Below are 72,089 nucleotides of genomic sequence, written 5' to 3' on the forward strand. Positions count from 1 at the left end.
ATGTCATAAGTACACAAAACAACACCTCTGTGACATCAGCACAGTCAAAACACAGTACGAACATTTTACAGGGCCGTACTAGCAAGTGGGTAGGGTAGTAGTGTGGAAATAACCCAGCGTAGGCAGCAGCCATCTGGATCCTGCAGCCACTGGCGCTGGATACAACAGACCTGCCCCCCAGGCTGGAAGTGCAAAGCTGCAAGGGGTTGGGTATGGGGGATGCTGTCTCTACTGTAATCTCTGGGGCGAGAGGTCTCCAGCTGGCCTTGGCTGTGACCATTTCTGGCATCAGGACGTCAATAAGATAACATTGGGTTTGTTTGGGTCCATCCAATCTATGATCAATGATCGCCATCCTTCCTGCAATATTTTCCAAAATGCGATGCAAGGCCGCTGAACATTCAAAAACATGTACTGTCGATCCTTACCCAAGACTCATGACCATCGGTGAGGGTAGGACCAGACATCTAAACAAGGACTGAACCAGGACTAAACCAGGACTATACCAGGACAAAAGGTGAGGGTAGAACGTAGATTGAGCGGAAAATTGAGAGCTTTGCCTTTGTACTCAGCTCCCTTTTCACCACAATGGTCCAATACAGCGATCACTGCTGACGCTGCACCAGTCCAACTGTCCATCTCACGTTCCATCCTTCCCTCACTCGTGAACAACACCCCGAGTTACTTAAACTCTAAGGCAGGGATTCTCCACCACCTGCAGAGGGCACCACCTTTTTCCGATAGAGAGTCGTGGCCTCGAATTCAGAGAAGCTGATTTCCAAGGCCATGGTTCTCCACGTCCTTCTACTTTTATTTATATAGATATATTTTGAACATTCTGCAGCGTTTTGTAATCTACTGAATATAAGCGTACTCCATATTATAATTTTTCCACTGTTAAAACCCTGCGCACCACTTGTGTTACCCGGACCACAGTTTGAGAACCAGTGGCTGCACTTACAACAATCAGCAATCTTTCATTCAGTTCAGCCTGTTTCGTTATTCACATTTATAACAAAGTGACAAGTGAAAATGAGTTCAAAGTGATGGCTGTAACACAGAAGGAGGTTAGTACAGATCACATCACATGTTAAATCCCAGAGGTGTTCTACATTAGTTCATCGATCAGAGACAGGTAAATAGAGTGTGAGTAGAAAATGCCTTGAAAACAGATGAAGCGAGAATTAGAAGAAACAATGCTCACTATTTACACATGTTTTTAAGCCAATGCAAATCTGTATTGCATTAGTAATGGTCAAAATGGGACAATGGTCACATACAGACACCAGCCAGGATATTAGGTACAGTAGTTTTAATGCTTTTGAATGCTATTGAGTAGGGATAACCAAAATATTGTGATATCGCACCGTCAAAAGTCTTACAATGATATCGGAGGCCCTCACAATATATCGAATTACAAGTCGCTTTGCTTAAATTAATAGTTTTGATGATTTTAATGTCTTTCTTTGTGATTTTAATGTCTTTCTTACTGTGTAAAGCACTTTGAATTACTTTGTGTATGAAATCTGCTTTACAAATAAACTTGCTTTGCCTTATCATGGTGCTGGCCAGGCTGGCGCAAACCTAGAGCCTCTGCTCAATTTCATTTCTCTCCAGCAACTAGGTCAGGAATCAGAATACACTAGACCACGGGTGTCAAACATAAGGCCCGGGGGGCAGGTCTGGCCCTACAAGACCTTTGATGTTGCCCTCGGCTGATTTTCTACTAAAATATTTGAATTATATTTTCTATTAAAATATTGGTAATTTTCTGCGGTGCTTAGCATAGCAGCATCTCCAGCGTCTCTGTACGTGGCCCCTCCCACCAGAGCAGCACAAATGAAGACTTGTCTCTCTCCAAACGCTCTTAAAGGACGATCGTTTTGACTGTTGACCGTGACACCCTCATCAGAAAAATTTCAAAAATGAGAAAAGTGGAGCTGAGTGCAGGATTTTACAAGAAAAATTGACTTATTCCTATTTGCATACAAGTTCATGTTAAAACATTGCGTTGAAATTAAATTTTTCTTAAAGTTTCAGGTTGTTCATAATATTATATTTTGTAAAAGAAAGAGTTCATCAATTAAAAAAAAAAGATTTCTGTAATAGAATTGTGTTTCTCTGCACAAATATTTGAACTTATTGTTATTTTTGGGGTTTATATGACATAAGTTTTCTGATCCGGCCCCTTTAGGATTAAAGTAAATTGGATAAGGCCCCCAGACCAAAATGAGTTTGACACCCCTGCACTAGACTGTGCACAAAAACCCTGGAAGTGCGAAATCAGGCATCAGTCAATCAGCGAAGAGCCATATATTCTGTGTTGGCAACGATTCCCTGGATCGAGGATTTAAAGCCGGACTAAAGAGAATGTTTGGTGAATTTCATCAAGGGGAAAGACGTTATTGTCCTTCTTCCTACGGGATTTGGAAAAAGCTTAATATACCAGTTAGCCCTGTCAGCAGTGCATTGCGTACGTCACGACCAAATAGCAGCAATTAGTTACATGAAAAAGAGTACCCGCCTACCGTCGAGCGAACGAATTCTAACAGTTTTTACGAAGTGAAACCGGCTCATGAATCAGGCTACGATATGATAACATGGCAGACCAAATAAACAGAGGGAACAACATTTGCTGTTTCAGTGCAGACTCCTTGAAGAAATAACTGTTATTAACCACTTAAAAATTAAAATTCTTTACATTATAACAGAACCAAAGGGTTTTTCAAGGCTTCCCCAAGGGTTTTAAAAATGAAAAAATAGCATATTCACAGTTTTATAAGCCTGCATAAAATATTGCAAAAAGTATCGAACCGTGAGATGCATATTGTGAAAATGTCATATCGAGGGATTTTGATATCATTACATCCCTACTTATGAGAATTGAAAAGTTTATTTCTGATGAAAATACTGGAATAACTCACCTGTTAGCAGACCCTCCACCCGAAAAGTTTCATATGGTGCACTTTTAAATTTACCTTATATTTAATCATTCCATTTTCTTCTCTTATTTTGGGCCAATATATTGTCTGTATAGTATGTAAAAATAATAATAATAAATAAATATAACAACAACAACAACAATAATAATAATAATAATAATAATAATAATAATAATAATAATAATAATAATAATAATAATAATCTGTATCCAATAAAAATTTACTGAAATGGTGTATTAAAAGTTTGCATTCAGTGGCCACTATAATACTTCTTCCTTACTTAAAAGCATTAAAACATGTCCCAATTCTGGCTGGTGACTGTACATTTCTATGCTGATTTGGCCAACCCTGTAACAGCTGCTACAAATTACAATTTTTCACCTGATAAAGAGTAACCTGGATTCTCAAAGCTCCCAAAATTCCACAAAACCATAGTCGGATTTGCCCGTGTCACTGCGAAATATTTTACACAAGCAAGTCCTTTACAGCGAACGGAAAACTGGACTGAAAAAGGCTACAAAACTGATCTGGGAGGCAGAGAGATGTGGATAGATTAGAAGGACAAATGTGTTTTCTGTTTTGTTTTGTTTTTTTTGTTTCCTGAAAAATGTATACATGGGTTATTTTTTGCTTTTGTTCAAGGGTTTTTATTCCATTTACTTATTGAAAAAAGAAAGAATAAATTATCCTTTCCTGGCATAAGAACATACAGTGCCCTCCACGAATACTGGCCACAAATTTATTTTATGTTTATTGTCCCCGGAGGGAGATTTGTCCTCTACATTTGACCCATACTTCGGTGCTGCTGGAGCGACCGTCAGGAGCAGTGGACCCATCTCCATGTCTTGAGCTAAACTCGGGCTGCATCTCATTTCTTTATTTCTCTTTCCTCGCTTCCTTTTCCTTGTGTGGGTAAAATCCCTCAGTCGTCCAGGCTCCACCTAGTGCCTCCGCTCAATTTCATTTCTCTCCAGTGACTAGATTAGGAATCAGAATACACTAGACGGTTTGCAAGAACCTCGGAAGTTGCAGACCGCGCATCGGCCAATCAGTGAAGCGCTGTGAAACCATGACGTCAAACTCGTTGCGCCTGTCTGGGTTCCTTTTGTGATACAGCACCACAGTAAACAAAGGGGTCGAGATGGATGTAAACGAAGACAGACATTCTGTGTTGGCAACGATTTCCAAGTTTGAGCATTTGTACTGTCTGCTTTGTTTGCTGTTGTGCCGGTAATTAGTTGGACACCACTGAGCGTTCTGGCGCATTACATACGTCACAACCAAACAGCAAAGATTGGTAAAATAAAAAAATTTCCTGCCTACCATCAAGTGAACGAATCCTAATGCTGCGAGGTCAGACGGTTTCCACGAAGTGAAACCGGCTGATGAATCAGGCAAGTAGAATCCACCTCAAAGAGAAATTTAATTTGTCAACTGGACAAACATTTATTTAGGTCAAAAACGTTTCACAGTTTATCCAAGCTGCTTCTTCAGTTCTAGTCAGACGCTGGTGAACACTGCCTTATATCTGTCTGCTAACTCCACTGAAACTACTCTGAAACTAACACACCTAACTGTTTCAGGTTCTGTTTGTGAGCTCGGCTTATTCAACTGTACTGGTGTGAGTGGGGGACATATTAGCCTAATCATTGAGGCCCATAATGAAGGTTTTTACACCTCTGGACCTGACCTGGCTACCCCTATTGGCCTCTATTTCTTGCTGTTCCTTCCTTGAACAGAAATGGAGACAACAGACATCATCTGTCTCCATCTACAACTCCATCCTCAAACCTAAAACCAAAAAAACAACAAGGGTAGCCAGGTCAGGCAGATGTGTTAGTTTCAGAGTAGTTTCAGTGTAGTTAGCTCCTCCCTGCAGGCAGATATAAGGAACTGTCCACCAGCATCTGATCAGAACTGAAGAAGCAGCTGAATGATTTCGACCTAATTATATGTTTGTCCGGTTGACAAATTGAATTTCTCCTTTGCCTTCCTTCTCCTTGATTCCATTCCTCGATCCTGCATTTTTCATATGTCAATCAACTGTGTCACATTAAGTGGTGTTCCAAAAAAAAAAAACACGGAATGAAGGTGGAAACATGAGGAAGGCTTCAGGAGCAGACATCAGAGAAAAGAATCAAACTTTATTGATCTCAGTGAGGAGTTTAGATCCTCTCTCCTCGCTGGGTCTCCTCTGTGGGCGGGGCTTCCTCACCCATTTCGAATCGAGGAGAAGGAAGCGAGGAAAAAGAAAGAGAGATGTGGCCCTGGTCAGGAAACTAAAGTGCACGCAGACACAGAGAGAGCACAGAAAGGCCTGGGAATCGAACCCGGAACCTTTTTGCTCAGTGCTTGCTTCTCACTTTCCCATTTGTAAGCCTAAAGTCTCTTGCATTATTCATTCATTCCACTGCACCATTGGCCCCTCTGACCCCCACGAATCACTCCCACACCTCTGCAATACACTACTGGGGTGGGGTGGGTGAAGTGTCTTGCCCCAGGACACAATGTCTGAGCTACTGTCGTCTTGTAAGTTTACACATAAACGCAGAATAATTGAAAGATATATGCACAGAAGCCACTGGAAGAAATGGAAATGTTTGCTTCCTCTGTCTAAATTCTAATCACATGAAGTATAATTTGACCTGTAAAAGAATGTTTTTCTTATTCTGCTCGTTCCAGCAGCTCAAAATCTCCATAAATCATTAACAGGGACCTACAAAATGACACAATATCAGGGAGGCCGATATTAGTGGAGGGCAGTGTAGGTATAGGCAGTGTCATTGACCAAGAAATATACAGAAAATTTTGAATATTTTTGGTGGTTTTCATTGACAGATAAAGTAAGGTAGTCATTAAGATGAAATTTGTCTTCTGCATTTGACCCAACCTTAAATGCAGTAAGCAGGAACCCATCTCCAGATCTAGGCAAACATAGATTTCAATTTCTTATTTATAAACGCCATTTTGAGGACTTGTCACCATTCAAAAAATTTGGTATATTTAGTTTTTTCTTGATAAATTGCTATGGTGACAGTGCTGATTTTTCATTACTTTAAAACCCATGGACAGGTCTATATTTGGATAATTTAGTATGCTTTTAGGTTGGTTAACATTAGTTCTGGCCTACATTTAAGATCAAGTTACGTAAACCACAATGTACTGCCAGCTCAAAAAACCAGAATAAATGAAAAAGGGTTTTCAAATAACTTTCAAATCAAATAAAAAGGTAACACTTTATAATAACTTCACATATTCATTCCTTAATAAAACATGAACAAAGACTTAATTAATGAACACAGCTTATTAAGAATCATTCAGGGCTAGTAACTGTAATGAATACCCGCATCCTGACTCCTAACCCGTTAATGATATAGTACTAAGCCCCTGACGCATTGTAATTAAAGTACTTATATATTATTAAGTAAAGGGCAAATATTATGCATTCTTGTGGCTTTAATTCCATATAAGGAGTTCACATTTTCTAACTTAAAATGTCGACATTTGGGAAAAAACCCCCAAAACAAAACAAAAAAACCCTGCACATCAACAGGAATGAAGAATGGGAAAATAAACAGAAAAACAAATCAAGAACTAAACAGTAAATACTGATGTGAGTGCTATGCATCTGAACACAAGAGATGGTTTACATTAAAAAGTGTTTGGAGTTTGGAGTTTTATCTATGATGCAACAATGTGGGCAATATGCGAACAGAGCATGTATGTGCTCAGACATGACTTTAGGCGAGTGAGTTAATGAAACAAGCATGAATGAACAACACCAGGTATTTTTTGATGAGGGGACAATAATGTAACAAATGTAAGTCAGTTTTGCACATAATATGTGCCCTTTAAGTCTTTGTCCATGCTTTATACAGCTCCACAGCCCCGCCCACTTTCTAAACACCTTTAGATCTGGAAGTAAATTATGTTTAATTTTCCCATAGACTTTTTTAAAAATTCAAATATTGAGAGTACAAAGACATCACGGAGGCTCACCAGCTACCTCAAAAAGCACATTTTAAAAGCAAGATTTAAAAATGAGACCATTTAGACAGTAAAAGGTCTCATTTTTATACAGTTCTTTTCCACATTCAAGGCTCAGAGCGCTTTACATTAAAGAACCACTCACCCCTTCACACACACACTCATACACCAGTATACGCAGACACAAGGTGGGTTAAGTGTCTTGCTCAAGGACGAAACAACAGCATACATCTGTGGAAGCTGGAATGGAGTTGTGTTTTCTCTTGCTCTTTTTACTATTTATTTAGAATGTGCAACCAACCTCCGGATCAATGGACACTTTACACTGTACCATTGGTGATGAGCCCTGAGCAAGCTTTTTTTGGTGAAAAGTCTATGGGAAAAATGAATAAGAAAAGTACCTAGGAAACTACAGGTGGGCGGTCACTTGTGAGCTCCATAAAGGCTAATAAAGATGTAGTTGATAAAGTGTTATACCAATAATTTATAATCACATTTATCTCAAACCACACCAGGTCACATGTGTCTAGATCCGACGCAGTGGGTGCCACATGGACACAGGTTTTCTCAGCGTGGCTAACATCTGGTTCCAGTGGGTGATGCCGATGCCTCCCGCCTCGGGACCGATGATCACGTGACCCAGGTTCTCACCCCGCCCATCATCCGTCGCCTCGGCAACAGTCACCCGTAGCGACAGCTCCTGAAACAGGTGATAGAGAATTATGTAGAGTTCTATGACAGCAGAAATAAGCACTTTAGCTCAACCTCCTGCTGAATTATACACAATACAAGTTAAGAGGCAAATTCTCTTTTATCAAATTTATGGTGTTTTGGGTGTCATAAAATATCCCATTAAATTGCTATTGAAACTATTAAATTTAAGTCAAATTATTGAGTGTGACCATTTTAATCAATTAAAGGTCCTATATTATGTAAAACTGACTCTTTAACTTTAACTTTAAGCCATGTTTGAATGTTGCGACCTCACCAAAAACCTGGAGTTGTGTTTATTTTCATTCACACATGTTTGAGTAACTCTTTATAATTAGTCTGTCTGCATCTCCAAAGCTCAAATCATCTGATCCACCTTGTGATATCATGAAGCGACAGTTTTCAAGTCAGTATTTTACCTTTAGTTCAATAGAGATCAACAGTTCCAGAGTTGAAATGATCCAAATGATTCTGGTGAAAGTTTATGGAGTTTAAAAACACAGTGGAATATGCCTCTTTAAGCATTCAAACTTCAACAGTTCTTTACAGTCCCTGACAAAAGTCATGTCGCTTATCCATTTTGTAGAAACAAAAGCTTATAACCTGACTTTAAATTAATCGATTGGTTTTAGAAATGTCTCATATGAAGCTAAAACCCTCCCAAATTATACTAAAATAAATTTGCTTCACTGAAGAAAGATTGATCATTTAATGAACACAGAAAGGTCAGATTTTGGCAAGACAAAAGTCTTGTGGCCTTGTCATATGATGCACCCAATCCTAGATTACAGCCTCACCTGTGATCAGTTACTGATCAATCAATTAGTGGGTGTGTATAAAAAGAACCCCAGCACACCAGACCTTCACATCAACTGCAACTTGACCTCTGACAACATGCCTAAGATCCACCCTGAGACCAAAGCGTTAATTATCAAGAGGCTGAAGACCAGATCCACTGCTGAGGTGGTGACACCTTCAATGTGTCTCAGCGTCAAGTACAAAGAATAAGAAAAAGATCTGAAATGACTGGAGATGTTTTTGACAAGCCCAGGTCCGGCAGACCCCGCAAGACAACTGCTCAGGAGGACCATTTGTTGATTTGAAAATCCAAGGCCCCTTTTCCACTGCAGCAGACTCCACCAGGCCTGGTCACCTCAAGTCCCTGTGTCAACCACAACAGTTTGTAGAATTCTGTCTCGAAATGGCCTCCATGGTCGAATCAGTGCACAGAAACCAGCACTAAACAAAAGGCAATTAAAAAAACGTGTGGCATTTGCCAAGGCCCACAGCCTGTTAAAAGGATGGACACTGGAAAAGTGGCAGAAGGTGGATTTCTCAGATGAATCCTCGGTTGAATTACATCACAGCTGCCACAAATATTGCAGGAGACCTACTGGAGCCACATGGATCCAAGATTCACCCAGAAAACAGTTAAGTTTGGTGGAGGAAAAATCATGGTCTGGGGTTCCATCCAGTATGGGGCTGTGCGAGACATTTGCAGGGTGGAAGGCAATATCAATAACCTAAAATATCAAGAAGTATTAGCTCCTCTTACATTCCCAACTATAAAAGGGGTCAAATTTTGCAGCAGGATGGTGCTCCATCGCATACTTCTATCTCTACATCAAAGTTTCTCAAGGTGAAGAAGATCAGACATGAACATCATTGAGCATGTCTGGGGTAGAATGAAAGAGGAAGCATGGAAGGCAAAACCAAAGAATCTTGATGAACTCTGGGAGGAATGTAAGATGCTTTCTTTGCTATTCCTGATGACTTCATCAACAAATTGTATGAATCATTGTTGAACCGCATGGATGTGTCCTTCAAGCTCATGGAGTCATACAAGATATTAAATATGGATCTCACAGCACCAGTACTTAATTCACTGACGTTATGCAACATATTTTTGTATTTGAAGTAAATTATTTGTTCAATTTTCTGTAGGTGACAAAACTTTTGTCTTGCCAAAATCTGACCTTTCTGTGTTCATTAAATGATCAATCTTTCTTCAGTGAAGCAAATTAATTTTAGTATATTGAGCATAATTTGGGAGGGTTTTAGCTTTCATATGAGACATTTCTAAAACCAATCGATTAATTTAAAGTCAGGTTATAAGCTTTTGTTTCTACAAAATGGATAAGCGACAAGACTTTTGTCAGGGACTGTATTTAGTCACTGTACAAAACTACTTTTAATTAAACACCCAATACTATACTATATTATTCTCTACTATACTATATTATACTCTACTATATTATACTCTACTATATTATACTATACGATACTATACTATACTATATTATACTACACTATGCTATACAATACAATAAAATACTTTACTATACTATACATACAACACAGGATTACTCAAACATGCATGAAGCAACAGAAATAGGCTGGATCTTTGAATAAGTTAATGTTAAGGAAACATTTTTATAATAGGCCCTCTTTAACCCACTCAGACACAGAGAGAACATTAGGGTGGTCCAAAACATTCTTTTTTAGCTTCTCTAGATTAGAGCCCTGCATTTGGTTTCATATCTGGACAAAATCATTGGGTCTAAATTTTATGCAAATTAATGAATATTTAGAGGCTGCTGATGACACTTGAAAATTGCCTATACTTTTCCTATACTATAACATAGTAAACCAAATAAATGTGTATTTGAATAATTTGTCATTTTCCTCTGGAAACATAAACTGAAACTTGCATAAAAATTACTAAAAGTTGCTCAGAAAGTCCTTAAAGTTCATAAAAAGTGACACTGTGTCTCTGTTGGCGTCTTTGGCACTTAAAGTAGATCCTCTTTCTGTTCTTCATTCTTTGTTCGCCTACAGTTAAAATCTTGAATAAGCTTCACCTCCTTTCAGCAACATCATTGACAACTTTCCTGGAGTGCACAGTGTTTTAGCAGCTTTTTAAAGTCTGCGTCATCAGCCCAGTCTGCTGCAGGGGAAGTGTTCAAAATGTTTTTGGCAGATCAAGAGCTTCGAAGAAACGCATCTGATCTTTTTCCCTTCATAATCTGCTTGATTAAGGGCGTCAGGTCGCTTTGAGAGAACCTCTCAATCTTCCTTTTCCAGCTTCTTCTATTCTTCTGTCACACTGGAGTGGAAAAATGCTTCACTAAAGTACCAAAGATGTCGGCCCAAAGCTGTTAAGGTTCAGATTTCTTCACAACAAAATGTTCATATTGTGACAGCTTCTTAAGGAAAACCAAATCATCAGCTTCAGAACTTCATGCAGAAACTTCATGCAGCTTGAGCAACCTGTAAAACATCTCCTTTTTCTTCCTAAATCATATTTTGAATGCTAAAACCTAATGCATTCTAATCGAGGTTATTTGAAACTTTTTTTTTTTTTACCATGCTTTGATGGTGATGATGATACCCTACTGTGCAGTGCTACAAAAATATAAAATTGAACATGATTAAATATATGAATGCTTCATGTTTAAAGTTGTCCATAGCCTGTCCTCCCCTCAGGCAGTTTGTAAATCTGAAATCTGCTGCTGTTCCAAACACCAGAGCAGCACAGGAGTGGAAATGTAATGAGAGAAATGTAACACCACGTTTGCCTTGTTATGTGTTTTCAAAAATATTTCATTGTATATCTGTATATATCTATGTCCTCTTATATTGCGTCTAGTTTTAGGGTGACATAGTAGATGAAAAATGGTTGTTTAGGCTAATCCTGGTGTGACCCAACATGTGTATGTGTGTGTTTGGCAGTAGTGCGCCACCTGCAGGACAAGGGAGGGCACAGAGAAGATCATGGCTTCGTTAAAAATGGGGTTAGTGTCGTCTCTCTTCGTTGACGTTTTCTTTTTGCTGATTTTCCTGCCGTCCTGAAGCAGATACACTTTGACAAACGGATCTGAAAAGGACAAATACAAATGAATTCAATCTAACCTTAGAATTTGAACAAAAGACTAAATCAGGCCAACAACCAACCTTGGACAGATTTTTTTTCTTTTCATAGTTTTGATTTTCTTTTTATAGTCTGTCTGGTCTCTCAAAGTTGTAAAAAGCACTTATAAAGTCATCAAGGAATAGGTTGCAAACATTTAATGTAACTTCTCTGGTGGTGAGTCTGCAACTGTTTGTCTCCAAAGAGAATTCATCTAATTTACAAAAGTTTGAATTACATTAAAAACATCACAAACATATATCCTGTCAGAGAATAGGCCCAACTCTCTCAGTCTGACCTGTAACCTGAGATTGTTTAATGCCATACTGTGGAACATTCCAGGCAATGCAGTAACATCCTTATGGAGACAAGCCTTTGGCAGATCCTCAACCAGAAAAGCGACATAATGCAGCTTTAAATCTAACGTTAACATGAGAGTTCGTAGCCAGAGCTGAAGCACATACCTGCTGTGTTTTTGCTGTTGGTCCAGACGAGGTTTTTGCACTTGGCGACGACCACAGTGAGGCGCTCTGCTGTCGGGAGGTAACTCAGAGAGAGCAGAATCTCCCCCACTGCATCTACAGCCTGAGGAGAGGGAGAAGAGGAGAGAGGAGGCAAAAGAGAGATGGGGAGAGGGAGGAGAGGGAGGAGAGAGGGGGTGCAGGGAGGAGAGGGGAGAGGGGAGAGAGGGGGGGCAGGGAGGAGAGGGAAGAGAGGTAGGAGAAGGGGAGAAGGGAAAGAGGGAGGAGAGAAGGGGGACAGGGAGGAGAGGGGGGACAGAGAGGGGGGAGAGGGAGAAGAGGGAGAGAGGTGGAGGACATGATTAAAGGCCTGGCCATACTGTACGTGTATTTCGCCCTATGCAAGCATGTAACTTTTAAACGTGTACTTTTTGAATGCTTAAAAAGTGAATGAGGAAGGTCAAAGTGCACGTGCTGGACGCACGCATGGAGCAGCACGTCCTGTATTTGTACATTTCAGAAACTAGGATCCAACCTGTTGCAGATTTTACTCTCACGTAGGATGAAATACACATGCAGTGTGGACAGGCCCTAAACCAGACCAGGGCCACATACAGCCCTTTGTATGACTCTGACCAGCCTGTTTAAGATCATTTGTAAATACAAAATAAGCGTATTTTTTTTATTTTACCTCAAGCATGGACTAAAGCTGCATTGGTTTTATTTCAGAGGTGTTTTTTTAATTCATTGCTTAGTCATGACCAGCTCATCAAAACAAATATATTTACTGTTTTACTTATTTTAATTTTTATTTAATAAAGAAATACAATTAATATTATGCAAAACTGAGTTAAGCATTTTGGCCTCCACAATATTTTCTGTTTCTCATGTGGCCCCATGATAGAAAAATAATTATCCACCCTTGCCCTAAACATTGATGCTTGTAGTGTGGCCAGGTCCAAAGAGATGGTTACCTAGAGTACAATTTTTTTGTGTTCTAGAATTGTTATGGTTTACTTTGCAAGACTGACTTGTACTTACCCAAATCCACCACCAGATGGCCACAAAAACCACAATAAAGGGACCGTGCAGAACAAAATTGTGAACCAAGACTAAGCCAGGACAAAAACAAGGACTAGACCAGATCTAAACCAGGACTAAACCCAGATGATAACCAGGTTATGATAAACCAGTTCTAAACTAGAACCAAACCAGTTCTAGAGTACGACTAAGCTGGGTCTTATTTTGATTATGTCCTGTCCCAAATCTAAACTTGGTCTTAACTAGGAATTATACCAAAAACAGGACTAAACCAGGACTAAACCAGGTCTAAACTGGTTCTAAACCAGGATTAAACAAAGTCTAAACCAGGACTAAACTAGTACTAGGCCAGGACTAAACCAGGTCTAAACTGGTACTAAACCAGGATTCAACAAGGCCTAAATCAGGACTAAACTAGTACTAGGCCAGGACTAAACCAGGTCTAACCTAGAACTAAACCAGGACTAAACCAGGACTAAACCAGGACTAAACCAGGACTAAACCAGGTCTAAAGCAGGTCTAAAGTAGGATTACACCAGGTCTAAACCAGATCCAAACCAGGTGTAAAGCAGGACGCACCTTGTTGACATCCTGCAGGTAGAGCCATGCGTTGAATGGGCGTATGGTAAGGTCCAGGTCGGACAGTTTGAGCTCGGCCACTCCAGCACTGATGTTCCTCTCATCTGCATCGATCCCAAACGCTGCAAACCGCAGACTGAACTCCTCCAGCGTGGACAGCTCCAGAGGCACCGAGAAACGCTCATCGAAAATCACTGTGAACGCATTCGTCTGAACCTACAACACAAGAACAAGACCCTGGGAATTACGGGAGCGCTCAGACCACTTCACTGGGACTAAAGTGGGACTACGGAAATAATCTTGGACGACAACAGAACTAAACCAGGACTAGACAAAGACTGAACCAAGTCTACTTCAGGCTATTTTCTTTACTGCTCGAACATCACTTGAAAAACATTCCTTATTGTGAACTGATACTAAACTAGATCTAAACTAAGACTAAACCAGGTCTAAAATAGGTCTATACTAGGTCTAAAATTCTGCGTTCTGGGATGTTGCAGATTTGCAGCATTGGTCCGGTGTGGTAAATTAACGCTGAGGACTGAAAATGATATGAACGCTAACTTTATGTGTATACCACTTTTCATAACAATGAAAACATAAAGCACAGTGTAACAGCTTTACAGTGGCAGAACAACATCACTTTTTCGTGTGGTGCTCCAAGAAACAATATTTATCATTTGTAAACAACAAAAGTACTTCGCACTTCTGGCAGGCCGTTTGTGTGTAGCCATTCTTGCACAGTCTGCATCGTCCACGTTGATCAGCATGGATGGGAAAAAAGGCTCCTGAGTAAAAAAAGCTCATAAAAGGTGGATTTGGAGTAAGTAGGTAATTGGAATTTAGCTGTTGCAAATCTGCAACGCCTGCCTGGAGAGGGTCTAAACAAGGTCTAAACCAGGTCTCTTCCACATCTATACCAGGTCTAAAACTAGGTCTAAACCAAGTCTAAACCAGGTCTAAACTAAGTCTAAACTAGGTCTAAACCAGGTCTAACCCACATGCACTAGGTCTAAACCAGGCCTGGTCTTGTCTAGGTCTCTACTCGGTCTATACTAGGTCTGTACTAGGTCTAAACCAGGATTTTACTACATCTATACAAGATCTAAAACTAGGTCTAAACTAGGCCTAAACTAGGTGTACAAGGTCTAAATCAGGTCTAAACCAGGTCTCTTCTACATCTATACCAGGTCTAAACCAGATGTACTAGGTCTAAACCAGACCTGGTCTTGTCTAGGTCTCTACTCGGTCTATACTCGGTCTGTACTAGGTCTAAACCAGGATCTTACTATGTCTATACCAGGTCTAAAACTAGGTTTAAACTAGGTCTAAACCAGGCCTAAATTAGCTCTAAACTAGGTGTCTACTCAGTCTAAACCAGGATAAAGCATTTCTACACTCCTGTGAGCTATTGTGAACTGATACTGAACTAGATCTAAACTAGGACTAAACCAGGTCTAAACTAGATCTATTCCAGATTTATACTAGGTCTAAGCCAGGTTTCAATTAGGTCTTAACTAGGTCTAAACCAGGTCTAAACCAGGTGTAGTAGGTCTAAAACCAGGCCTGGTCTAAACTAGGTCTCTACTCGGTCTATACTAGGTCTAAAACTAGCTCTAAACCAGGTCTAAACTAGCTCTAAACCAGGTCTAAACCAGGTCTAAACCAGGTCTAAACTCCAGTGAGCTATTCCAAAAATAAATCTTGTTGACATTGTTTTTGTTACACAGTTTTCACACATTTTTTCCTCCAACTATGAGTCAGAGTTTGGTTGAAAATCTGTGAGAGCTGCAGAGTTACTCACAGTGTAAAAATAAGCAGAGTGACGTTGGTAGAACATATAGAAGGTTTAAAGTACATATAAAGGATTGGAAAGATAGACAAATATCTGAATAACACACAATACACTGAAAAATCTTATAAGTAGACCTTACTTGAAAAAATCTAGGAAACTGATTGCCTTGAAATATCTGACTAAAGTGGAGTGGGAATCTAAAGCTGAGCTTGAGTGTAGTGTTCAGTAAATTCCTCTTTCATCTAACTAGGCACAGCAAGTAAAGTGAACTTTAGTTTTCATTCATAGAATCATGTTGTGAAGCTGTGTCAACGAATCAATCAGTTCCTCAAATCTGAAATATGTAATAACCTTTACTTTAAGAGGAATTTGGTAAAAGCATGGAAACTGACTGACTTGAATTAAGCAAGTAAATGTTAATTCTATACACCTGTTAGAGTCAAAACAGGTTCTATTCTTCAGTAATGACATTTAGAACTGCATCAGGTACAAGGATTTAAATATTTATTAGTCTTTGAAAAAACATAGCAAAACTTTTGTTCAGCTTCAATTCAAACACATCGTAACATGTGTAACAATAAAATAACAAGCCCAATCAGAGAGATCAACCTGGTCTCCATGAGGCATCAGTGGGTCAGTTCATCACCACAGAAACAGTTTATGAGGAGTCCAGCCCATATGACATAATCATTATATCCACAATGCAATGTGTGTATGTGTACAGGCCCATGAACATTTGTGTGATGTTGGTCACACATGAGAATATCTGTGTTTACTAGTGTGTAACCAAAATGTCATTTTTCATGAGTTGTGTGTATGTTAGTTGTGTGACTGTAGATCAGTGTGTTGTGTTTCACCAGAAAAACATGAAATGCAAATTATTTTTGTTCCAATTAGAATTTTAACGGCTAAACTGAAAGAGAAAGGAACTGTTATAATTAATTATTATCTGGAAAAACTATTCATATTTGACTATACAATTGCATAGAATTATAAATAGATAATCATTTTCCTGAGATTTTGAGACACTCCTGTTGCTCTAGCTCCATCCTTCACAGAGTTATGACCAAAAACACATATTTGACCTTGGTTACCTTGACCTTCAAGTGACCTTGACCGGTTTCAACCTGTAACATCCAGTGTACCCTGGTTATGTGTGTGCCAACTTGTATGATGATTGGGTGAATATTTTAGTATTTAGCAGATGGTTCAGAAATGGCAGAAACTGCCTATCCTTTATAATGCAGTGACCTTTCAATTGACCCGTGTGACCTCAAATGACCTCGGATCGTCACCAAACTCTTTTTGCGGCATCGGGTAAGGGGGCTTAACCACATACCAAATTTGGTGACAATCAGTCCATAAATGGTGGAATTATCGCTGGTGGACAGACACACACACACACAGACACAGGGTGGATACAAAACCTGGTCAATAAAAAACAGGTAATAAAGCTCGGCCATTCCATGTCAACTCAACCAAAGCCCCCACACTTAGGGCTCAAAAAATGCTGGAAGAAACAAAACAAATGTACAGGTGTAATCTAGAAAAGAGTAAATGAACAGAGTAAGGATATAGAGATGATATAGAGGTAAGAGGTAGAGGATATAGAGATGATACAGACAGGAGACATGTTCAGTAGAGCCAAGTGACAGTGGTACAGGAGGAACAGGAGCAGCAGATACAAGACTAGAACATTTTAATATATAAGTGTTACCGTATAGTATAAGTTGCAGGAAACACCCAAACCATGAAAAAAACGTGTAGTCCAAAAAATACGGTAATTTCTTTGCCCTTCATTTCATTAACAAATACAAATGGAGTGATTCGTGCGTGTTTGAGTCATCTTTAATCACTTATTTTCAAGACTCCATATTGCGGATCAACCCGTTTTCATCACCACCGGTAGACGCCCACTGCTCTGCGCTTACTTCGCTCTTCAGTTTTATTTTTGGTACAAATGACAAAAGGATCCACTGCTGCAGCTATCCACAGGAGAGACCGACTCTTTGTTGTGAACACGGTTATGGAGACGTCTCCTCCCACTGGGTCCTGCCGTTTTCTAACAAGCACAATAGGTCTTCTCTAAACGTGCAGTAAAAGTACTACTTAGGATGATTTGGGTCCATTAACAAGGAGTTCAGAGGGCCAAGAAACAAGTGGTCCAAGAGCAGGATTTGATCGCCTGGACACCCCTGGACTGTAGGTGGTGACTCTGGCTGTGCTCATAGATAGTAAGTGGACATATCCGTGGGCAGTTTGGCCTTCTGAGGTCTTTAGCTCCAGCAGAGACAGAGAGAGAGAAAGAGAGTGGCCGGAGTGGACACCGAGCCGAGTAAAAATGCCTTTACACTGAGGTTTCCAGGCAACAAGCATGAGCGGGGGCTAATAATAGAGTTCAATCTACTCTTAATACATTATAGAACAGCTAATACACCAAGAGTACTATCAATACCTGTTAGTACATGCTTTAAAGGGCCCATCTCATGCAAAATAACTCTTTTCACTTTGTATCTTCTGCACATAAACAAGCACAATTTGGCTTTTGGAACATCCATTTCAAATAGTTATGAAATCTTACTGACCAGGACCTATGAAAGGCCGACTATTGCTCATAGCACACGCTCCACCCTCCAAACGTGACGTAGGGTCTGAGTGAGCCGCCCTTCCTCCGCGCGCTCCTCCGCTTCGGAGGGCGGGGGACAGGGGCGACGGGGGCGGGTGTGAAGTGCTTCGGGTGTGAAGCACTTTCTGCTACATCAAACACGTTATAGGTAGGGGTGTGCAAAAAAATCGGAATATCGATATATCGTATCGTTTAATGTAATGATACAGTATTGATATCATGGGCTGCTGTATCGATATATCACCAAGAGTATTTTTAGGTGTGTTTTACTAAATTATTTTGTTACAGTGCTACAGTTTTGTTGTTTGTTCAGAGGAAGGAAACTCATTTATACAACACATTTGACATTTTTACTGTTTTGAGGATTAAAATGTTTGTGTTTCATATGAAATTTGGACAAGAAGTGGTTTAACAAAGACTTTTAGTATCACAGCCATGATTTAGCCTTTATTTTTTATTGAGTCGTATCAAATCGATCTGAAATATGTCATATCGAATCGAAAGTGCACTTTATCGAGGTATGTATCGTATCGGCAACTTCTCAATGATACCCAGCCCTAGTCATAGGTGTAGCTGCCGCGTCATCGTTGTAGCAGCTTTAGTTTGTTGTCACGTAGGAGGGTGGCAGATGAAATTGAGCGGAGGCACTAGGTGGTGCCAGCCTGGATACAGGTGATGTGCCCCCTCCAGAAAGTTACACAGTGTACCATTAAAGCAGACATATTGTGCTTGTGTCAGCGCTATACTTCTAATGACACCCATGGATCATTACATTATAATGTGCACATTTTAAATCACAATATGAATCTAAAACAGCTTAATAAAAGAAACAAGTCCACTGAAAACTGTGGTGCCCAATGGGAGCTGGCGTCATCACAACAAAGAGTAGATGTCTCCTGTGGATAACTGCAGATCACACAAGTTTTTTTTTTTTTCTTTGTTACATTTGTACCAAAATGACTATGCAACGCTGCTGAATCCTACTTGTATCACTTATTAAGAAAATAAAACTAGAAAACAAAGTGCGTATGTCACAGTGGGCGTGTACTGGTGGAGAAAACAAAGATTGATTAAAATGATGGACTTTTGTAAATAAGTAATTCAAAATGACTCGAACATGCACGAATCACTTCAGATACAACTCTGAGCAGGTAAATGAGAAGGAGTAACAACTATAACATGGTTACAATCTCTGAAAAGTTGTTTTTGCAGAATGATGAAATGTGGTCCAAGGAGTGCATTATGTGACATGCACAAATCTAAAGTGTTCACTCAAGGTCACTCACTCTGTTTACAAAAGAAGAGCTCACTCACACACAGTGTAGTTTTTACCACACACATACATACACACACTAGTAGATGTCTCATGTATTATGTTTTTGATTAACAGACACTGTCCTGACCAGAAATAAACACAGGAATAATGAGTGAAATGCTTAAACGGCCGAGGAGAGAAGAGCAGCATTAAGAGACACAGCTCAGTCCAAAGCAGAGCTCACTAATGAGACACGACGCAGGAACCAGGGAACACTCACAGATGCATTGTGGGTAAAACCAAAAAGCAATAAACCGGGAAAGACCGCACCACACACGGAGAGGAGGAGAGGGGAGAGAGAGAGAGAGAGAGAGAGGGGGATGGTGAAAGAGAGTAAGAGCAGAGCTGGGGAAAGAGAAACAGACAAACATGTAAAAGGGGAGACAGAGAATGAAAGAAACAGATATGGAGAGAGGGAGAGAAAGAAAGAGATGGAGAGAGAGAGAGAGAGAAAGAGATGGGGAGAGGGAAAGAAAGAAAGAGATGGAGAGAGAGAGAGAAAGAGATGGAGAGAGGGAGGAGAGAGAGAAAAAGATGGAGGGGGGAGAGACAGAGAGAGAGAGAGAGACGGTGAGTGATATAGACAGAGAAAGGGAGAAAGGAGGTGAGAGAAGGAGAAAGAGAGGGAGAGGAGGGGCATAGAAGAGGGAGAGAGAAGGAGAGAGCAAGAAAGAAAGGGAGGGAGAGCGAGAGAGTGGGAGAGCAGGAGAAAGGAGAGAAAGAGAGACTCCGGTGAAGCAAAAGCTGATGTCAGCATTTCCTCAGGTCCACTGCTCAAACAGTTAAGAGCCACTGAAGACTGGAGGATTATTACAAAACAACACATACGCACACACACACACACACACACACACACACACACACACACACACACACACACACACACACACACACACACACACTTTGGAAGAGCTTCTTTAATGAATGCCTTTATTTTATATGTTGTTATTTTTTACGATTACCACTAAAGCACATTCATGGTTTGTGGACATAAATTGTGATTAAAATACAACAGGACAAATTCAGACTAAAACAAGGACAAGGCTTTATATAAGAACGAGATAAGAATCTGTGTGGGCTAAATAAAACCAAACCAGGACTAACCCAAGCCTAAACCAGGACTAAGGATTAACTAATTCAGATCTTCGTGGTCAAAGCCTGATCTCATCACATCTCAGAAGCTCTCAGTGTCGGGCCTGGTCAGTACTCGGATGGGACACTACTGGGAAAACAAGTGCAATCAGAGAGATCAACCTGGTCTCCATGAGGCATCAGTGGGGTCAGTTCTTCACCACAGAAGCAGTTAATGAGGAGTTCAGTCCATATTACATGATCATTATATCCACAATGTAATGTGTGTATGTGTACAGGCCCATGAACATTTGTGTGATGTTGGTCACACATGAGAATGTCTGTGTTTACTAGTGTGGAACCAAAATGTCATTTTTCATGAGTTGTGTGTGTGTTAGTTGTGTGACTGTAGATCAGTGTGTTGTGTGTCACCAGAAAAACAAGAAATCCAAATTATTTTTGTTCCAATTAGAATTTTAACGGCTACACTGAAAGAGAAAGGAACTGTTATAATTAGTGATTATCTCGAAAACTATTAATATTTGACTATATAAATGCATAGAATTATAAATAGATAATAATTTTTCGGAGATTTTGAGGCACTCCCGTTGCTCTAGCTCCTTTCAATTGACCCGTGTGACCGTTGTTGAGCCCGTCTCCATGAACAGACAATTGTTTGCTGTAGAGAAGCAAAGACTAGGATATCTTAACATGTTTTGTCCTGGTTTTAGTTCCTAGTTTAGTCCTGGACTGGTTTAGTCCTGGTTTTAGTTCTGGTTTAGAGGCACACAGGAGGAAGTGCGGTCCACACACGGCGCACAGAAGGATGTCGGTGTCTGTGCAGTACTGAAGGAGACATGGTCTGTGCGTTCTCAGGTTGATGACGATGATGAAGGTGTGTGTTTGTGTGTTTGTGTGTGTTTGTGTGCGCATCCCCTCGTGTGGCAGGTCTCTATAGGACAGTACTGCAGATATCATGAACCTATCCAGGTTGTTTTAACTGTTGCCATTAGGTCCGTTTTGACATTTAACTTGTAGGTGATTTTATATTTGTTATTTTTTAAATATCACACATCGGGAGAAGTGGGTGGACGGTGTACCCCCGCGTACCACGCCCACTACACGCCCACCCCTCTCTTCTTTAAATACAAAGTGACGTCTGAATTTCTAAGACACAAATATGTTTTTACTCGTGCACTGCTGGCTCTGTTCTACTGGCTCCTCGAACTCGTCCATTGTGTGACTGACACCACCAACGTTAACAAGACGTTTACACAGCTCTTATTGTGTGTGTTCTGTTTGGGTTCCCGGCAATGAGTGGAATTATAAAAAAAAAAAAATGGGAGCCCAAAATAGCCCAAAATGTAAAACAGGAAAATACTGCCATGTAATCCATTTATTTTAACTAAGTAACTGTAATCCAATTACCACTCACTGAGACAGTAACTGTAACTGAATACAGTTACTCATAATTAGTACTCTGATTACGTAATGCCAGTACATGTAATCTGTTACTCCCCAACACTGTCTACAACCAACCTTGAACTGCACAAACCCTTCACATTCCTTCCAATACTCACATAGTCCTTAAAGAGCCCATTACTCTCTTTTCTGATCTAGATAAATTCAATATAGAATCATTTTCAAGTAATACAGGATCGTTCACTGTCAGAAGTCGCTCTTGTTTCCACACGAGACATAGGAAGCACTGGTGAAGCTGATCTTATTGAATTTCTTGGCAGCGTTCAGAGGGAGCAGAAGGCTGGTGGCAGGTGCAAAAGACCGGAGCGAGCCTGTCCGTCCCTGTGAGAGCCACCATAATGAGCCGGCGTGGAGGTCTAAACTCACTCATCAAAGATCTTTAGGAGGCACTTACACGTTCAGCGAGGGTTTGTTAGCACGACATCCATACTAATACCACAGCCTTGATTTGAATTGTAATTACTGTCCAGGGCGACAGCGGGTGAGTCCACAGGCAAGACACTTCACCCGTGTGTGTTTTAGAATCTGTACATTGCAGAAAAACATTACAACGATCAAATACAACTGATTAATTTTTATAGTCGACTAGTCAGGATTAGCCAATTTTCAGCCCTACAGAAAATGTATAATGTTTATGTTACAAGAGTTATTCGACAAAATTCACACTTATTTTGTGAAATTAATGTTAAAATGCTTTCCTTGTGCGTAAATTTTCCGAGTATTTTTTGGAATTCTGTATATACATAAGCAGTGTTGGGAGTAACGTGTTATAAAAGTAACAAATTACTGTAATGCATTGCTTTTTGCTATAACGCAGTAATGTGACATTACAGAGAAAAAAATAGGTATATTTTATTTGGTACAAATGTCAGTAATGCACGTTACAACTCTTTTTTAACCTGGATTGAAGTGGTGGGTTTTTCTTCATACAAATTTGCTAAAATCACTGCGATATCAGCAGGAGTGAAATGCCGGAGACGTGCCCGTGTAAACCATCGGGTGACCACGAGTGAAAGGACCTGGGCAAGAACTCTGCGCTCCACAGGGCCCTGATTTAGTCCTGGTTTAGACCTGGTTTAGACCTGGGTCAGTTCTGGTTTAGTACTGGTTTAGTCCTTCCTGATTCAGTCCTGGTTCAGTTCTGTTTTAGTCCTGGTTTAGTCCTGGTTCAGTCCTGGTTCAGTCCATATATGGCCAAAAGTTCAGCATCTTCACAGTTATTTTGGTGAGAGTAACTTAAAAGTAATGCAATAGTAATGTAATACCTTATATTTTAAATACAGTAATATTGTAAAGTAACAAATTGCTTTGAAATGACAGTAACAAGTCATAAATAACACATTACAGTTTAACAGTAACTTGCCCAACAGTGTACATGATGTATTAACAGGTGGAGGGGTTCAGTTTCAGAACTCGCCACTACTTCCTGCACTTTTGTCATTTTCTTTTAAACTTTTTTCCACAAGCCATCACTTAATGATAGCTGCTGCGTTCCAAATAGGAAAAAAAAAAAGCAAATCTGAGATTTTATATTTTATTATTTATTTATTTTTCTATTTTATTTTTACTCTTACATTTACATTTATATCATTGTGCTTTATTTGACACGTGTCTCTTGCTCTTTTTTGCTACTTATTTAGAATTTATTATTACCATTTATATGTTTTCTCTGTCTTGATGTGTGATGTGTGCTATTTTGTCCAAATAATTTCCCTTGTGGATCAATAAAGTTTGTCTAAGTCTAAATCCAAGAATCAGCTAAGAAGCTCCTCACAGGGTGGTACAATCAGGGACGTTGTTACTAAGAAAACACTATATAAAGAAGTGGACTAAGTGAGAGAGATGTCACCCACAGCGTTGTCTCCCTGTCTTGGTGAATGTGTATTATGAATGTGAATGTGGGTGGATCTTTTTTTTTTATTTCCTACAAGGACGACTCAAATATACATTGAGTAATAATGTGTTTAATACAGCTTTGCGCACATTTGTTTACATTTTACAGAAACGAAACTTAAAACCACATGGTTCATTTGCATAAACTATAAAGCACTGAAAAAGAAATAAAACTGCTCTCTCCTTGTGCTCTGATGCAGTTCAGCTTCTGTCGGACTCTGTCAGACTCCACGAGGCTCCTGACTACAGTAGCCATAATGCTCTGACAATTTATCAAGAGGTGCAGCTTCGTAGCTTATAAGTCTTCTAAAATATTTTGACATATTTTTGAGCGCTGTGTACCACATCAAATTGTTTCGAGGTCAGTAAACACAATCAGAATTAATACATAAGTAACCCTGATAATAGAGGGGGCATATCAATCCTATATAATAAACTATCTCAATTTAATGGTCATAATACTTTGCAATACTTAAGGCAAGCCTGGGAGGAAGAACTTGGTACTGCTATCTCGGAGGAGCAATGGGAACAGGCCCTGGCCTGCACACACACGGCCTCAGTTTGTGCGAGACAGGGTCTAATACAATTTAAGATTATACACAGACTTCATTGGTCTAAACTCAAATTAAACAAGGTGTACCCTGATGTAGACTCTTTGTGTATACGCTGTAAACAGGCCCCAGCCTCTTTGTCACACATGTTTTGGGGATACTCTGAACTGTTAAATTTCTGGTCAAATATTATTCTAATATTGTCAAAAGCTCTACACAAATCTATTGATTTAAATCCTCTTACAGCAGTACTTGGGATAATAGACTCAAACATTGTTAAAAAAACCTGAGCATCAGATGTTACAGTTTACCTGTCTGCTTGCACGAAGATTAATTTTACTGAAGTGGAAACAGGCAGAGCCTCCCTCACATGTGAACTGGTTCAGAGATGTTATGATGCGTTTGGATCTGGAGAAAATTAGATACTCTTTGCAGGGTCAGGAAGATAAATTAAACAGGATATGGTCACCTTTTATTAGCTTATTTAAAGAAGGTATTTAAACTACTATTTAAGTCCGAGCTATATGATGGGATTTGTACTATCCCCCTTTTCAACTTATACATTTTGGTGAAATATTATTACTTTCTGTCTGTGTGAATGTTCAGTTGCTTTTATTTCATTTGTATCATCCAACATACAATATTAATCATCTATAAGGGTCCTAAGATGTTATTGACAAATATAATGCCATGTATATTTTTGGTATACCTTGTTTGAAAGGCTGCTTAAATGTTTTAACATGTCTGATGTCTTATTTTATGGACTGACACTGTGTATGGGATGTCAAAAACACAATAAACAGAGTGTAAAAAAAAAAAAAAAAAAAAAGAATTAATACATAAGGCGCACCAGATTAGAAGACACACTGTTGATTTTTGTAAAAAATTAAAGGATTTTAAGTGCACCATATAGTCGGAAAAATACAGTAATAATAAAAGGTTACTCAAAAGTGTGAATGAAACAAAACACAACTCCAGTATGATTTTGAGGAGGTAAAAGCATTCTAACATGACTTAAAGCTCACAAGAGTCAATTTTGTGTAATATAGGATATTTAAATAAAATGATGTTAAGTATGTTTTAGTGAAATGAGCCATTCTAGTTCAACATTCTAGTGTGTGCATTAAAAGCCCGCTCCGTCTCATCCCAGCTGTAGTACAGGGGCATACGCTGCTCCCAGGGGACGGTCGGGGAAATGAGAGTGCACAGCTGTGGTACACACTCAGGGCAGTCTGTCAGCTCCGTGACCCCTGCACCCATCACTGTCCGGGGCCAAACTCCAGACTTAAACACACACGAGGCCAGATCAGAATGACCCCTGAGTGACGGGCCTTCACTGCTCTGCTCCAGTCTGTGCCAGAGCTCTCCGTCAACATGATCTAGCTGGTAATTCATTGTAGCCTGAGAGCTTTACGTGTTTCTATACGTCTATGTGTAGGTCATTATTAGTCCAGCATTTTGTTTAAAGGGCCTGTACCTGATTTGAACAGATAATACTCCCTACAACTGTACAACAACTCACCCTTATGGAAGAGATAATACTCCCTACAACTGTACAACTCACTCTTATGTAACAGATAATACTCCCTACAACTGTACAACTCACTCTTATGTAACAGATAATACTCCCTACAACTGTACAACTCACTCTTATGTAACAGATAATACTCCCTAAACTGTACAAAACTCACCTTATGGAAGAGATAATACTCCCTACAACTGTACAACAACTCACCCTTATGTAACAGATAATACTCCCTACAACTGTACAACAACTCACCCTTATGGAAGAGATAATACTCCCTACAACTGTACAACTCACTCTTATGTAACAGATAATACTCCCTACAACTGTACAAAAACTCACCCTTATGTAACAGATAATACTCCCTACAACTGTACAACTCACTCTTATGTAACAGATAATACTCCCTACAACTGTACAAAAACTCACCTTTATGTAACAGATAATACTCCCTACAACTGTACAAAAACTCACCCTTATGTAACAGATAATACTCCCTACAACTGTACAACAACTCACCCTTATGTAACAGATAATACTCCCTACAACTGTACAACAACTCACCCTTATGGAAAAGATAATACTCCCTACAACTGTACAACTCACCCTTATGTAACAGATAATACTCCCTACAACTGTACAACAACTCACCCTTATGTAACAGATAATACTCCCTACAACTGTACAACAACTCACCCTTATGTAACAGATAATACTCCCTACAACTGTACAACAACTCACCCTTATGTAACAGATAATACTCCCTACAACTGTACAACAACTCACCTTTATACAAGCTGAGATTTCATATTTTATTTATTTTTCTATTTTATTTTGAGTTGTACATCTGCATTTATATAATTATGCTTTATTTGACACACGTCTCTTGCTCTTTTTTGCTACTTATTTAGAATTTATAATTACCATTTATGTTTTCTCTCTCTTGTGATGTGTGAGTTACTTTGTCCAAATAATTTTCCAATAAAGTTTGTCTAAGTCTAAATCCAAGAATCAGCTAAGAAGCTCCTCACAGGGTCGTCCAATCAGGCACGCTGTTACTAAAAAAAGACTGTATTGAAGTGGTCTAAGTGAGTGTGACGTCACCCACAGCGTTCAGCTCCAGTCAAATGAGGCTGGTGGTTATAAGGGCAAATTTAGCCACATCCTGTTTATGGCAGTTTTGGGGAGCTGCTGTTTACATGCACGCTGAGAAACAGGGATACTCATGTCCCTGTTACATGAGCAAATGTACTATCCTGGTTTTATATCCCAGTTTTTATTTAGTAAACCAGGAAAAATACAAAAAGCCATGAATTCCTTTAGCATAGGAAGTTTGGGAGCTTCCGAACCAGTGGTAAGAAGCTACACCACAATCCACTGCACAGATCAAACCCAACGTTTCCAAACACTACAAAACTACACACACAAAGTTCAACACTGCGTCAGAGTCTTAATTAAAATCTTCTGCATAAATAAACTCAACTTTACAACATATAAAGCATAACCACGATAGAGCCGCATCAGCCCGTTTGATAATATAATGTGTTTAATACAGAAACTAAATTTAAAACCACATGGCTCAGCAGTGTTGGGGAGTAACAGATTACATGTACCAGAGTTACGTAATCAGAGTACAAATTATGAGTAACTGTATTCAGTTACAGTTACTGTTTCAGTGAGTGGTAATTGGATTACAGTTACTTTGTTGAAATAAATAGATTATTATTATATTATATAATATATAAACGGTATATTCCTGTTTTCACATTTTGGTCTATATCCCTTTTTTTGTTTTGTTTTTGTTTGTTTGGTAATTCCACTCATTGCCGGACACTAAACCAGGTTTAAACCAGGTCTAAACCCAGGTCTAAACCTGGCCCAAACCAGTTCTAAACCCAGGTCTAAACCAGGTCTAAAACCAGGTCTAAACTAGGTCTAAGCCAGGACTAAACCAGGTCTAAGCAAGGACTAAACTAGGACTAAACCAGGTCTAAACTAGGACTAAACCAGGACTAAACCAGGTCTAAACTAGGACTAAATCAGGACTAAACCAGGTCTAAACTAGGACTAAACTAGGACTAAACCAGGATGAAACCAGGACTAAACTAGGTCTAAGCCAGGACTAAACCAGGACTAAATCAGGTCTAAACTAACACTAATCCAGGATTTAACAGGTCTAAACCCAGGTCTAAACCCAGGTCCAAACCAGTTCTAAACCAGGTCTAAACCAGGACTAAACCAGGTCTAAACCAGGACTAAGCCAGGTCTAAACCAGGATTTAACAGGACTAAATCATGCTGCGTTGACCATGTCTCCTCCTCTTCTATCAATAATATTTTTAATTTAGTTAAATAAAGTCTGGGCTTTTCATTTTCCTTTAGCAAACAAAACATCTTATGTTACGATATCCTCGTCCTTGCTTCTCTACAGCAAATCAAGTAATCCAAAGTATTCAGATTACGTTACTCACTTTAAGTAATTTAATGGATTACGTTACAAACTACATTTTGGGGTATGTAATCTGTAATCTGTAATCTGTAGGGGAATACATTTTAAAAGACACCTTCTCAATACTGTGGCTCAGTTGCATAACCTATAAACTATAACTCGCTCTTTGTACCGCTGATGTGGTCAGCTTCTGTCAGACTAAAGAGGGATGTGCTGCTGATGGTGAGTCTGTTCTGTGCGTATATTTCTTTGACAAGTCTGACAGCAGCAGATACAGAGAAAGGGGTGATGATTTTTCAATGGAAAGTGAACTGGATCCAGAGTGGATGGACTTTCTATTTGGAACGGGGCGTATATATATATATATATGTATATATATATATATATATATATATATATATATATATATATATATATATATATATAGTTTATGAAAAAAAAAAAAGAAAAAACTGCCTCCCTCTATCCCAGACACTTGATTTTCTGTCATGTTACATTTTCAACAGTAACAAAAATACTTAAAAGTAGTTCTATAAGTATATCAATGGTATAAAACATGTTCCTGATTAGGGCTGAGTATCATTAAGAAGTTGCTGATACAACACATACCTCGATACATTGACCATGATACGATACATGTCTTGATACAGTGAGCTTTCGATTTGATATATTTCAAATCGATTCAATATAAAAGAGTTAACTTCCTCTAAACAAGCAACAAAACTGTAGTGCTGCAATAAAATAATTGAGTAAAATCTACCAAAAAATACTCTTGGTGATATATATCGATACAGCAGCTCACAATATCGATAAAATATCATCACATTTAACGATACTATATATTGATATTTCGATATTTTTGCACACCACTATTCCTGATGGTTTGAAATTAGCTGCAGGCCTTTTAATAATCAGATGCTGTTGACTTGCTGTTCAGATTAAAATATAAAACAAATACAACTTTCTCAGTCTTGGTGCAAACACATTCCTTTTCTCTCTGGTTTAATCTGTTGTTCAGTGGATGGAGTGAAGAGAGGAGGAATGCTGCTTCATTTGTTATGAGATTATGGTTGTTGTTTTATTGTATTATAAATCTCCTGTTTGCTCTGGTGCTGTGTGTGCGTATCAAGCTCCTAATGAATAAATAAAGTGATTCTGATATTACGAAAAACAGATTTAGAACATTATGCCCAGGGCTGTAATTTGTTTCATTTTCACATGAGTAATCTTGCTTATTTAGTCTGTCTAAATAATAAATGGTTCAAAAATAATGCAAAGTGTAGATGAAAGAGAAAATACCTACAAATCCTGCCAACAATACTGTCCATGGCATTCAGAAAGATGAAAAGGAAAATCAGTTGCCATAGAAATTGACAATTTAAATTAAAATATTATATTTGCGGCATGGGAAAAAGTCCTAGTTCGAGTACTAGTCACCTGAAAAAGCACTGATTTTGTGAATGCTAGTGATTTGTTTTTTCTATAGGTTTACCGGGTATACTATGCAAAACATAAACAAACACACACAGATTAAATTACAATGCACACATAAGCAAACACTAGGGTTTGGTCAAGTGGTAACGGAGGGAAACGGGCAGATTTTTTACATTACAATAGCTCTTATTCAGAAACTAGAGGGACTATTGAAATAAGTAAAGTATCAGAATGTAGGAAAGAGTTACACTCCAACAGGGTCAAGTTAAACCTGTGATATTCTTTCAAGTTGCTGACAAAAAATTAAAAAACTCATGTCGGTAACGGAGGGAATGAAATATGCAGCACTTTTTGGGCAATAAATACAAACAGTGATAACTAGTGGTTCTCACTTACATATCCTTTTATTGATAAAGGTCATGGTAACGGAGGGAAAAGTAACGGAGGGAAACTTGTGCAAGCAAGTAAAAGGTGCATGATTTTGCATAATTTGTTGCTTTTTTCTTCTGAATACTTTAATATTACTTCAAAATGAAAGGTAACTATTTCTATAAAATATGTCAGTCCTTCCAAGCTAATTTTTATCATTTTAAATACATAAAAAAAAAAAAAAAATCATGTACCTTCATCAACAGTTCAAAGATGGAATAACACAAGATATGATGAAATACATCCATTTATTTACATGATTTGCAGGTCTTTGAAATTTGGGAAATAATTTTTGTTCCATGTTTCATACATGGTCTGTTTAAAACGTATGTAACTTTAGAACCAAAAATGGTACAGAAAAAAGATAAACAGTTTCATAAACTAGAGTACATATGTATCTGTTCAATACATTTTTATATCAGATGCATTAACTTGAATTTTTGGCCTTGTTGTTTACTTCTGCTTGACCGGGCCCAATATCAAAAAAGTCAAAAAATATATATATAAAATGGAAAAAGTGTTCAAGGTCCCATTTACATGTTTGATTTTCAACATTTATGGTGAGACAGAACACAAAGTTCTGACTAAATCAGTTATTTCTGGTCAGATTTGGTTGAAATAATCAGATAATCCGTTAAGATTAAAGTCTAACAAAGCCTCAAACAGAGCAGTGCCTACAGTTAGCGTCACGCCCCAGAGAATGTGGACAGCATCAGTAGGGTGACCAGACGTCTCTATTTACTGTCCCCGTTTTGAGTCCCGTGTCCTCTGTGCCAGCGGATTTATCCAAAACCATTAATTTGTCCCAAGAAATGTCCTAGGGGTCCCTGTTATTGACCAATCTGATCCCTGCCAACGGTAAAGAGATTTGTTTAGGTAAAGTACAGAAAAGCTGCATAAAATGGACAAAAACACAAAGAAAATATACTATACTGACTATGGCTGGGTATCATTAAGAAGTTGCTGATACGATACATATCTCAATACAGTGAGCTTTCGATTTGATACGATATATTTCAAACCGATTCGATACAGTTCAATAAAAATAAAGCCTAACACGTCTGTCTTTGTTAAACAACTTCTTGTGCAAAGTGAATATGAAACACACCCATTTTAATCATCCAAACTGTGAAAATGTCAAATGTGTTTCATAAAAACTGCAAACAAGCAACGATACTGTAACAAAATAATTGAGTAAAATATACCAAAAAATACTAGCGATATGTCGATACAGCAGCTCACGATATCAATACCAAATCATCATATTAAATGATACAATATACTGTATTTTTCAGACTATAAGTCACACTTTTTTCATGGTTTGGGTGTTTCCTGTGACTTATACTCCAGTGCGACTTACATATTAACATTTTCACACTGACAGATGCAAGAGGTTCTAGTCTTGTGTGTCAGTATCTGCTGCTCCTGTTCCTCCTGTACCACTGTCACTTCACTCTACTGCACATGTCTCCTGCAGAAAGAGCCTCTGTTCTGTCTGTATCATGCCAGTCGCCAGTCGATCGCACCATTACTTTTGCAACACTGAAAATTTAACATTTAAACAAAATTATAAAGACGACTGAGAAAACTGAAACAAATGCCCACAAAAAGAAAATCATATTTTGCAGATTACAAGCTGCAAAAAGCGAAATCTGCAGACAAAAATCGAGCAGCAGAAAGGAAGTTTGGAGTGAGCGACAAAAACTTGTGACACCAGGAGGATGCACCATACAACTTTCCTGAAGTCACTGGATGGATGGACAAAGCCTGGACTTCAGTGACACCAAAACCATCCTGTTGGGATTCAGTAAGGCCAGAATAATTCTAACTGGAACTGATGCTGAGTCTGACGACAGCTACACTGAAGAGGAAGCGGCGCTCTGTTTACCTCTGGAGGTCGTGGAGTTGCTAAGAAGTGACACAGAGGATGAAGAATTGAATGGATTTAGTGATTTGGAGTGAGATGGAGAGTTATCTGGGGGAAAAAAAACAAAAAACTGTTGTGTGATTGGTGCAGTGCCTGTGTGCACTCACCCGTGTCACCCCCACGTTGAGCTCATCTGGCCCCAGAGACACTCGGATGAAACAGCCGGGGAAGTCCCCCTCCTCCCGCTCCAGCAGGTCTTTGCCCTGGTGCAGCTGGATGTGCAGGAAGCCCACACTCTGCCCCACCTGCCTGCTCGCCTCGTACTCCAGCGTCACCTGAGGATTTACAGAAACATACAATGACACATACTGATTTAAATGTTAAAGGTTCTTATGACACTAAATATTCTTGTGAGCTTTAAGCCATGTTATGTTTGTTTCATTCACACATTTGAGTGACCCCCTTTATTATTAGTCTGTCTACATGTCCAAAGCTCCAAATGCTTTTTTTTTTTACCTTTAATTGAGTAGACATGGTTTATTCCAGGGTTAAAATTAGCCACATGTTTCTACTGAAGCTGTATGAAATCTGAAAACACAGTGGACAGTGTTGGGGAGTAACGGATTACATGTACTGGAGTTACGTAATCAGAGTACAAATTATGAGTAACTGTATTCAGTTACAGTTACTGTTTCAATGAGTGGTAATTGGATTACAGTTACTTTGTTGAAATAAATGGATTACATGGTGGTATTTTCCTGTTTCACATTATTTTTTATGTTTTTTTATTATTATTATTATTTTATTTTTTTTTTGGTAATTCCACTCATTGCTGGAAACTAAACCAGGTCTAAACCACAACCAAACCAGGACTCAACCCAGGTCTAAACTAGATCTAAACCAGGACTAAAACAGGATTTAACAGAATTTAACAGGACTAAACCATGCTGCGTGGACGTGTCTCCTCCTCTTCTATCAATAATATTTTTAATACAGTTAAGTATCCTCGTCTTTGCTTCTCTACAGCAAATCAAGTAATCCAAAGTATTCAGATTACGTTACTCACTTTAAGTAATTTAATGGATTATGTTACAAACTACATTTTGGGGTATGTAATCTGTAATCTGTAGGGGAATACATTTCAAAAGTCACCTTCCCAACACTGACAGTGGAGCACATTACCACATATTACCACATGACATCACAAGTGTTAGAGCTTAAATATGCTGGATGTATGTGTAAACATGTATGAATGAAACCAAACACAGCTCCAGGTCTGTTTTTGATGAGGAAACATTAAAATATAGATCATAAGAAGCGTGTAAAATACGGACGCTGGATGACAGGTCAGAATTCTGTGCTGGTTTATGGTTATGGTCTGTAATTACTGGGCCTATCCACGTGAAACAACACAGGTCTTCTCCGTCAGAACAAATGAACAAAAAGGAAATATAGTTTTCACGATAGCTTCAGAAAGCGGTGACATTATTTAATCTCATAGTAGTGACTTTAATCAGAGGTAAGACTCCACTAGAAAAAGTTAGGCCTACACAGAGAACCTTTAAAGGAACAGTATGTAAACTTTTGATTTTAAATGTCATAAACCTGGCTTATCTTTATCTACATTTGTGAGTTAAAAGTGTTCAATAAAATTTTACTGATAACAATTCTAATGCTGACTTATTCTTAAGCCCTATTCGCACGGGATTAGTATAACCTGTGGACCTTTGGTGAATTGTAATAATCGCGGAGGATTCCTGAGATTTTAATCCTGTGCAAATGCGCCATGTCTGTAATTTGTAAAGTAAAAATTACACCGCAAATGACCTACTATATTTCACCAAACACAGACGTCTGGTTATAATTGGGTCTGGTCAAGTGGTAACGGAGGGAAACAGGGGCAGATTTTTTACATTCAAATGTCTCTTATTCAGAAACTAGAGGGACTATTGAAATAAGTAAAGTATCAGAATGTAGGAAAGAGTTACACTCCAACAGGGTCAAGTTAAACCTGTGAAATTCTTTCAAGTTGTTGACAAAAAATTTAAAAACTCATGTTGGTAACGGAGGGAATGAAATATGCAGCACTTTTTGGGCAATAAATACAAACAGTGATAACTCTTGGTTCTCACTTACATATCCTTAACAAACTGGTTTGAATATTTGCTTCATATAGTTTTCTACCATATGGTACAAGATTAGGTTGAAAAACCTCTTACTTTTTGACTCATGAGATTTTTTATTGATAAAGGTCATGGTAACGGAGGGAAAAGTAACAGAGGGAAAATTGTGCAAACAAGTAGAAGGTGCAGGATTTTGTATAATTTGTCAGCTTTTTCTTCCAAATACTTTAATATTACTTCAAAATGAAAGGAAACTATTTCTATAAAATATGTCAGTCCTTCCAAGCAAATTTTTATCATTTTAAATACATAAAAAAAAAAAAATCATGTACCTTCATCAACAGTTCAAAGATGGAATAACACAAGATATGATGAAATACATCCATTTATTTACATGATTTGCAGGTCTTTAAAATCTGGGAAATAATTTTTGTTCCATGTTTCATACATGGTCTGTTTAAAACGTATGGAACTTTAGAACCAAAAATGGTACAGAAAAAAGGTCAACAGTTTCATAAACTAGAGTACATATGTATCTGTTCAATACATTTTTATATCAGATGCATTAACTTGAATTTTTGGCCTTGTTGTTTACTTCTGCTTGACCGGGCCCAATACTAGTCCCGTGTGAATCTACATCTCAGTATTTGTTGTGGTAATTGTGCTTTTTCTATCTCTTTCCGGCTTGAATATGGAGGCTGCAGTAGAAATTTTGATTAGCAGTTTTGAGTTTTTTAGGGGCAAATTCTAATACGGCCCCGTACCACACTATATGTAAACTGCTCTGCAGAAACGGGAAGAGGTCCAAGAAGAGAGCCAATTCTTGCAGGATGATGGCCTGGGTGACATGTGGAGCAGCAAGCGGTAAGGAACATTTGAAATAATATAACTAGCGAATAATGCCTGCTAGATTGCTACTGAGAACCGGGGGAGGGGAGCGATCTGTGCAACTCAGCCTGCTAGATCGATACTGATTTAGTCCTGGTTAAGTCCTGGTTTAGTCTCGATTCAGTTCTATTTCAGTCCTGAATTAGTCCTGATCCAGTCCTATTCCATTTGCCTTTATACTAACTGCCCTTCCTATTTTTATAGTTGATGTTACGTCATATCCGGTCGTAATATCAGTAAAGCAGAGTAATTTACAGACTTCGCTTATCCCGTGCGAATGCACTGCAAGTAACACAGACGTGGGGCAGTAATTTACAAATTACCACACGTCCCCAGGTTGTACATATCCCGTGCAAATAGGGATTTAGTTACAAAATTGATGTCCCATGTATTTAGAATAATTTGGTGTTTTGTTTCTCAAGAGGATAATCCAGTCAGAAAGCAGAATGAGCCTCACGTGAATCTCATTTGTGTTTCCAGTTTCATTACGGAAATTCAATTGGTTTAAGCTTAAAAGGACTCTCTCTGGATATCAGTGCTGATATGAAAAATATGCTGCATCGGCTATCAGCTTACAAGTATCAATCCAACCAATATCGTGGTTGGACAGATAAATTAATGGAATATAAGTCTATTTCCTGGTTGTAGCTCAGAAAGTCTCAGGATGTTTGTAGCTGTAGTTACTTGAGAGATAAATAACAGCAGCATAACACATTTGAGTCAGTTTTATCTTATTTTAGTTTAGTTTAAAAGGAAATAAATGCTGTTTTCAGTCTCTGCACTGGTATCGGATGATATCAGGTATCGCCAAATACTTAAACAGGGTATCCCTAGTTTTGACTACACCTAATTTAAGACTTTTTAAAGGCCTTTTTAAGACCACTTACATGAAAATTAAGACCAATATCGAACTCATTATGCGGGTGAAAAACACCAGATCCAAAGCCACTCTGGATTAAACCTACACTTCCCCATGATCCATCCAACGTCGTCCTCCACTCTACTGACTGACTGATTGAAACTTGAAACAAATTAGACGTTTATTCCCGTTATTTGATTTCACGTTGTTTTTTTTCCTTCCCTCCATTTAACATCGCATTGCATCCCGGGTGAGTAGACAAAGAAACAGACTAATGAAATTTAAGACATTTGTGAAAAAAATAAGACTTGGACAACATAATTTAAGACTTTTTTAGGACTTAATTTAAGAACATGAAATTTAAGACCTTTTTAAGACTTTTAAAACCCCGCAGTTACCCTGTTAAAGCTATAGAATTGAAATCAGTATTGGAATTGAAAAAGCTGGATCAGCGCATCCCTAGTGACTACCTAAACCCCAACCTGAGTCAGTGCTAGTGCAGACTCTGCAGCTCAGGGAATGAATTCTGGAGGTTCTGAGCTTCACATGAGGCCTGGTCTGTCCTGAGTACTGAGAACGAGAAAGGCTAATCCAGTTTGAATTCCCTTAACAGCTAGAACTGGAGCGTACAAGAAAAAAGGAACACCTCCCCCACTATTGCAAATGAAAGGTGCATAAATACTGAGCCTAGACAATACTGATCATCATTAAGTCAATACAGTAATTCTAGTGATAAGTCCCACGTACCTCGAGCTGGCCCACAGTGAAGTCGTGTCCGAAGTTGTTGGCGATGGAGGAGATGGAGCTGAGAGAGTCTGTGGATATGGAGCGGTTGAGCGGGTTGAGTCCGGAGGGGTCCATCAGCTCCAGGTGCCCCAGGTCCCTGAGGCCGTCCGGGGTGTCCCCCAGAGCCAGGCTGGGCTTCCGGCTGGACGTGGTGGAGGTGCGGCGGTGGTTGTTAGCTGCCACTCTCTGACACAAACGTACAGTACACATGACTGACTGTTGTAATGTGAACGGACTCAAGTGCAGTAGTGATGGGCACATGGAAGAGTATTGATCCTTAGGCAAAAATATCTATCAATCTAATTTCTGGGCTGTCAAGAAAAAGCAGTCATTCTAATTAGGGGTTGGTCATATGGGGAAATATTTGTACTCCCAGGTAAATTAGTTCTTCATGGTCAGATTGTGCTGTGGTGTTCATGTTCTGAGACACTCAAATCATGTTCTGATGCATCCAAACCATGTCCTGATGTACTCTAACATTTTTTAAATGGACACAAACCATGTTCTGGTGCACCCAAACCATGTTCTGATGCACTCAAACATGTTCTGATGTGCCCAGACATGCTCTGATGTGCCCAAATCATGTTCTGGTGCACCCAAACCATGTTGTGGTGCACCCAAACCACGTTCTGATGCACCCAAAGCACGTTCTGATGCACCCAAAGCACGTTCTGATGCACCCAAAGCACGTTCTGATGCACCCAAACCACGTTCTGGTGCACCCAAACCACGTTCTGGTGCACCCAAACCACGTTCTGGTGCACCCAAACCACGTTCTGGTGCACCCAAACCACGTTCTGGTGCACCCAAACATGTTCTGGGCCCCAAAACCATGTTCTAATGCACCCAAACCACGTTCTGATGCACCCAAACCATGTCCTAGTGCACCCAAACCATGTTCTGATGCAACAAACCACATTCTGGTGCACCCAAACATATTCTGGGCCCCAAAACCATGTTCTGATGCACCAAAACCATGTTCTGGTGCAACCAAACCATGTTCTGGTGCCCCCAAACCATGTTCTGATGCACTCAAACCATGTTCTCTGCTATGTTCTATGTTACAGACAGAGACATATATGACTGTGTGTGTGTGGGGTCAGTACCTTCTGTCGGACTTCAGAGAAAGAGGTTCCATACTTCTCCTGCAGATAGCGATAGTCAAAGTTTGGAAAAGGAGACGGAGCGGGAAAGGTCCCAGACTTCCAGAGCTTCCAGATGTTGAGTCCTGCCGCTCCCAACAGCACCAGGAACCCGACCAGATACAGAGCCACCTCCCAGCCCGCAGGGTCCCGCACCACTGCACACACACAACACACACAATCACAAATACAGTAGACTATCAGCGGTTTTCAGGTTCTAGAATGTGATAATGTCATACTCCCTGATGCGGGTAAGAGCAGGGAACAAGCTCCTAAAATTTTGCCCAGTGTGACTAAATGTTTCGCACCTTCGCACCTGACAGATTCACACAGATGAAATAATATAACGTATTTAAATTATAATTTTAGTTGACAACTAAGTAGAAAAAAGTGAATTCACTTACTCTGCCCTCATCTCAACACAGATCGCTAAAGACAGTCTGAGCTGAGGCCGATGGCTTAGATAAGCAATGAGTTCTAGGTGCAGCCAAACCATGTTCTGATGCACCCAAACTATCTTCTTGTGCAACCGACAGAAAATGTTAGGCGCACCAATGCTCCCAACTCAATCATTAATCTGGAGCCCTGGGCAAGAGACAGATTTCCCAAGGCATTTTGTCATGAAATATCTAAAAGGTAAACTCACAAATGTCAAACCTGATCATTTCTATCCCAGAACTCAGTGTATAACAACAGTAACACCCCCTTCCCCATCTGTATTAAATATTACTGGCAGACAGTGGCAGAGCGTGCGTTTCACACCTAGGTCTTCAATAGTGCGCCGTCTGAAACAGTCCACTCCTCAGTAACCATTTTATGGTTAAAAAAGCATCTTATTACACAGAAACACAGTATAAAAAGCCGTGAAGATTCCGTGCACAGAGAAGTGAGGAGAGGGGGGGCGCGCGGTGCACAGAGAAGAAGTGAGGAGCGCTGGGGTGCTAAACCAGGACTAAACTAGAACTAAACCAGGACTATTTGTCGGGACAGGTCTGAAAGTGCACACGCATAGACTGTCAGGTGACTGCAGATGAAAGGACTGTCACGCATGGGGCCGCACAGGGCCGCACAGGGCCGCACTGGGCTCCACGCTGCACGGGGCTCATTACAGCTGTCGTCCGATCTCGCTTTGGGGACACCCTGCTTCACGGGCTCGGGGTTCTCTCTCTCTCTCTCTCTCTCGATCGCTCCAAGATTAGTCCTGGTTTAGTCCTGATTTAGTCCTGATTTAGTCCTGGTTTAGACCTGGTTTAGTCCTGGTTTAGACCTGGTTTAGTCCTGGTGTAGTCCTGGTTTAGTTCTGATTTAGTCCTGGTTTAGACCTGGTTTAGTCCTGGTTTAGACCTGGTTTAGTCCTGGTGTAGTCCTGGTTTAGTCCTGGTTTAGTCCTGGTGTAGTCCTAGCTTAGACCCGGTTTAGTCCTGGTGTAGTCCTGGTTTAGACCTGGTTTAGTCCTGGTTTAGACCTGGTTTAGTCCTGGTGTAGTCCTGGTTTAGTCCTGGTTTAGTCCTGGTTTAGTCCTGGTTTAGTCCCGGTTTAGTCCTGGTGTAGTCCTAGTTTAGACCCGGTTTAGTCCTGGTGTAGTCCTGGTGTAGTCCTAGTTTAGACCCGGTTTAGTCCTGGTGTAGTCCTGTAGTCCTGTTTAGTCCGGTTTAGTCCGGTGTTAGTCCTGGTGTAGTCCTAGTTAGACCCGGTTTAGTCCTGGTGTTAGTCCTGGTTTAGACCTGGTTTAGTCCTGGTTTAGTCCTGGTGTAGTCCTGGTGTAGTCCTGGTTTAGCCCGGTTTAGTCCTGGTGTAGTCCTGGTTTAGACCTGGTTTAGTCCTGGTTTAGTCCTGGTGTAGTCCTGGTGTAGTCCTAGTTTAGTCCCGGTTTAGTCCTGGTGTAGTCCTGGTTTAGACCTGGTTTAGTCCCGGTTTAGTCCTGGTGTAGTCCTGGTGTAGTCCTGGTGTAGTCCTAGTTTAGACCCGGTTTAGTCCTGGTGTAGTCCTGGTTTAGACCCGGTTTAGTCCTGGTTTAGTCCTGTTTAGTTTAGTCCTGGTGTAGTCCTGGTTTAGACCTGGTTTAGTCCTGGTTCCACTACAGATGCAGTTTGCTGCTTTGGCTGGTTCACTCTGTGACTGTCCAATCAACGACCATTTGGAATTACTTAATAATAATATAATTAACATCAGTCTGTGATTCAGATATTTTTTAGGCCAGCAGAGAAGGACTTGCAGGCCCTGATAGACCACCACTGCCGGCACATGATACTTAGGTAATATGAAATGTCTTGATTGAGGATTAAGTATTAGATCATTGTGACATTAATGTGAAATTAACCAATCCATTTTACTTTTAAAGAGTTCTTTTTGCAGCATTTTATTAATATAAACCATCCACTTGATATGGTTGGTATATCTTCAAAACAACCTCCACAATATCATCAAGATTTCAATAATCAGATCATTAAAAAGTACAGTTTGGTATTTGGTTTACTATTTGATTTGCTATTTAGTAGTGTTGTATAAAAATATTTGATCTCATGAATGTCATAGTTAACTCATCATTTGAATACTCTTATCAACATAGAAAAGTGGATAGGCTTGCTTTGTGTAAATGTTTTGGGGTTTTTTTGTTTGCGATTGTGTTTGTCTGCCTCAACACTGCTGTACTCAGAACGATGACGTCATCACACGGCGCTGTTGCATGTCGTGCAGCAGACTTAACATTTTTAGAGGAGAAAATAAGTCCAGCAACAAAAGTATCTATTAAACCATTGTTTCCCAAAGACCAGATAGTGGCCCTCAGGTGGGTTGCAATAGATTTTTTTGGGGTCGCCTTGTCATGATCTTCATGTAGCTCTGCAATATACACATACAGTACACATACATCCTCACTTTTTCGGCAGCACAGCCTTGCCTATCCAGTTTTCTGTGGGAAACACTGAGTACTGTATTTCATTGTTTAAAACTAGTTCTAATTGTTCAGAGACACAATCACTCAGTCAACAATAAAATATCCTCATTAATGTTCAATAATGGTTACAAATGTATTTTGTGATTTACGAATGATGTCCATTGACTTGGGTCGTGAAGATTTGTGACTTTTAAAATATGTGTCTCCAGAAAAAAAGGTTGGGAAACAGTGTATTAAACATTGAGACAGACATGAGTCCTGCTGCGATACGGACGCCATGAGTTTATGAGATAAAAACAGCTCGGAGCAGTGAGAACAGTCGGTAGAGAGCCTGCAAAACTTCTCTCTCTGTCACAGGCCTTGATGAAGGTCAGTGCGGATTAGAAATATGTTTTGGAGCGGGGTCTATTTCGTGTTTTCCTCGTGTGAGTAACATCAGCGAACCTGACAGGGCTTCTCAGTTTTGTACAAATTGTTTTGCTTCCTGTTTACAGCTGGAGTTTTTCTAAACAGTGGCCAGAGCTTATGAAAATAGTTCGCGATAAAAAAAAAAAAAAAAAAGAACTCAAAATTATTTTGCGTTAAATTGTTAATAATGCAATATTTTTGACAGAACTACTATTTAGGATTCATTTCACAGTGAGCATTAACATATTGGTGTTTTTCAGATTCTAGGATGTGATGAGGTCAAAAGGTCCAGACGGGGGCAGGAGACAGAGTTTCATATTGATGACATTGTACTTTACCATGAAATATCCACAAGGTAAATTCAGAAATGTTGAAACTGATCATTTCTATTACCGACTGAACTCAAGAACTAACCATATTGCCACAGAAATCTGAATTTTAACACTATCAATTTTAGTTTTATTCTCTGTATTAAATATTATTCACCTATAGAAGGTTGTGATGTCATCTGAAAACCAGCTGTCCAATAAATTAACACAAAATTACAATAGACTGGTTTCTATTCAGTACAGTTGCAGAAAAATTCCTTTTTATGGTGTACGTCACATGGTCGTTTCTGCACAATGAGGAGGCGACGTCGTGCAGATAAATCTCGTGTATGGAGCGCGCTGACGGTTTTATGTCACTTTTATCATGTAAACGAGGAAGCAATCATAGAGCTGCTCCAGAGGGACTCCACTGTGCTCTGCAGCCCACAACACTCACACTACTCAAACATTTTAGAATATTATACAAAATTGTGATTGTGATTAAATTTGAGGTTTTAAAATTAAGATTCTGATAAGAGTTTACTGTCCTTCTCCATGGAAATTGCTATTGTTATTGCTTTGTCTTGAATGTTCCACAATATAGATTAAACCTACGTGTCACAAACCAGTTTGTTTTTTTTTTTGTTAATAATCATACACACACTACACTACTTTAAATCTGTATGACCAATATAAAATTTTAACTGAGCTTTAACTGTTGCATTTACATTGACGGGTTGCTAGCTTAGCTAAAATAACACATTTGGAGCAGTAAATTATTGTAACTTAACTTTGTGAAAGAATTATTCATTTATGCATTTTTCCGGCTTCATTGTTTATAGAATTAAAATGACCAATTAAAGAAAGTAAAGTTTTTGTTTGTCTGATGTGACGGGCATCTTGAGGCGACATCCGTTGCTGTTGCTCAGCTAATTATGAATTATTCATTATTACTTAATCATTGCATTTATATAGTGGTGGTGGTAACCTACAACTGTAGCCACAGCTGCCCTGGGACAGACTGACGGAAGCGAGGCTGCTCATCTGTGCCAATGGTCCCTCCAACCACCACCATCACTCACACACACACCACTTTCATACTAGGCAATGTGGATGAAGTGCCTTGCCTAAAAACACAAAGACAGTTTTTGCCACTGGCGCCCCCCTGTGGCACCTGATTTTCCCAGCAGTCACCCATCCGAGTTCTGACCAGGTCTGGCTCTGCTGAGCTTCTGAGATCTGACGGGATCAGGCTTTGACAAGCCTATGTGACTCCAGTTCACATGTGACCGGGCTTTAAGTGGCGTCTGTGTTTCCCGGTCCATATACAGCTCCATTAAACTAGTGGTGGTGACCCAGTGCTGATGTTCTAGTGTCATGTGACCCAGTGTTCTAGAACCACGGGGTCACATGACACTAGAACATCAGCACCATCACCGTGGTGACACAGAACACAGGGCTCTGTGACAACACAGGTCAGGTACTATAAGCCTGATCTGACTAGTTCAGTCATTTCCTCAAACTCTGTGTTAACTCCGTCTCTCTCCTCACGAGCGAACACAGCGATCTCTCTAAACCCACATCAACCATCTCCAGTCTACTTCAACAGTACACGAGACACTACTCTTGTCATGGCTCGAGGACACCCTGTCCCCCACATGTTGGGAGAGTACCTGGTCCTGGATAAACTGGGATCTGGGGCTTTTGGCTCAGTCGTCAGATGCAGTAAGGCTCCAAACTTACATATTGTGGCTGTTAAATATCTAAGGAACTCGAGAGACAGCTTAGAGAAAGAAGCCAGGATCTTGAAGGACTTGAGCCTGAGAAATCCTGATCAGATAAACATAGTGAAGATGATTGAATTCTTCACAGATCGGACGTACCAGTGTTTGGTGTTTGAAACACTAGACGGGAGTCTGTGGGACTTGATGAGGCGGCGTAGAGGCCTCTCTCTCTCTGAATGAGCTCCGGCTGGTCACCCAGCAGCTCCTGGTGGCTCTGGAGGCCCTGGGCAGAGCTGGGATCGTACACTGTGACCTAAAGCCAGACAATGTGATGCTGGTCAACCAAAAGGACCGGCCTTTTAAAGTCAAGCACATTGATTTTGGTTGTGCTTGTTACACCTCCGATCTGGACTTCACAGAGGTCTTCCAACTGTTAGAGTACAGAGCTCCAGAGGCCAGTCTGGGCTGCCCACTGTCTGAGGCCTTGGACATGTGGTCTCTGGTCTGTACTCTGGGGGAGTGTATCCTTGGTCAAGTTCTTTTCCAAGGTGGCTCATACTACAACAACCTGAGATCCATCTTCAACCTGCTGGGACATCCCAGCCCACAACTGCTGAGGAGAGGAATGTCACCCCCCATTACTTCATCCCAACAAACAGCTGTAACCAGTGGAGGTTTAAGACCATAGACGAGTACCTGTGCACAGGAGGGGCGGAGCCGGAGCACTCTCCTGATCCACCAGGACATGTTCAGAATTTAGAGAGCGCTTTTATGAGGGGGCCTTCTCCCAGGCAGTATCCAGAACACAGAGATAGAAAGGCCTTTGTGGACCTCCTCAAGAGACTCCTGCAGCCAGACCCTGACTTTAGGATCAGCCCCATAGAGGCGCTCACACACGACTTCTGTAACAATGGAGCATCTGGAGGTGGAGGACAGCCAGTCCAGTGAGATGGCACACGTCACCATGACTATTGCTCTGCAGGAGCTCACTGTGCCTCAGGTGAGCTCTCTGAACTGCCCTGACCTGCAGCTCAACCCTGGCTCCTCTCTGATCTGTGGAAGAGACACAGACCTCAGACATAACCACAGGGAAGTAACTTCACCACTGCCTGCCGCTCCAGCCCCCCGTGGGGACGTCATCATTGATATAGATCCAGTCTGCAATGGGCCCATTCAAATAAGTGACGCCCAAAGACCAGAGAGCTCAGACAGAACCCCCCAGAGCCTCTGATAAACCACGAGAATATCCAGCCTGCTCCACCTGTCCTCAGCATTAACATGGACTTTATGAACCCAGAGCCAACACATGAAGAAGCCCATGCAGATACACATGTGTCCATCAACATTCCTGAGGACACCACACCTGAGGACGCCCCCTCACATACCCCCCCGATCACTCTGCAGGTCCAGGAGAGAGATCAGACCCTGCGCCCTCTGGTGGCTCTGGTTGGAGCCCGGTTAGCAGGACAGGGCCTACTCTGCTACAGCCTGACCGGGTCTCCATTGGCCACAGCAGCTGCAGTCGCACCCATGTTCCTTTGGGGCTGTGCTGGTATGTTTTTCTCAAAGAAAAAGTCACCAATGTAAGGTCGACAATAGGTATGGAGTACGAAAGCACAGCAACATTAGCAGCAATTTAAAATAAATAAATAAAGTTTAAAAAACAACCTTTAATGTCTTAAGACTTATTAATTGTTCTTTTATTAACATTTGTATCATTACGTCTGTGTGTCTGTACTCAACTCCCCCATGTTGAGTAAAACTTGTTTCACCGCAGTACAGATATACTCAGGAATAACTTTGGAACATTAAAAATGAACTGGTTCTGTTTTTCATGTTCTTAAGACGTAAGAATCAGGTACAGTGCCTTTAATAGACAGATTACACAGTTGCACGATAAAAGTATATTACAGAGTGAGACCGTGCATGAATATTAGACAAAAATACTACTTAAAGTTAAATGTGGCTAAAAACAATACGTACTAAAACAGACGTTGTGAGACGAGCTGAGAAGTGAATGATAAGAAAGACAGCAGGGGAGGTTTTAGATAAAGTGACAGAATAATGTTTCATAATCAAAATGTAGGATCTGATCTGGATTTTGGTGAGTCTGTGCTCATGTGAGGTTGACAGACGTCTCCACAGGTAAGGCGCTTTCACACTTGTGTTTACGTTTAGTGTGAGTTTTAGGATTTCCCTGTTTGGAGTCCTGTGTAATGTGAACTTCAAACGTCTGACTTCTCCTGGACTTTGGACCAAATCCAGGAAGTGACACATGTTCACATGTTCTTCCCGTGCCTGTGGAGGGTTCCCCCACCTCTGGAGGGCCAGGACTCTCCTTAAAAAGACCTTCTTAATCTGATCGGGACTGTTCTGGTTAGATACATGTGAATATAGTTTGGAACAGGAACAATATCAGAGGCTATATGTCATTTCATAAGAAATGTGCTTAAAGTCTCTTTAAAACTATTGGCAGTGGAGGTTTAAGTCTCAGACTATGGAGTTTAAAGCTTTCAGAAATATTTGTGTGCATAGGATAGAAATCTGTGCTTATTTGTCTGTAGTTGAACATAAAATAAATATATGTAAACTCTCGAATGAGTCCAGTCAAACATAAAATGTATTGTGAACTGTTCAACATACAGTTTTCCCATGATCATTTTTAATCAGCTCTTTTTGCAACATTTTTTTAAATTTAGCACAGAGGTTTCAAACTCAAATTCACAGAGGGCTGAGTTAATTGCTATAGAATTCAGGATCATGACTGGACAGGATTGATTTCCAATCTACTGATGATAACACTTCTGCCACATTTTGTCGCTGGTTCCTCGGGTATGAATTCATTTATTGACCTGCTATTACCTGGATTAGTAACATCATTAGTGATCCTTGACCTGATGAGTTTTCTAGAAAATAATATAAAATTGTGGTCTGAAATACCAGTGAGAAAGTTATATGATCTTATTATCTGTTCAGGCTTGTTGCCTGTCTCTGTAGCAGGGCTGGTGCCACCTAGTGCCTCCACTCAGTTGCATTTCTCTCCAGCAACTAGGTCAGGATTCGGAATACACCAAACAGTTTGCAAGAACCCCGGAAGTGCGAGTTTGGGCACCAACCAATCAGCGAAAAGACAGACATTCTGTGTTGGCAACAATTCCCAAGATCGAGGTTTTAAAGCCGGAACAAAGAGAATGTTTGGTGAATTTCATCAAGGGGAAAGACGTTATTGTCCTTCTTCCTACGGGATTTGAGAAAAGCTTAATATAACAGTTAGCCCCATTAACGGGCTACATATGTCACGACCAAATAGTGATTGGTTAAATAAAAAAAGTACCCGCCTGCCGTTGAGTGAACAAATCCTAACGCTGCAAGGTCGGACGGTTTCTACAAAGTGAAACTGACTGATGAATCAGGCTCATGTCTCTGGGCTGGCCTGGGAACTCCTTGGGTCCCCCCAGAGAAGCTGGAGGAAGTGTCCGTGGGGAGAAGGAAGTCTGGGATTCCCTGCTCAGACTGCTGCCCCCACGACCCGGCCCCGGATAAGAGCAAGAAAGTGGGTGGATACTACTTTGCATTATGTTGTATGTAGTAATTGCTGCTTTTGTAATTTGTGAACTGGGAGCGCTCAAGTTGGTGCTCAAGTTTTTTTTATTTTTCTCATTTTCTGTAGGACACTCATGAAGACAATAGCATAGAAGCAGAAGGTGTGTTCACAGTTGCCCAATCACCCCAACATTACAAGAACTAAACTGGGACTAAACCAGGACTAATCCAGGACCAACCCAAGTCTACATGTTCCTAAACTAGGCTCAGACCAGGACTGAATCAGGACAAACATGAGCACACCCAGAATCTCCTCCGCACTAGTCTGAAGGACGTTTTAACTCCATCCAACGGTGATTTTAAACAGAGCTGTCAATCGTTTAGATCTGAAGGAAAACGACTCGATGAAGTGAAAATGGAGTTACCGCTCAGATGGTAGCCGGGGAGATCCTCAGCGCTGGGAGAGGACATGGTGCAGCGGCCAGCCTGGAAGACCACACGGAAAAAACATTTATTAATATATTTTTAAGTTAGAATTTGAATTACAATTACAATTTCATTATTACAGAGTGAATTTTGAAAAGAATCACCCATGAATCATTGAGTGTACGCAGATACTTGGAGGTAGGGAAGGTGGGGCTAAGTGTCTTGCCCAGGGACACAACAACAGCATTGATATTTATACTGAGTCCCTTGAGAGCGGGATTTGAACCACCAACCTTCAGATCAGAGGATTCCAAAGTTTCTGCAGAGCGACAAATAAAAAAACGAAAACAAAACTGCAAAGTGGAGGATTATGAAAGAGCCGGGGTGACTCATACCTGCTCTAGACCCCTCCCCCTCTTCCTCCTCCTCTTCCTCCTCCTTCCCCTTCATCTCCTTGTCTTCCTCCTCCTCTCCTCTCCTCTCTACCCCTCCTCCTCCTCCTCCTTTTCTGCATGAGCCGGAATCTCCCGTTTCTCAGCGGCTCAGAGGAAACCAGAACATTACACTAATGATACAGAGAAAAGAGGAGAGGGATGGAGGGATGGAGGGACGGAGGGAAGGAGGGTTCGATTGTGCTGAGTGAGTAGAAGGAGGAAGAGAGAGAGAGTGACGGAAACACAGAAAGGAGAGAAAGAAGGAGACGGAGAAAAACGGATGAGAGAGGGAGGGAAACAGAGAGAAGAGGGGGAGAGAGAGATGGAGAGACAGGGGAGGGAGAGAGCGAAAGAGAGAATGAGAAAAGGAAACAGAAAGAAAATGAGGAGAAAGAGAGAAACAAGGGGAGGGACAAAAAAAAAAGACACAGAGAGGGAGAGAGGGAGTGAAACAGACCTGGGAGGAGAGGGAGAGAGAGAGAGAGAGATGGGGAGGGAGAAAGAGAGGGAGAGAAACGCAGAAAGGAGAGAAGGGAGCGAGACGAGAGAGAGAAAAGGGAAAGGAGGAGGGGGAGGGACAGAGAGAGAGAGAGAGTGAAGGAAACAGAAAATAGAAAAGAAGAGAAGGGGGAGAGTGAGACAGAGAGACAGAAATGGAGAGAGTAAGAGGAGAGAGAGAGAGAAAGAGACGGAGGAGGTGGAGGAGGAAATGAAGGTGGAGGAGACAGAGGAGGTAGAGGAGGTGAATGAGGTGAAGGAGGAGGTAGAGGAGATAGAGGAGGTAGAGGAGGTGAAGGAGGAGGTAGAGGAGGCGTAGGAGGAGGAAGAGGAGGTGTAGGATGAGGTAGAGGAGGCGTAGGAGGAGGAAAAGGAGGTGTAGGAGGAGGTAGAGGAGATGGAGGAGGTGAAGGAGGAGGTAAAGGAGATGGAGGAGGTGGAAGAGGGGTCAGAGGAGGCGTAGGAGATGGAGGAGGTGTAGGATGAGGTAGAGGAGGCGTAGGAGGAGGAAAAGGAGGTGTAGGAGGAGGTAGAGGAGATGGAGGAGGTGAAGGAGGAGGTAGAGGAGATAGAGGAGGTAGAGGAGGTGAAGGAGGAGGTAGAGGAGATGGAGGAGGTGAAGGAGGAGGTAGAGGTAGGGAGAGGGAGGCGTAGGAGGAGGAAGAGGAGGTGTAGGATGAGGTAGAGGAGGCGTAGGAGGAGGAAAAGGAGGTGTAGGGGGAGGTAGAGGAGATGGAGGAGGTGAAGGAGGAGGTAGAGGAGGCGTAGGAGATGGAGGAGGATGTAGGATTAGGTAGAGGAGGCGTAGGAGGAGGAAGAGGAATTGGAGGAGGAGGTAGAGGAGATGGAGGACATGGAAGAGGAGGTAGAGGAGGTGTAGGAGTAGGTAGAGGAGATGGAGGAGGTGAAGGAGGAGGTAGAGAAGGCATAGGAAGAGGTAGAGGAGGTGAAGGAGGAGGTAGAAGAGGCGTAGGAGGAGAAAGAGGAGGTGTAGGAGGAGGTAGAGAAGACGGAGGTGGTGAAGGAGGAGGTAGAGGAGAACGAGGAGGTGTAGGAGGAGGAAGAGGAGGTAGAGGAGACGGAGGAGGCGTAGGAGAAGGTAGAGAAGGCAGAGGAGGAGGCAGAGGAGATGGAGGACATGGAAGAGGAGGAGGTGGTGTTGGGGTAATAGACTCCAATAGTGCTGAGTATCAGAACAGAGTCGGGCCAATTAAAGCTCTTGACGCAGTGCAGCCTCCACTGACAGCTGCTCATGGACTCAGAGTGAAAACATGACGGATCTCCCACAAGGAATCACACACACACACACGCACACACACACACACACACACACACACACACACGCACAAGAGCACACGGGAATAGAAAAGACAGAAGATGATTTTCATGTTGGAAATCACATGACAGTTTGTGTGTGTGTGTGTGTGTGTGTGTGTAAGGTCTAGGTACACAGCAACAACTGGAGGGTTAATATTTCAGGGTAAAATATTTTAAAATAAAAAGTGTTATTTTAAGTGTTATCCCATCTGATCTCAGAAGTTGAGCAGGGTCGGGTCTGGTCAGTTCTTGGATGGGAGACACTGGGAAAATCAGGTGCCACAGGGGGGCACCAGACGCAAAAAGACTGTTGTTGTGTCCTTAGGCAAGACACTTCACCCACATTACCTAATATGAAAGTGGTGTGTGCGTGAGTGATAACTAACTAACTTTGGTTCAGTGTTACTTAATTAATATTTCCAAAAATGTTTAATTAACTCTAGAGCAGATTGGACTCATGTCAACCAGGAGAAAATGTAAAAATTGATTATGTGAGAGTCAATTCTAACACTCCACTTTTTGCTGTGTAGGTTCCATAGTGATATATATATATATATATATATATATATATATATATATATATATATATATATATATATATATATATATATTTATATATAGTGGTATACTAGTCTATGTGCTCTTATACTTAGTATACTTAGGCTACGTTCAGACTGCAGCCTGAAGTGACCCAAATCCGATTTTTTGGCCTCTATGTGACCTGTGTCTGATCTTTTAATGAACGACACAGATCTGATTTTTTCAAATGTGACCCAGGCCACTTCAACATGTGGTCCTGAAACCGATACATTTCTGATCTTTTGACATGCGACTTCAGTGTGAACGGTCAAAGCGCATTCATCCACCTACATGTTATCAACAAGCCACAAACGTCACTATTCTGCGCTCAAGTAGATGAAAATTGTTAATGAACTCCGTGTCACTGAAGCAAAGCACATCACCACTCACCACTCTTGGCTCCGTCTCCACATCCACATGTTCCTTTCAACGGACTGTCCCACAAAACACATGGTCAAAAACCTCGTCCTTCTCCTTCTCAATCTCCTCTTTAAAACAAGTAAGTTGTTCATGTTCTGGCTCCGGTACGAGAGGAACTTTAAAATCTCCAGGTGCTCAAAGCTCGCGTCCGTGTTTGAACAACTTCCGTAAACACAGAGCACGCTCACTGCGGTTGACGTCATCGTGTCTCCAGTGTGCATGTGGGACACTTTCGGGCCGTTTAACGTTCACACAGGGGATCACATACAAGTCACATTTAATTGGAAATGTGAAGGACCTCACAAAAACATCAGATTTCACAAAAAAATCTGAATTGAGCGTTAAGCCCTGCAGTCTGAACGTAGCTTTAGCTCTGATACAGCTCAGGATCATTCTAAAGACATTCAGGAAACTTCATTTCTGTCCCGTCAATGTGACCTTTTTAGTATCAACACCTGCAGACTGTTGTGTAAAGCAGCAAGTGAACAGAGGCTGAACCAAGGACAAATCCAGCCTGATGTGTGTGTGGACATAAAGTGTGTGGCGCTGACACAGAGGAATGATTTATCATGTCAAAATCACACCGGGTCACAGTCACAGTCAATAATGAATCTGAATTCATTCAAACTATCATTTACTTCCTTAACAGCTGTGTGTGTAATCCCTCAGTGGTCGTGGGTGTGTACTAGTCTATGTGCTCTTATACTTGTTCAGATACAGCTCAAGATCATTCTAAAGACATTCAGGAAAGGTTCATAATAATAAATCGGTTTTATACAGCGTTTTTAACACTAACGACAACACTAAAACAAGGACAGGACAGACAAAAACAGCGATGAGGAGCAGTCGTGTGTGGGGGCTGTAGGCTCTGAGGAAAAGTTGAGTTTGCAGCAGTTTTTTGAAGGTGTTTAGAGAGTTTCTGATGTGAAAAGGGAGAGAGTTGCAGAGGGCGGGGGCGGCAGTCGCGAAGCCTCGGTCCCCCAAGGTCTGCTTTGATTGGACTGTGGGAGTGAGGAGGTTCAAGTCGGCCAGTGGGAGGCGGTGGGAGGGATGGTGGGGCTGGGTGAGGTCTGTGAGGTATGGAGGGGCCTGGTTATGAAGGATTCTGTAGATGATCAGGAGGATCTTGAAGTTGATGAGCTGTTGGATGGGGGTGATGGAGTGGAGTTGTTGCAGAATGTGTGTGTGAGGAGGCAGGTGCCAGAGTTTTGAACATACTGAAGTTTTTGAAGGTCAGTGGAGGGAATAGAGGAGATTAATTTCTGTCCTGTCAGTGGGACTTTATTTAGTATCGATACCTGTGAAAAATGTGTATCTTGTTTCAATAGGCGAGTTTCAGCTGACGTCATTGTTATTAAAAGCCCGCGTTGCATGCTGGGAAATATTTTGGTCGGAGGCAAGAAACACGATAGCGGTCAAACACAGTGCGTAACCTCACGTATTTATCCCTGATAATGGTAAATTCCTGCTGCATTATCGGATGCACAAATAGAAGCACGGAAGAAGGAAAATGTCTTTTTCATATTCTGAGTGAAAAGAACCACTAACGGTGCATTAAACGGCTTTCAAACATTCGCAGATTAAACGTAGAAGATCCGAGCAAACTGAGAGACTGTGAGACTTGCACAAAGCTGCATTAAACACATTATAATCTCATACGGACTGATGTGGCTCTAGAGTCGTTACGGTTTATATGTCGTAAATCTGAATTTATTTATGCAGATTAGTAGTGCAGATAGTAATAATAATGATGATAATTTTAATATAAAAACATTAATGATTAATCGATAATCGATTGTTAATTCTTCCGACGATCGATTAAGAAAATTTCATCGAATGCCCATCCCTAATTCAGACATCGTAATTGTGTGGGTGTCGGATGTCCTAACAGCGGAAAACGGCCCGAGAAATGGGCTGCAAAAGGGAATCAGATCTGTGTGACTGCAAATGTTTCAGTTTTGGTTCACAGGTAAAGTATTCCTCAAAGCTTTGATCAGCAACAGCAGAACAAGTGACAAATAGAGAAAGAGACAGAGAGAGAGAGAGAGAGAGAGAGGGAGAGAGAGAGAGGGAGAGAGTGGGGGGAGTGGAAGTGATGGAGAGGAAGAGGAAGGAGAGAAAGAGACAGAGAGAGAGAGAGAGAGAGAGAAAGAGAGAGGAGAGGCAGGGAAGAAAAAACATAGAGGAAGGGTGAGAGAGCGAGAGAGGCGGGAGAGGTAAGAAGAGAAAGAAAAAGAAAGAGGAAGAAAAGAGGGAGTGAGAGAGAGAACAAGATGAATGGAGAGACAGAGAAAAGGGGGACGGAGAAAGAAAGAGGGAGCAATGGGAGAAGACAGAGAGAGAGGATGAGGGAGAGGGATAATTAGAAAAGACAGAAAGAAAGAGGAAGAGAGAGAGAGGGAGGAGTGAAGAAGAGGATGGAACAGGAAAGAGCGTCGCAAAGGCCGTGTCATGTTTAATTTTAGCTGTGAGCAGTGAGGCTGAGCTCTGATAATTACACTGTTTACAACAGCAAAAATACACAGAAAATGATCCCTGCATTTTGGAGAGAATTTTGCTTGTGGATGAACCAGACTTTATTTAAGAAAAGTACAAAAAATGAAAACCTGACATATTAGTCACAATATAATGTAATGTAGTAAAATAATACACACTTTAGAAACAAAATGAATGAACTGGGGTTTCAAAATTGACTCTTGCCATGTTCTAATGTAGTCAGGCTGGTGCCATTTAGTGTCTCCGCGCCATTTCATTTCTCTCCAGCGACTAGGTCAGAATTTGGAATACACTAGATCAGGGGTGCTCACACTTTTTCAGCATGCGAGCTACTTACAAAATGACCAAGTCATAATGATCTACCTAATACAAAGCCAAGCAAACTGCACTGAAACACTCTGTGCCCCTTTTTTGGACCCTCACCCACAGTTTGAGAACCTCTTCTTTAAGAGAACTTCCTCTGGCACTTTACACAAAACTGTGAAAAAAGTGAAGGAAGATTTTTAAACCTGTTTTTTAAAGTTCCAAACTGGAGTTACATTCTTTTCTGGTTTTGCAGTGATATTTACCAGCCTCTGCACGTTTACCAAACCAAACGCACATCGTGACAAACACAGATGCATTTGTGCACTTTTGTTAGACAAACTTCAGCCAAATGTGGCAGTAGGTCTGTTCTGTAGATCTGCTCTATGCTGTAGACCTGCTTTGTGCCAACACTGGAACACAAATTTAGACTCGTTTTTGCTTCACGTTTCGTCTTGTTCTTCTAATCAGCCGCACTGTGGGAGGGGCTTGTTTTCGCTGTACGCAGGAAGGAGCGAGAGCGTGAAAAGGCGAGGGGCGGCGTGCTGACGTGAGGCAGATGGACAGGTAGGATGTTTAGGAAGTTGAACCTGCCCTGTGATGCACGCTGGTACATGAGGGCACACGCTGTCGCAGATGAGCCGTGCATAGGGAGCGTGTGTGTTTGTGATGCGCCGTAGAGTCTCCGCGGGTTTCAAATAAGCGCACAGGCTGCACTGAGACGCTCCACACGCTCCTGCACCCGCTACAAGTTTATTACCAACAGCAGCGGCCGTGATGAAATATGATCACACTTGTTGAGTGTCAGACCTTGAGTGAGAGACAAGACCGAGTCCAAACGCGAGTCCGAGACAAGACACGGTGATCTACCCACATGACCTTGGCAATCGACTGGTAGATCGCGATCGACATATTGAGCACTCCTGCACTAGATGGCTCACAAAAAACCCAGAAGTGTGAGTTCGGGCACCAGCCAATCAGCAAAGAGCCATATATTCAGTGTTGTCAATGATTCCCGAGATCGAGAATAAAGATCCAGAATAAAGACTAGGCCTGTAATGATAATCAATAAATCAATTAATTGTACGATAACTTTTAATGAGCTTGACAACATTTCTGGCCGCAATAAATTCTATTTGCATTCTTGTTTGTTTTCCTTGCTCTCTCTCTCTCAAAGGTTACGTTCAGACTGCAGGGCTTAACGCTCAATTCCAATTTTTTTGTGAAATTCAATGTTTTTGCGAGGTCGTTCACATTTCCAGTTAAATGCAACTTGTATGTGAACTCCAGTGTGAACATTAAATGGCCCAAAAGTGTCCCACATGTGCACTGGAGACACGATGACGTCAACCGCAGCGAGTGGTTTACGGATGTTGTCCAAACATGGACGCGAGCATTGAGCACCTGGAGATTTTAAAGTTCCTCTCTTACCAGAGCCAGAACATGAACAACTTACTTGTTTTAAGGAAGAAGACTGAGAAGGAGAAGGACGAGGTTTTTGGTCGTGGTGTTTTGTGGGGCAACGTCCGTTGAAAGGAACGTGTGGATGTGGAGACGTAGCCAAGACTGGTGAGTGGTGATGTGCTTCACTTCAGTGACATAGAGTTCATTAACAATTTTCATCTACTTCAGCGCAGAATAGTGACGTTTGTGTCTTGTTAATAACGTGTAGATCGGATGAATGCGCTTTGACCGTTCAGACTGAAGTCGCATGTCAAAAGATCGAATATGTATCGGTTTCAGGACCACATATCCAAGTGGCCTGGGTCACATTTGAAAAAATCTGATCTGTGTTCGTTCAGACTGTCATTAAAAGATCAGATACAGGTCACATAGGGGCCAAAAAATCGGATTTGGGTCACTTCAGGCTGCAGTCTGAGCGTAGCCAAAGACACTGAACGTCAAAAGGCTTCTATCGCTCTCAGACTCCTCTCGTTTATCGTTTAAGTTATGACGAGGAAACAAAATTAAAACATAGATCAGAAAATAGTGGAATGAAGGGCTTTTAAGATTTCACGGTTGCTTGGTGCCACCTCTGTGAGACGTTATTATGAAAGTTATTGATAGTGCAGCTCGTGGTTCACCTCTATTCACCTTCCCTTTCCTCCATTTATGCGGCAGACTCGGAGCGTTTCCCCCGTATAACCTCTGAAACATTTCCCAGTGTCTGTCTGTGCTAAACTGTCCAGAAAATGTCATGATTAAATATGCATAATTCTTCTGACCTCAGGCAGAAAGCAGCAGCTCCCCGGGGTGTTATGTCATGTCTTATGTTTTCTGTTGTGTGAATGTAGAGAGTTACAAAAGAAATCACAATTCTATCTATATTACAGTTTTAGTTTTATTCATTCTATAAAGGGCTCATATTACAGTATTTCCAGTCCCTATTGAACTAAAGGCAAAAGGAGCTGTTCACTTAAACTACCACTACATGACATCACAAGGTGAAAGAGAGCGTTTTGAGTTTTGGAGATGCAGACAGACTAATAATAAAGAGTTAGTCAAACATGTGTGGATGAAATAAAACACAACTCCAGATAAATTTTGGATGATTTTAGTAACAACACTATAATTAGACTTAAAGGGCCCATCTCATGCAAAATCAACTTTCTACATTCTAAGCTTTCTACCGTCTAAGAGTGATGTGTGGGCCTTGTATTTGTCACCGAAGTGGTTTTTAGATTGATTTGGCATTTTTTAAACAAATTTCAGCGTATTTCTGCCACCCTCCCAGGTGACAACGAACTAAAGCTGCTACAACGATGACGCGGCAGATACACCTATGATGCGTTTGATGTAGCAGAAGGACCTTCACACCCGCCCCCTCCGCCAGTCCACCGCCTCTGCCCCGCATCAGCTGACAATTCCCACATGAACACCTAAACAAAAGTGTACAAGATATAATAAGTTTATCTACTAGTGTTTATTAATACTTTACCAATCAGTAATGTTCAGCTGATGTCGACGCAGTGTTTACGCTTCGTGCACCTCAAAGTCCTCGTCTGATTCCGGGTCCAACACATGTGGCTGAACGCGCTGTATCATCATGATGAATAAAAGTTTCCTACCACTATCAGGGAGCACGTCTGTCTCCCCCTCCCTCCCTGAGATGGGCGGAGGAAGGGCAACTCACTCAGAGCCTACGTCACGTTTGGAGGGCGGAGCCTGTGCTTTCTCAGGACGGGGGGCGGGGGGATGAGCAGTAGTCGGCCTTTCATAGTTCCTGGTCTGTGACTGTCTCCAAGAAATCAGTAAGATTTCATAACTACTGTGTAATGGATGTTCCAAAACTCAAATTGTGCTTGTTTATGTGCAGAAGATACAATGTGAAAAGAGTTATTTTACATGAGATGGGCCCTTTAAAGGTGCACAGTGTAACTTCTTGGTTGGGGGTGTTTAGATTATTAATTTAGATTGTGGAAAGATTTCTCTCAATCTGTCTTGTGTAAATGAATGTGATTTCTACCTGAAACCCAGACCAATCATTAACATGTGTAAAGGTTCATCAGGCACAACTGTCTCCTCCTTCAGGAAGCCCTTTGTTATCATCAACTGTATGTTCATTTAGTACCAGCCTCTGAAACCAAAGTCACTCTGCTTTGATATGTATGTAACTTGTATTTCTGTATAAATACTGAGAGCTCAAATGCTCTGGGTAGATACATGGAGAGACATGGGAGATACGGTGGGAGATGTAGTAGGAACATACTGCTAGTGGAGAGAGGCTGTTGGGCTTTGGCCAGAACAGGCCTAGGCCCTGTCCATATCTGCTGTAACAAGAATAAACCTTGATCTATATTCCAAAACTCATCATGCTTCGCAAATGGATTCATTATTTATCTTCAACAGATATATAATTTTTTGACACGACAGGGGTCCATTCCCCATTATGTAAATACATAGATATAATAAAATAAATAAATACTGTAAATATTTCTTTCCTATAACAATACACAGAAATAAATGTCACACAGAGTTTACTTGCATCCGAAAAGTAGTGGGAGGAAGTAAAAACTTATTTAACCCCACCCCGTTTTTCTACTTTCCCAAATGAACAAAGAACATACAGACTCTTCATTTCCTCTACATCCTATCATTTCATTACAAAACAAACAAAAAATATATACACGAACCATTAATTTCTTCAGCACAGTATTTTATAATAATCACTTTTATAACTGTACTTTTAAATGCACACATAATTGGACAAAATTTTAGTTCTATTTTCATGTTGTTCCAGAATTTGACACCACCAACAGAGCTACAAAAACTTTTCTTTGTTGTTCGAGCACTAGGCACTTTAAAGTTTAAAAAGCCTCTTAAACTGTAGTTGCCTTCCCTTTCACAAAAAAAAGTTGTTGAACGTTTTTTGGTAAGTGCTTACTTTTATCCTTGTACATTACTTGCACAGTTTGGTACATATGGTTCAGTTTAAGTAATTTGGCGTGAATAAACAATGGATTAGTGTGATCATGAAATCTGACATTGTGTATATAATAAATACAGACGTGGACAAAATTGTTGGTACCCCTCTGGTAATGAAAGAAAAATCAACAATCGTCAATAACTTGAAACTGATAAAAGTAATAATAAATAAAAATTTACTGAAAAATAACCAATGAAAATCAGACACTGTTTTTGAATTGTTGTTCAACAGAATAATAATAATAATATAAAAAAAAAAAAACAACTAATGAAAACTGGCCTGGACAAAAATGATGGCACACCTAGAAAAGACTGTAAGTAACTGGACAATAGACGCATCAAGAATCTCGGACTTCCGGTCATTGCACAATGCTTACAGGGAAGGATTTTCCGAAAAAGTGAGCATCAAACCGCCATGTTTGTTTTCCCAGTGGGATGTGTCTATTGACAAAGCCGATCTTTTCTAGTCTTTTGAATCATATCACTGTTGTTTCTGGTTCTGATATTGTCATATTTTAGTTTTGGGATTCAGACATTGTAATTGTGTGGTTGTTGGATCCTAACAGCGGAAAACGGCTAGAGAAATTTGTTTGCGAACTCCATAAATACAAAAGGAAATCAGAGAATCAGATGTGTGTGACTGCAAACCTCCATTCAAACTGTTTCCCTTCCCAACGGAATTGAAAAATAGTGAAAGGCGAAGGTGATGGGCAATACTGATCCACGGGAAGGATGAAAAAGGAAACCTTTGACTTCCTAAATCATCCCGAGTTTGCGGCAAACATTTTGTATGTGGAGCACCATCAAAGCAGGATCCCAGAAGACAAACAGGCTGAGCTGCACTTTCTTGTTCTTGTGGTTTTACAGCAACATTAAGTCTTGGTCTCTTTGTAGTGGAAGGTGTTTCTTGGAGAACAGCTGGTGCCTTTTGCTTTGGCGTTGACTTTTTAAATTTGTAACCAAGGTGGAGCGAGGGATCGGGATTTTGCTTTGATGGCGCTGCAGATACAAAATGTTCACTGCAAACTTGGGATGATTTAGGCAGTCAAAGGCTTCCTTTTTCGTCCTTCCTGTGGATCAGTACTGCCCATTATTTTTCAATTCCGTTGGGAAGAGAAACAGTTTGAACAGAGGTTTGCAGGCACACAGATCTGACTCCCTTTTGCACTTATGTTGTTCAAATTTCTTGAGCCGTTTTCTACTGTTAGAACATCCAACAACCACACAATTACGATGTACGAATCCCAAAACTAAAATATGACAATATCAGAACCAGAAACAAAAGTGATATGGTTCAAAAGACTAGAAAAGATCAGCTTTGTCAATAGACACATCCCACTGGGAAAACAAACATGGCGGTTTGATGCTCACTTTTTCGGAAAATCCTTCCCAGTATGCAAAATACAGTGACCAGAAGTCTGAGATTCCTGATGCGTGTATAGGGACATGTTAAACTTCAGTGTGTCTCTAATCTGCATCACAGGTATCTTCAAACATGTCCTCAGTCAGTCTGCCTGTTTAAAGGGGGACATGTGTCGTTGTGGTGTTTGGAGACATGATGGAGACAACACTGAGTCAGAATACCTGTTGACCAGTGCAAAAGTCTCATTGACAGTTACAGAAATTGTTTGTTTGCAGAGTTTAGAGAGAGCGAGGTTGTGTAACAGAATATTAAGTTAAGGGTGCCATCGTTTTTGTCCAGGCCAGTTTTAGTCTGAGTTTATTTTGTTTTTTCAAATGATTCTCTTTAACCACAGGTGAAAAGCAACGTTTGACTTACATAGAACCATTTTCAGTAAATAATTTATTTCAGTGACCATTGTTGATTTTTCTTTCATTAGCAGAGTGGTGCCAACAATTTTGAACACTAGGGCTGTGCAAAAATATCAAAATATCGATATATCGTATCATTTAATGTGATGATGCGGTATCGATATCATTGGCTGCTGTATCAATATATCGCCAAGAGTTTTGTTGCTTATTTAGTGGGAGGAAACTCTTTTATGTGACACATTTGATATTTGACACAACATAAAATGTTTGTGTTTCATGTGAACTTTGCACAAGAAGTGGTTTAATAAAGACTTTTAGCATCACAGACATGATTTAGACTTTATTTGTTATTGAACCGTATCAGATCTATTTGAAACATATCGTCAGTGTTGGGAAGGTGACTTTTAAAATGTATTCCCCTACAGATTACAGATTACATACCCCAAAATGTAATTTGTAACATAATCCATTAAATTACTTAAATGAGTAACGTAATCTGAATACTTTGGATTGCTTGATTTGCTTTAGAGCAGCAAAGACGAGGATATCATAAGATAAGATGTTTTGTTTGCTAAAGGAAAATGAAAAGCCCAGACTTTATTTAACTAAATTAAAAATATTATTGATAGAAGAGGAGGAGACATGGTCCACGCAGCATGATTTAGTCCTGTTAAATCCTGGTTTAGACCTGGTTTAGTCCTAGTTTAGACCTGGTTTAGTCCTGGTTTAGGCCTGGTTTAGTTCTAGTTTAGTCCTGGTTTAGACCTGGGTTTAGTCCTGGTTTAGTTCTGGTTTAGACCTAGTTTGGACCTGGTTTTAGACCTGGTTTAAACCTGGTTTAGAACTGGTTTGGACCTGGGTTTAAACCTGTTAAATCGTGGTTTAGACCTGGTTTAGTGATAGTTTAGACCTGGTTTAGTCCTGGTTTAGTCCTGGTTTAGACCTGGTTTTAGACCTGGTTTAGTCCTGGTTTACACTTGGTTTTAGACCTGGTTTAGTCCTGGTTTAGTCCTGGTTTAGACCTGGTTTTAGACCTGGTTTAGACCTGGTTTAGTCCTGGTTTTGACCTAGTTTAGACCTGGTTTTAGACTGAGTTTAGACCTGGTTAAGACCTGGTTTAAACCTGGTTTAGTGTCTGGCAATGAGTGGCATTACCAAACAAACAAACAAACAAACAAACAAAAACAAACAAACAAAAAAAAGCGAATAGCCCAAAATGTGAAAACAGGAAAATCCCGCCGTGTAATCCATTTATTTCAACAAAGTAACTGTAATCCAATTACCTCTCACTGAGACAGTAACTGTAACTGAATACAGTTACTCATAATTTGTACTCTGATTATGTAACTCTGGTACATGTAATCTGTTACTCCCCAACACTGCATATCGTATCAAATCAAAAGTGCACTGTATCGAGATATGTATGGTATCGTGGCCTATATGTGTCGAGACATGTATTGTATCGGCAACTTGTTAATGATACCCAGCCCTGTTGAACACGTTTGTAAAAGTTCTTATTACTCTTTTTTGAAGTTTCATCAATGGTTCTATTGCAGTTTCCCCCAATTTCTGCACAGTCTGTTAAATATGGTTAAACCAGTGAACAGTAAAACGTGTGTAGAGCTTTATGGTCCACAGTGTGATATTAAACAGCTCTACTTTACATTTATTCAATTACAGGCGCTTATATCACTTAAAAATTACCTCGAGAAACAACATTCTGGCTGCGAGCGGCTTTGTCTCTAAAGATCTGACCTGTAACTTGGTCAGGTTTGGTCTCCATGAAGACAGAAAGGTTTAAATCCATACTGTGAAACATTTCAGACAAAGCAATAACATCTCCATGGAGAAAAGCATTTGACGGATCCTCCACCAGAAAAGTTACACGATGCATCTTTAAAGCACTAAACACTAAACTACAGCTTCTCCTAAATAATTAGCAGCCTTTGTGATTCAAACTGTACATTTTATTTGACTCTGATAAATGATTCAGCCTCTCTATAAAACAGTTTAGTGTCGACAAACTCGGTGTGTTTAAGCGTTCAGATTTGGCTCGTCCTGACAGCTCAGTAAAGGTGCATTGTGTAGCTTTTTGGGTGCTGGGTCCGTCAAATGCTTTTCACCATGGAGATGATATTGCTTTGTCTGGAATGTTTCACAGTGTGGCATTAAAACTTTCTATCATCATGGAGATTAAACCAGACCAAGTTGCCTGTTTTCTAGGTATTTTTGAGCTATGAAACTACATGAATGTAAAGTAGAGCTGTTTAATGTCACACTGTGGAACATTCCAGGCAGAGCAATGACGTAACCATAGAAACGAGCAGGTGATTATGACGGACCCCCAACCAGAAAGTTACGCAATGCACCTTTAAGACTGAAGCTAAACTAAACTGGTGTATATGTGATTCCTCTGAGGGTCTGAGCTTTGTCTGACCATCGCTCACGCAGGCTCCAGTAAAAAGACTTTTTTACTGCGGATGAAATGAAAATCTTTTTAGACCTGCCCAATTTTGAAGAGTGATACATCGGTAAAGAAAACAGACAGCTTTATAATGTTATCAGAACAGAGACGACAGGAGGAGAAATGAAGTCTGATATATTTCGGTTCATAAACTGACATCAGAGCTAAAAGGTGACCATTTAAAAAATAATCTACAATTTTGGACTTTCAGTGCAGCTGTATTTGAGCTCCATCAAAGTTTGAGGGGGTGGATGTTAGAAAATCTTAGACACAATTAAACACAATATTGTAGAGTCACATTTCTGTAATCTATCATCCGGCGAAACCTTTAACTTATGATTGTGCCTTCATCAAAAATGTAGAGTGTCATTTTCTCTTCACCTCCTGGATGAGATGTTCATGTCCCACCTGGAGGAGGCCCCGGGGACTCTGCCTCTCAGCTGGCCTGGGAATGCCTTGCGGTCCCACCCGTAAACTGTATAAGAAAGTGGACTAAGCGAGTGTGACGTCACCATAGAACTATAATCAAATTTGAAGGTGAACCCAAGATGGTTTTTGTATTGTTTTCAGTGGTCGTTGCTCCTTGGCGCATGGGTACAAAAAAGTTTTCTCTTCTGCATTTATTTCCTCAATCTGGGTAAGCTCCTCCAAAAACTGACAAAAACTCTCACACTTCACCCACATTGCCTCATATGAAAGTGGAGTGTGTGCACGAGTGTTGGTGGAGGTCGTTTTGTTTGGCATCCAGTGTTGAGTGAATGAATAATAAACTGTGAAGAGCTTTGAGTATCTTGAAAGGCGCTATATAAATGCAATGATTAATTAATTAATATAAGTCACACTTTTCTGTAAATGTATTGTTAATGTATGAGACCAGGAACTAACATTTCATCATAAGTCAAGTTGTAGTAATAACAACAGAAGAGAGAAGAACAGACTGTTAACGTCACATATGAACAGTTCTTCAGGGTCCGGTCAAGGAGGGAAACAGGGGCAGATTTTTTACATTCAAATGTCTCTTATTCAGAAACTAGAGGAACTATTGAAATAAGTAAAGTATCAGAATGTAGGAAAGAGTTACACTCCAACAGGGTCAAGTTAAACCTGTGATATTCTTTCAAGTTGTTGACAAAAAATTTAAAAACTCATGTCGGTAACGGAGGGAATGAAATATGCAGCACTTTTTGGGCAATAAATCCAAACAGTGATAACTAGCGGTTCTCACTAACATATCCTTAACAAACTGGTTTGAATATTTGCTTAATATAGTTTTCTACCATATGGTACCAGATTAGAGTGAAAAACCTCAAACTTTTTGAGTAATGAGATTTTTTATGAAGAAAGGTCATGGTAACGGAGGGAAAAGTAACGGAGGGAAAATTACCATTATTTTAGACTTGTAAAACACAGGTTTTACCAGATACTAACACCTAATAGTTTTAATTTACTACCTAGAGATGTGGATTAGTCAAAATGAAGCTTGAAAGTTAACCTGAAGAGGATTTGCAGGTCTTTGAAATTTGGGAAGTAATTCTTGTTCAAGGCCTAAAAATTGCACATGTGACATGGTCTGTTTAAAACATATGGAACTTTAGAACCAAAAATGGTACAGAAAAAAGGTAAACAGTTTCATAAACTAGAGTACATATGCTATTTGTTGAATACATTTTTATATCAGATGCATTAACTTGAATTTTTGGCCTTGCTGTTTACTTCTGCTTGACCAGGCCCAACTATAACATAAACAACAGAACAGAACAAGTTTACCAAACTCTCCATCTCACTCCAAATCACTAAATCCATTCAATTCTTCATTCAAAAGCTGAAATCTGAAATCTGCTGAAATCCGAGAAGACACTGACATGACACAGACAGGACAGAGGCTCTTTCTGCAGGAGACATGCACAGTAGAGTGAAATGACATTGGTACAGGAGGAATACGAGTGGCAGATACTGACAAATAAGCCTAAAGCCTTCACAACATTTTTCCGAAAAATACGGTAGTCTGTCTACATCTCCAAAGCCCAAAATGTTTTGTTCTACCTTGTGATATCATGAGTAGTTTTTGCATTAACACCTACTTTTTTTTTCTTTTTACCTTTAATTCAGTAGAGATTGGCAATTCCAGGGCTGAAATAATCTAAATGATTCTGGTGAAGCTGTACGAAGTCATGTCGAGGAAATATAATTATAACATAGATCAGAACAAAGTGAAGGACTTTTAAGATTTCACAGTTGTTTGGTGCCACCTTGGTGAGAAGTTACTGTGAAAGTTATTGATAGTGCAGCTCGTGGTTCACCTCTATTCACCTTCCCTTTCCTCCGTTTATGCGACAGACTTGGAGCGTTTCCCCCGTATAACCTCTGAAACATTTCCCGGTGTCTGTTTGTGCTTTTTCCAGGTTTCTCATGGTCTAAACTGTCCAGAAAATGTCACGATTAAATATGCAGAGCGGGGCGAGTCTAAGTCTGACAAAGATCACTTTTAGGCGCTTTGAGGATTTTAAAAAATTTTATGTTGTGAAAATAGAAAAGAATCCTACAAAATTCAACCACTGTGAAAATTGTGGATGCCCTGTCACCTTCTCACTGGCAAGGAGGAAGGGGGCTTACTTAGCAACGAAACGCACGAGTATCACTGTTGGGCAAGTTACTTTAAAACTGTAATGTGTAACTTATTACTGTCATTTCAAAGTCATTCATTACTTTACAATATTACTGCATTTAAAATATAAGGCATTGCATTACTATTACATTACTTTTAAGTTACTCTCACTCTGTGAAGATGCTGAACGCCATATATGGACTGAACCAGGACTAAACCAGAACTAAACCAGGACTAAACAAGGACTAAACTAGTACTAAACCAGGACTAAACCAGGACTGACCCAGGTCTAAACCAGGACTAAACAAGGACTAAACCAGGACTAAACCAGGACTAAACCAGGACTGACCCAGGTCTAAACCAGGACTAAACAAGGACTAAACCAGGACTAAACCAGAACTAAACCAGGACTAAACCAGAACTAAACCAGGTTTAAACCAGGACTAAACAAGGACTAAACTTGTACTAAACCAGGACTAAACCAGAACTGAACCAGGACTAAACCAGGACTGACCCAGGTCTAAACCAGGACTAAACCAGGACTAAACCAGCTCTAATCTTGGACTAGAACTTGGAATCTAGGACCGTCCCTGAGAGAACCCCTGAGCGCAATTGGGCGTCAGCTGCGTTTAACTCCGTGGAGCGCGGAGTTCTGCCCGGTCCTTTTGCTCGTGATCACGGTCTACGTGGGCGAACCTCCAGCGTGTCTTCGCTGCTGATATCATGGTGATTTTAGCAAATTTGTATGAAGAAAAACTAAAAACCCACCACTTCAATCCAGGTTAAAAAACGTGGTAACGCACTGACATTTGTACCGAGTAAAATATTACCATGTTTTTCTCTGTAATGCCGAACATTACTACGTTACAGCAAAAAGCAATGCATTACAGTAATTCATTACTTTTATAACACGTTACTCCCAAAACTGCGGGGCTGTCAATCAAACGTGTTGCTAAGGCTGGTGGGAGCAACCTCAGGGAATGAAGGCGTCTGATTGGTCCGTTATTTATGTTCAGATCTTGATTTAGGGACAAAATAGTGAAGGTACAGAGATGAGTTTATAAGCGCTATCACTAATTTCAGAGACAGGAGCGGAGTTTCGAAGTCACAGTAAAGCTCACAACAACTAGCATGCAAACTGTGCATTTCTCAGACAATAAAACTCTTCATATAATTAGAACTTTAACATGATGAAACTACAGTGTTCAACACACCTTTACACCACTCTAACCGTCAGCTTCCACAGAGACAAACTGAACAGAAATGACATCTCAGCTCCATCAGCACTTGAGTTTCACACGTACATGGACTTCACACAGATCTGAGGACAGCTTCACATCTCTCATGAAGAGTGTGATGAGATAAAACAGCTCATAGATACAGTGAAGCTCCAGCAAACTACCTCTTACAATGTCCAGGTTAAAAATGTAAAATTGTATCTATCCATCTCAAATTTTGATTCAAATATTTATTTCTGAGTTGGAAATAATAAAGGTTTGCCTGGAATGTTCCACAGTATTAGCCTGATTCATCAGCAGGTTTCACTTCGTAGAAACTAGGGATGGGCATGATTAGTCGATTAATCGATAATTGATTATTAAGAATTTTGTCGATTACGTTCATTTTTTATCGACAAACCGAATGTAGGGTGACCAAACATCCACTTTTCCCCCCGGAACACGTGCGTTTTTAAAGTCCTGTCCTGGCCGTCCGGGGTTTTTTTTTTTTTATAAAGTGACGTGGGTTTTCATTACCGTTCATTGGCAAATGCACATTTAACAATGACTTGTACAAGAAATTCCCCGCTTTCAAGTTAGTGGCCATGTGCACAGTGTACAAAGCAGGCCCATATGTTTCGGTGTCCAGTGGGGGTCAGGGACCTCAAAGCACCAGGACACTGAAAAACATTAAAAAGCTTTGCCAGGTGACAGTAGCTCAATGTCGATGACCTAGGTCACCCTAACCTGTATTCCACTGAGTCGTGTCCTTTAGTCAGACAGAAGCTGAACCACATCAGTGCACAAGAGCTGTTTTTTTCTTTGCTTAGTTTATACAAATGAGCGATGCAGTTTTAAGTTTTGTTTCTGTGAGAGTTGTGCAAAACTGCAGTAAACATATTATAATGTCAAACAGGCTGATGTGGCTCTAGAGTCGTTACGGTTTATATGTCGTAAAGTTGAATTTATTTATGCAGATTAGCAGTGCAGATAGTAATAATAATGATGATCATTTTAATATAAATATGTTAACGATTAAAATTAAAATTGATCGTTAATTCTCCTGACGATCGATTAAGAAAATTTTATCGAATGCCCATCCCTAGTAGAAACTGGCTGACTTCGCAGTGTTAGGATTGGTAGGTGGGTACTTTTTATATCTAACCAACCGCTGCTATTTGGTCGTGGCATTATGTAATGCAGCGCTAACGGGGCAAACTGGTATATTAAGCTTTTCCCAAATCCCGTAGGAAGAAGGACAATAACGTCTTTCCTCTTGAAAAAATTCACCAAACATTCTATTTGTTCCGGCTTTAAATCCTCGATCTCGGGAATCATTGATAACACTGAATGTATGACTCTTCAATGATTGACTGGTGCCCGAACTCGCACTTCCAGGGTTTTTGTGTATTTTGATTCCTGATCTAGTCGCTGGAGAGAAATGAAATTGAGCAGAGGCATTAGGTGGCACCAGGCTACCACAGTATGGCACTGGACAAAACTGTTGCTACCAGGTCACGAGACAGGTTAAAAGCCAAGGAGAAAACGTGAGTCTTTAGGAGGGCCTTAAAAACAGGCAGTGAGTGGGTCAGCCTGATGTGAGAGGGAGCTGAGTCCACAGCCTCAGAGCAGACACTGCAAAAGCACAATCGCTTTTCTCGTTTTCTCCTGGTCTTTGGGACATGGAGAAGAGTCTGATCTGCTGACGAGGTGTAGGTACAAGCAGGTCAGACACATACTGAGGGGATACCATGAAGACAAATTGCACAGGGAGCCAGTGAAGAGGACGGGGATATGTGCTCAAATTTACACAATCCAGTTAAAACCCTTTGAGACAGTTTCATATACGATTTTTCCTTGTAAAAGCTGAGTGTCGTGGCTTTCCGAGCATAATTCCGGCATTATCCTACGTCACAGGCTGCATGATGATGTAGGGAAAACAAATGTCCAACAGGAACTTTGTTTTCCGCCAAATGCTGCGCTCCATCCAGTTGTAGCTCAGTTTTTACAGAGAGTTAATAATCTATTTTATTTGTTGTTTTGGTTGTGTTCGGTTCAACAGTGGTTTATTCAAGTGCATTTTTGTTAACAAGTCCTCGCTGTAACCAGACCACATTAGGCTGTTCTTACGTTAACAAGTCTATTTTATTCTGGCCTGTTGTTTTTGGTTGTTTCTGTGTTAAATGTTCTTTAGAAAGTAAAGCTTATTGATCTTTGAAATGGTGTATTTATGTTTTTATTCCATTGTTATTACCTGGTCCCCAAAGTGTTGACCAGGTTTTGTATTCACCCTGTGTGTGTGTGTGTGTCCACCCACGATAATTCCACCATTTATGGACCAATTGTCACCAAATTTGGTACGTGGGTCAAGCCCCTGTGTCCGATGTCGCAAAAAAGGTTTGGTGATGATCCAAGGTCATCTGAGGTCACACGGGTCAATTGAAAGGTCACACCATTAAAAAGGATCTGCAATTTCGGCAATTTCTGAACCATCTGCGGCCTAAAATATTCACCCAATCATCACACAAGTTGGCACACACATAACCAGGGTACACTGGGTGTTACAGGTTGAAACTGGTCAAGGTCACTTGAAGGTCAAGGTAACCAAAGTCAAATATGTGTTTTTGGTCTTAACTCCGTGAAGGATGGAGCTAGAGCAACGGGAGTGTCTCAAAATCTCAGAAAAATTATGATCTATTTATAATTCTATGCCTTTGTATAGTCAAATATGAATAGTTTTTGAGATAATCACTAATTATAACAGTTCCTTTCTCTTTCAGTTTATGCCGTTAAAATTCTAATTGGAACAAAAATAATTTCCATTTCTTGTTTTTCTGGTGATACACAACACACTGATCTACAGTCACACAACTAACATATACACAACTCATGAAAAATGACATTTTGGTTCCACACTAGTAAACACAGATATTCTCATGTGTGACCAACATCACACAAATGTTCATGGGCCTGTACACATAGACACATTACATTGTGGATATAATGATCATGTCATATGGGCTGGACTCCTCATAAACTGTTTCTGTGGTGATGAACTGACCCACTGATGCCTCATGGGGACCAGGTTGTTATCTCTGATTGGGCTTGTTACATTAGATGAAATTGGTCTCAAAATGTCAATATTATCATTTATCGCAATAAATTCTTGGTCAGTTAATCGTCCAGCAAAAGTTATTGTTACAGGCCTAGTTATAAAACCACCTGTAATTGAATAAATGTAAAACAGAGCTGTTTAATGTCATATTGTGGAACATTCCAGGCAGAGCAATGGTGTATCTGTAGAAATAAACAGGTGATGGACCCCCCCAACCAAAAAGTTTTATAGTGCACCGTTTTGTCCTGAAGCAAGACCACTTCAGGACAAAATGTTCTTCTAATAATCCTTTTCTGTCGTTATTACACAAAGAAATACTGAGATTAAATGACGTAACATTTCAACAGACTTCGACAATGTGAAATTCATGACTGCAGCTGTTATTTATGGAGGAGACTTTGACGTTTATTTCGTGCTCAAAGACAAATCTGAGACATAAATAACCCCCGTGTGGTGATGGATGAATCTGAAGACACTTTCTCTGTTTTGGCTCTTTGTTGTAGAGGCTGAGCTGAAAACAAACCCTCGCACAGAAATGATGGCCCCATAAAAGCAGCGAACACCAGGAGATAAACCCGGGCTGCACACACACTGCATGACAATGTATACACAGCTACAGATGCAAGAGGAGAAGTGGAGCTCAAGGTACAACACAAAGCATTACAGCCATGCGATGAGTAGAATAGATGGGGTAAGAGAAGCATGTTCAGAGTTTTTCATTGTTATTGCTTTTTTCCCTTCTCATTTACCCTCTTGAAGTTGTATTTGGAGTGATTCGTGTTTGTTTGAGGAATCTTTAACGGCATATTACTGATCTACCCACGTTTTTACACCCGCTGCTCTGTACTAACTTAATTCTGCAGTTTTTTAATCTGTGATACACAAAGGATCAGCGCTTTGGTCCAAAAAAAAAAAAAACTGGTGTGATGTGCAACTATCTATAGGACATGCCGACTCTTTGTTGTGACGTTTACAGTGACACCAGCTCAGTGACATGCTGCTATTCTGACATGCTGCTATTTAGACATTGTTGGAGTACCAGCATAAACGTTATTTTTCAGGGCCCCATCCACACTAGTATGTATTTTAGGCATTTTCGTTGTGGATGCAGTGCTCATCCACACTAATCCAATGGAAAATGACTCTAGAGACGGAACAATCTGGTGCCGCCAGCTCCCACAAATTCATCTGAGTACGGATCTGATCCGGCACTGTGTGGATGCCTGAAAACGTTGATACACTGATGTAGGAGCACTAGTTATTGTCCTTATTGGACTATGTCACTGTGACTTGCTCCTTCCTGATTCTCTGGGTTCGTGACATCGGTCATGTGACGCTATTGCAGAAAACAGCTTAAACAAATAACTGAACCTCGTTGTCGGTCCACACTTGCCATCTTCCTCAGCTCGAAATTGGCTGCTGCAACTTCAAACACAGTGCTCAACTTCCTTGTTTTTACTGGCCATGTGACACCGTGATGCCATGACACTGTGATGCCAGCCTGGTCGTGTGACTAACTTTTCAGGCGGTTTTGCGTTACTGTGTGGATAGGGAAGACTTTGACTGCAGAAGCAAATCATTTCTGATACGGTGATACAATGATTAATTTCAGTGTAAAAGTAACCCACTACTTTGACTTTTTTTTCCATTGTTGGATAATGATCCATGAGGGTCATAAAGCAGACATAACAACAGTATGTGCTCTGTAAAGTAACAGCCTGTGCTCTTAAAAAATGGATTATGTAGATTTTCTGGTAGAGGGTCCATTACATGCTTGTCTCCATGGAGATTGTATTGCTTTGTCTGGAATGTTTCACACTATACCATTAAACCTTTCTATCTTCATGGAGACCAAACCAGACCAAGTTACAGGTCAGATCTGTGGAGAGGCGACCCCACTCACAGACAGAAACTATTTTTGAGTTATATAACCAGCCATAATTTAAGATCTTTACTGTCACACCGTGGAACATTCCAAACAGAGAAATGACATCTCCATAGAAACAAGCAGGTGATGGACCCCAACCAAAAAGTTGCAGTGCATCTTTAATCTGTAGATAGAGGACACATGCAAGTGTTTCTAATTCTCAGTTTATTCAGGCCTCATGTGAAGCTCAGAACCTCTAAAATTGCCTCCCTGAGCTGCAGAGGCTGCACTAGCACTGACTCATGATGGTGCAGGTGCTGGGGTTTAAGGATTGATCGTTCACATCAGAGAGGCATTTTTGGTTTAAACACACTGAATTTTAGCATTGAAACTGTCAACTTAAAAGAGAGACTCATATGAGGCTCATTCTGCTTTCTGATTGGATATTTGTTTATTTATTTATTTGATTGTTTATTTGAATAGAGACAGACACAACACATGAACACATCAGTAATCTGATGGCTTCATCACAGTGTTTATAGCTGAGGCTAATTCACAGGAGCAGAGCCCAGCAGGTCTTTGAACACTTCAGATTTCACTAAAAGCAGTGGGATTATTTGTAGAAAACGCAATAAAAACTGTGACTCACTCAGCTCCTCTCTCCTTCTTTCACTGAGAAGACAGTCTGAGCGAGAATCCATCAGGGGCGTCAGGGGTGTCAGGGGTGTCAGAGGCGTCAGGGGCATCAGGGCGTCAGGTTTACTTGTCTGGTCTATGGAGGACGTGAGTCTAGGTGAACAAAAGACATTCTCTGGCCTTCCTGAAGCAGTTAAAGCTGCCTTCATGTTTCAAGTGAGCTTTATGACATGATTTTAAAGTTTAGTTGAGAATCCAGTGTTATTTCCAAACTTTTAATTTTTTTGCTCAATAGGACTGAACCAGAACTGAACTAGGACTAAACCAGAACTAAAACAGGAATTAACTAAACTAGGACCAATCCTGGACTTGAGAGCGAGAGAGCCCATGGAGCAGGGTGTCCACAAAGAGCCATCAGGTGACGGCTGCGCTTCGCCCTGTGGAGCGTGGAGCTCTGCACCGATCCTTTCTCCTGTGGTCACCCGACGGACTACACTAGCCCGTCCTGACATTCAGTCCTGGTTTAATCCTGGTTTAATCCTGTTTTAGTCCCATTTTAGTCCTGTATTAGTCCTGTTTTAGTCTTGTTTGAGTCCTGGTTCAGTCCTGGTTCAGTCCTGGTCCTTCATGTATCAGGTCACTATAGGACAGTCCTGCAGATATCATGAGCCTATGCAGTTTGTTTTCACCGTAGCTCCGGTTTGACATTTAAGTTGTAGCTATTTTATATTTGTTATTTTCTTATATCTTATGTCAGGAGAAGTGGGTGG

The 72,089-nt window shown here is 40.5% G+C and overlaps 1 protein-coding gene across 1 annotated transcript; it reads right to left on the reverse strand.

Moving 5' to 3' along the window:
• Window positions 1-7,238: 7,238 nt before the first annotated feature.
• Window positions 7,239-47,215, reverse strand: syt12 (synaptotagmin XII). Its single transcript, XM_020925995.2, has 8 exons — window positions 47,170-47,215; window positions 37,830-38,023; window positions 36,685-36,909; window positions 32,235-32,402; window positions 13,632-13,847; window positions 12,015-12,135; window positions 11,384-11,517; window positions 7,239-7,629 (listed from the first exon to the last, which is right to left on the reverse strand). Exons 1-8 carry the CDS (start codon window positions 47,213-47,215, stop codon window positions 7,456-7,458), a joined length of 1,278 nt encoding a protein of 425 aa, XP_020781654.2. The 3' UTR covers window positions 7,239-7,455.
• Window positions 47,216-72,089: the final 24,874 nt, after the last annotated feature.

Source organism: Boleophthalmus pectinirostris, unplaced genomic scaffold (assembly GCF_026225935.1).
Source record: "Boleophthalmus pectinirostris isolate CB_2022bp ecotype Guang Dong unplaced genomic scaffold, ASM2622593v1 HiC_scaffold_2, whole genome shotgun sequence".
Taxonomy (NCBI): domain Eukaryota; kingdom Metazoa; phylum Chordata; class Actinopteri; order Gobiiformes; family Gobiidae; genus Boleophthalmus; species Boleophthalmus pectinirostris.

Coding starts and splice junctions, on each gene's coding strand:
- syt12 (XM_020925995.2), bottom strand. CDS start 47,215: ATGTCCTCTCCCAGCGCTGAGGATCTCCCCGGCTACCATCTGAGCG. Junction 36,910..37,829: donor TCTCTGAAGTCCGACAGAAG/GTACTGACCCCA, acceptor CGTTTGTGTCAG/AGAGTGGCAGCTAACAACCA. Junction 32,403..36,684: donor TCACTGTGGGCCAGCTCGAG/GTACGTGGGACT, acceptor GTAAATCCTCAG/GTGACGCTGGAGTACGAGGC.